At 39.3% G+C, this 72089-nt stretch overlaps 2 protein-coding genes across 2 annotated transcripts; both read left to right on the top strand.

Moving 5' to 3' along the window:
* The first annotated feature begins 2 nt into the window (after nucleotides 1–2).
* On the top strand, nucleotides 3–776 carry LOC148184430 (endogenous murine leukemia virus Env polyprotein from Emv-2 locus-like). Its single transcript, XM_088054232.1, has one exon. It carries the CDS (start codon nucleotides 3–5, stop codon nucleotides 774–776), a length of 774 nt encoding a protein of 257 aa, XP_087910358.1.
* Nucleotides 777–21991: 21215 nt separating this feature from the next.
* ST8SIA4 (ST8 alpha-N-acetyl-neuraminide alpha-2,8-sialyltransferase 4) lies at nucleotides 21992–69740 on the top strand. The gene is made up of 5 exons (XM_005533405.3): nucleotides 21992–22443; nucleotides 26882–27013; nucleotides 36475–36732; nucleotides 46297–46590; nucleotides 68271–69740. Exons 1-5 carry the CDS (start codon nucleotides 22331–22333, stop codon nucleotides 68551–68553), a joined length of 1080 nt encoding a protein of 359 aa, XP_005533462.1. The 5' UTR covers nucleotides 21992–22330; the 3' UTR covers nucleotides 68554–69740.
* The last annotated feature ends 2349 nt before the right edge of the window (nucleotides 69741–72089 follow it).

Genomic DNA, 72089 nt, shown 5'->3' with positions numbered 1-72089 from the left:
GAATGCTAGATGCTACCTATTTGCCTTTAAATCAGTCTAACCCCAATGCTACAAAGTCATGTTGGCTATGCTATGATACACAGCTCCCCATCTACGAGGCCGTAGCTCTTAATAGTTTGCCTTTGTGGTTCAACGCTCAGGCCCTGGTCCAATGCCGCGGTGGATCACCATCTCGTAGAATCACTATTAGTCACATGACCGGGCGGGGGGTGTGCTTGGGTGAAACAACCACCCCTGATGAAGAGGTTTGTGCAACTACCATACAAATAGACAAATCCAAGAAATGGGCAATCGCCCCTTTGTCCGGCACACGGGTTTGCCACCACACTAGGCTAAGCCCATGTGTTTTTACTGAAAACTTTAACACTTCTGCTGACTTTTGTGTGCTAGCAGCTGTCATCCCCAGAGTCCTATACCATTCCCGGGAAGAAATGAACCAATACCTTGAGCAGGCGAGCCGCCTTCAGAAAAGAGAGCTGCTAACAGGACTATCAATAGCAATGTTGCTTGGCCTAGGAGCAACTGGCACAGCCACAGGTGTCTCAGCCCTGGTAACCCAGAGTCGGAGTCTTTCTCAATTACAGATGACTGTAGACGAAGGTCTGCAAAGGATCAAAAAATCTATATCCTTTCTAGAAAAATCAGTCTCCTCACTCTCAGAGGTTGTCTTACAGAACAGGTGGGGGGTCTTGATCTTCTGTTCATGCAGCAAGGAAGCCTTTGCCTTGCCCTTAAAGAAGAGTGCTGTTTCTACACAGACCACACTGGAGTTGTGAGACACCATGGCGGAACTACGAGAAAGACTGACCTGACGGAAGGCAGAGAGAGAAGCCCAACAAAGCTGGTTCGAATCCTGGTTCAACCAATCCCTGTGGCAGACCACCCAAATATCCACCCTGATTGGACCTATTTCAACGCTAGTTTTAGCTTTGATTTTTGGACCCTGTGTGTTAAACAAACTAACAGCTTTTATCAAAAGCCACTTGGAAACAGTTAATGTTATGTTAGTCAAATGCCAACAGTTACTTTAAGTTTCAGATTTAAAAAGTTTTGCTTATTCATCGCCGTTTAACTGTGTTTTAGTGGTTCTGCAACTAACAGCTACAATTCTTATAATAGTGCTAACTGTTGCAATTTATAGCGCTAATTTTATTCCCCTTCGTAGTTTATAAAGTTTACCACTTTAGATCATTTTTAATACATCATGGGAAGGGGGGGTGGGGGGGGAAATGTGGGGAAATGCGGGGAGTTAGACTCACCAATCGAAGAATCTTGCGCTGTATTAGGAGACAGGGCGTGCCTCCCCCACCCCCTCTCTCCCTCCTACCCCTTTTTCTCGTCCTGGTCAGTGTTTGACAGGAGCAAACGGAAGTGACGTTGCAAACTTATGAAATAAGAAGCATAACAGCTTCCTAATAAACCATGGCCATTTTGCCATCCATCACATTGGTGTCTGTGTGCATGTGGTCCATGGAGGCTTGAGGTAGCCGCCATGTCGTTCTCGAGCCAGGCCGTCCTGCCGAAGAATGGCAGCAGAGGTGACCTCACCCCTCTCTACAACTCCCTGAAGGGAGGTTGTGGTCAGGTGGGGGTCAGTCTCTTTCACCAGGAAGCAACTGACAGAAGGAGAGGACACCGCTGACAAAGAGGTTTGTGCAACTACCATACAAATAGACAAATCCAAGAAATGGGCAATCGTCCCTTTGTCCGGCACGTGGGTTTGCCACAGTCTCAAGCTGTGTCAAGGGAAATATAGGCTGGATATTAGAAAAAAGCCTATTACAGAAAGAGTGAGAAAGTACTGGAATGGTCTGCCCAGGGAGGTGGTGGAGTCACCATCCCTGGATGTGTTTAAAAGAAGACTGGATATGACACTCAGTGCCATGATCTAGCTGAGGTGTTAGGGCACGGGTTGGACTTATGAACTTGAAGATCTCTTCCAACCTAGTCATTCTGTTGAATTATGTGAATTCTTATATTGTGCTCCTTTAATAAATGAGTTAATTGTAGGATGTCTCCTTGTATATCTACAATGAATTCCAGCCAACAAATACATCTGCATCACTACCAGCTTCAAATTCTTTCCTTTTTTCATCAGCAATATTTTTTTTAGGTAGCACATGTTATTATTGCTGCTCTTATAGATTGTGTGATTTGTTCCCTTTTGTCCTGCACTGCTCAGCATTTTTCTTTGGGAACTGACCCATTTATTGCAGAGTCACCTTGTTCTAGTTAGTGATTTACCCTTCTGTGATGGTTATTATAATACCTGTGTTTAATTATCTAGAGTTTTTTCTTCCTTTGCCTCCTAACAAGAGCATTTGTGAAATACAGTTTTCTCTAGCCTTGGAGGTATTTGTCAAGATTTGCAGAACAAGCCTCTTTCCTCACACTAACTTTGTATGTTGTTGCCTTTCATGTCATGCTAAATATGGTCACTGAATAAATTCTGCCTGGCATATTCAAATACATATTACAGCTATATTGCAGGTTTTTAGAAAGATGGGTCTGCAGTTTCACAGGCCACCTTGCATTTCCCCCTCAAAACAACCTCATATGCATAGATCAAATAATTCTTTAAATTTTGAATAACTTAATCTAGCAAATTTTTCCCGTTCCTGGTGAAAATTCCTGAATTTTTAGACATGTAGGATTGCACATATGCAATTTCTTTACATTCAATTTGCTTTAAATAGGAAAACCCCCAGCTTTACAGAGGGTCAAATTGACAGATATAGGAGGGAATATGGAGGTTTCATTTCAATTTTGCTAAGTGTTTTTTTTTTATTTCTCAAACCATTTAATGGAAATATGGCATAGAGAAGTGATAGAGAGAGGAAAAATTTTAGTTTTCTGGGCCTGGTCAAATGTCTCACAGTGTAAGAAACTGTTGCTGGAAACTGCTCAATTAAGCATCTATTCCTACACATCTCCTTAGTCACATGGTTCAGAAATGGGTAAGAAAACTGTTTAAAAGGTTATATTGTTTTGGCACTGAAGGAGATCACCAAGAATTAGAGCAAGTTCAAAAGATCAAGGGAGCTAAATTTTCTTTCCCACCTTTCTTTTCTTTCTAGAAGAAGGAAGAAAAGGCCCAGATACTCCCATTGGTTTCTGCTGAGAGACTTTTTCTTCTGTTTCAACCTCATTTAAACAGCTGAGAAGTCCAACTGCAAAAGTAGGAACTCTGGTTTTAAAGTGTTTAATTTCCCAGATACAGAAACTCTAAAAATGGATATCATTAACACACGGACAAGTTACAGGGAGACTGGCAGAGTTTCTTTCACTCTTTCCTGAAAAAGGGCAGAGCAGCCATGGACTGACTACCCACAGAAGAGCATTCCCACAGGACACTTAAAAATGTGGTGGCTGGAAGGAGAGGACAGGCAAGTGCTCCAGCAGAATTAAAATGGGGTAGTTATGAGGGGCTGAGTGAAGTGGTATCTTCAGTTACTACTCACTGGCGACCTGAGACATAAACTGAAGGTCTGCTTTACTTAATATGGAAAGGGAACATATCAGTTTTCAACTGAAAAGTAAAAATTATTAAAATAACAAAAGAATTAAATCTTGCAATCTTCATTGATTAAAATAAATCCTTCTTGAGAGCAATGATATAGTAGTATATATAGTATTCCAATGAGTAGTTGGAATACAGAGCTGCCAACTAAAACAGAGAGGTAGCTAAAACTTGCTGAAACTCACTGAGCCAAGAAGAAACTTGGAGATAAGAAAAAAACAGTACTTTGATATAGCAACTGTGAGTTCAAATTGGCTCAAAAAAAATAATTCTGATCTTGAAATGTGAATATCAGTATCAGTATAAGTGAGTTGAAGAGATACAGGCTGTGACAGCCAGGGAGCCAGGGTATTACATGATGCATGGAAACAAAGGTGCAAGCCATGTGTCAGAGTTTGCTGGGTTGGTCAGTGATATTGACCATGCATGGGGTGGGTAGAGAAAAGGACCTGCAGAGCATGCTGAAATGTAGTGTTTTCAGTCTTTCACTTCTATTTTCATCTCTCTGGTGGAATATAAGAATGACCTGTGCTTAAATACAGGACTCTACTGTTATTCAGTATGGTCATAAAGTTTCAGCTTATGAAAATGTTACTTGCACTACATTAGTGAAGGATCAAATTAATTTTGCCAGAGTTTGGGTATATTTTCCAGCCTTTAGGAGTCAATCACTAAGCCAAATCTAAAGATGAAATTGAGCAAATGACAGACAATTCAGTTAGTTAAAAGCTTCCTATTCTGTACAGGAGACAGAGCAGAGCCAATATGCAATGCAGTGGGTCGATACGGGGAGTCAAGACAAAGACAAAAACATTGTGTTCATAAACCCAGAGAACTGGTAGCCTTCCAGAAAAGATGTATCTATTGAGGATAAAAAAATAAGGAATATTTGTATGGTTAGGGTCTGTCAGTGGAGAAAGAGGTCTGTGAATACATAACAATGTTTCATCTGGAGAGAGTTCATGCCTTCAAATTGCTTTCTGGGTTGCCCTGTAGAAACAATTTCACAGGGGAAGAGCACAGAATGACATGTGATGAAAGTTAACCTAGCAAAGAACAAGGGTCTTTTTGATAGCAAACCTGAGCTCATTCATCGGCAACTTGCTTGCTTCCCTGGACTGAAAATGTACTCCAAATTACCTCCAAATAAGCAAGTTTTCCTTGCAAAAACATCAGCTTGAATTCTAGGGCAAAACCATTGCCCTAACAATGGCACTTTGCAGGATACACAGCTCAAATCTTGATAATCTGAGATACTGACAGAAATGCTAAGAGTCCTGGATGTGAGATGTGTCCAGCATTAATTAATGTCCAGCCCAAAATTCAGGGAAAGGTGCTGCTAAATCCCATTTGCAGTGGTCTGGTTTAAGCAGACTAAGGTATCACAGGTGCTTTTGAAAGCTGGATGCCAATGCACCTGTACTAAGAGATACTCCTATAACAGATTATAAAATCTGAAAGCAAATGTTTTGGGGGTAGCAAATGTCACCTGGAACTCATACATATTATACTGCTATGAAAAAAAGGGCTTCCTAAGTTCTTATTCTGAGAGCACAGAATGTTTCTGTGCTCTGTGCCAGAGCTTGGGCTGGTAGAATTTACCTCACTACAAAGCAATTTCCAGTCACTGCCAAAGAGGGTTTTCATTGTATACCACACCTCTCCTCTGTCTGTTCACCCTCTGCTTGGCTTTTTTTCTTTATTTTGAGGAATGGATATGGAGATGAGAACAGACCTAGATGTGGCACATCTGTGTTTTGCATTGTGGAAATTCTCCACTGAGGGCAAACAACAAGACTACAGCACTCTGCAGAAGCTGAGAAAAATAATTTCAAAGTACCTGTTTCTGGACACAATCCTACATTCATCATATTTTTCAGTAGCCTGAGACCAACACACATCTTCCTACTCCCCAGTAAGAAAAAAATAGTATGTAAAAATAAGTTCCCAAAATTCTGCCAAGCTAAGTGGTGATTTCCTGTTCAAGCACTTCAGACTCAGATTTGTCTCTTCCATTGTAATTCTGTAATTAGAGAATATTAACATCTTGTGACTTACAGCACTTTACAAGTGTTTGCATCTATGTATACATATATACTTTTTCTTCCTTTCACATATTGCTTTATTTCATTTAGGGGTATACCAATGATTTCAAAACCAAATACTTCTTTTGCTCTAATGTTAAGGTTCACAGTCTGTGATAAACTTGGTAAATCAAATTCACTTTCCACAGTATTTTTCTGAACTATAAAAATAGCGATCTTCTTTGTTTCTATCAAAAATAGCTATTTTTGATTTTGTGACATAATTTTCTTTAAAGAGCACTAAAAAATAAAGTTGTCTAAGCAAAACTAAAAAGTCTTCTGCCTTTTATTTAATGCAAATCATACTTAAAAAAGTCAAAAGAGTAAGTCTCTGAAACAGATACAATGCTTACACTTCCTCAGAAGAAAAAGTCTCAGCATTGAAAAGCTTCTAAAGGACTTCTATAGCTGTGACTGGTTAAGAATTTGTATGCTTTTCCTGAGTCATCAGAATACAGAAAAAATTACTGCCTTCCATACTGTCTTTGAGGAGACTACAAGTAATAGGATTGGATTATTACTTCAATTTCTATGTGATAAAGTTGCATTATTTGTACCTTTTAAAATTTTTTAGTCTAAGAGATTTAATGAAATACACTAGGGAACACTAAGGAATATCTTTCTTTATATGTCTTTTTAAAATTCAGTGGCTGCCTATCTTGAGTATATGACTAGAAGTTAGGTGAGCAGGAGGGATAACCTAACACTGCTGAAGTCAATTAAAATTTAACACCAAATCAGCAGATCAGCAACACAATCTTGGGTCTCCTTCACATATCTTCCTATTGACCTGGGTGACATATGTGAAATGCAATTTCCTTGCAAATTTTTCTTGCCCAGGTTGCTGCCAGTGTGTTCTCTGTGGACTGAAAATTCCTGATGTAGGCTTTCCCATGGGAATTTAAACACCCAGGACTCTGGTCATCTCTGAGTGGAATACCAAATCCTAGTTTACAAATAAATAAAAACTAGAGGTGGATAGAAAAAATGAACATCCTTGCATTTAAGAGAATGACTTGACCTGAAGAGGATATGACTGACTTACTCTTGGAATGGAATAGATGAAGCAGGGATTCTTGTTTTAAGTGCCAGGTCATGTTATAAACCACTTTGTCTCACTTATGCTGTAAAACTGTCATTGAAAGCGGTCATTAAAGTTGAACTTGATCATAGCAATGCAGGCTGAGAATTAGCTTCACAATTCACCACAGCAGAGGGTGTGCTGTAAACTTACAGCGTATTTTAGTTATGCACTAACAATTTGCACACATTTTTTTGTCTGTAGCAAATATAAGATTGTGTTAAGGTATTTTAGCTGTCAAACAAAAGGGCTTGCTTGTTCACCTGCCCATAAAGGACTACAAGGTCTATAAACTGCTGATGAAGGCAGAGAAAAATCCCTTTCTTGACAGAAATTTGTGTCCAAATCCTTTGTATGCCAGGTGCGTGAAGAACAGGCTAAATTAATGTTAGGTCTGACCTGTCCCAATGACCAGAAATTCAATTTTGGATATGGAGAAGATTTCTTTTTGTTGAAACTTATAAGGATGCCATAACAGTGTTACTGAATTATGCTTTTCCATTTAGGAAAAAGAAAGGGAAAAAAAATCTCAACAAAATGTCAAACTCAGCAAATGCCCTTTCTTTGTTACTGTCAAAGAAATATGTAAGAAAACATACTTGAAGGTATGGGAAACTCTTTTGTATGGCTTCATCCAGCACAAAGCAATAAAAGCCATGCAATTTTGCACTGTCTAACTATATAATTTAACCAGCATTAAATTAAGTAAAATTTAAAATAGGAGTAATAAAAATGAGTATTAGTTCCCAAAGACTGAATAGCTGCTGCTGTGGTTTGAATTCAGAAAAAAAAAAAACATTCTTTCCCCATTTTCAAATCTATATAGCCTAGGTGGGTATCTAGGATGGACACTTTTATTAAATTATGGTTCTCACTGGGATGCCATTCACTGTTATTAAAATACAATAGAACCTCACAAATCCACCATTTAGCTTCTCAGAAAATCTCTTTCCCATTCTCAGTCATGGAAAACTCATGAAGTATTCTCTCATAATTTCAGAAAAAAAAAATTTCTCTTCATGCACTAATGTGTTACATAGAGTTATAAATAAATGAAATTAAAGCATAGACTTCCAAATACAGGAAAAAGTCACCTTTGCTTTTATAACCATGGTTACCCACTCTGAAAAAGAAATCAACATTCAAGCTCTACATTAATAGATGTAAAGTAAGTATTATTTTATGACTTTGAGATAATTCCTTTAACTTCACTTTTGCAGTGACAACTGAGGAGCAGACTGGCAGCAGATGTGTAGACAACCTGTCTTAACTACAGCTAATCAAAACTGTTGTGCAGGGGTTTGGGATTGTGTGGAAACCCAAGGTCACCTTGCTGTGATTCCAGGCCTTTCAGTCCTAGAAGCTTGCCTAAATCATAGAAGAAAAATATCAGCCTGGCCATTTTGTGCCATGTTAAAAGAATTTGCAAAACCAGAGATGATCTGCCTAAGTCTGATCTCATTTCTTAGCTCAGAAGGGCCACTGGAAACACCACAGGACCAAGAAAGGGTGTTGTGGTTAAACCCCAGTCAGCAGCCCAGCCCCTCACTCACTGCCCCACCAGTAGGACTGGGGAGATAATTGGAAGGGTAAAAAACAGAGAAACCAGGGACTGAGATGAAGACATTTTAATAAGGAAAGCAAAAACCACACACACAAGCAAACAAAACAAAGAATTAACTCACTGCTTCCCATGCACAGGTAGATGTTTAGCCATATCCAGGAGAGCAGGGACAATGCATAAGGATGACTTGGGAAGACAAACATCAAACACCATCACGCCAAACATTCCCTCACAATAACCTTTCCCCCGTCTTCATCCACTTTGCATAATGAGCATGATATCACATAGCATGGAATATCCCTTTGGTCAGTTGTGCTCACTCATCCTGGCTGTGTCTCCTCTCATCTTACCTTTGTCAGTGTGTCAGCATGAGAAACAGAAAAGTCCTTTATTATGCATTTATTTATTATTTATCTATTATTTATTATTATTTTTTATTAATTTTCATTCATTTATTTATTTGTTATTACTATTTATTATAACATCCTTATATTATCAACCCTAACACTTCACCCTAACACCCTAACCATAACCCTAATTCTTGCACCCCAACTCTAGCCCCAAACCCAGCCCTGACGTCTCACCCCAAACCTAAACCCTAACCTTGACACCTAACAGGAAACACTTTGGACAAGATTTCACTGCAGGCCAAGCACAAACAAATTAGGATTACCCCAATGGTAACATATAGCTGTGATCTTTCTTCTCTCCTTCAGCAATATGTCCAGTTCAACTAATAGCATAAGGAGGTGTACAGAGTCCTTTGAAACTCTCCAGAATTACTCCATAACTCATAAGGAATGTCTCAGCTGGGCTGGACAATAATGAAGGTTGTCTTGATTAATTCCCTAAGTCTTGCCTGGAAATACTTTAAACCAGTTTTGCTAGTTTCAAAGTCTGAAGGAAAATCTGCACTGTTGCCCTAATGTAGAGAGGAGTTGGAGGTTTAAGGTAATCAGAAAGCAAATTGCTTTCTGGAGTTGTAAATGTTTATCTAGCCATATATCAAATGTGTTTGCAATTTACAAATTAAACTGAAAACATGGAAATATGGCCAGAAATTTACTTCACTTTCTTTCATTTGACCTAAAAGAAAAATCTAAGTAAAAAGCAGTCTCATGGCTTGGTCATGTTTTATATTCTAGAAAGAGAAACTCTTCATTCAGACTCCAAAGCAGAATTTTATCAGTTAAGTGAATTTAGGATTTGATCACAGGCTCAGGCACATTAAGTGAGACAAAGGGTGTGTTCTTGCAAGAAGGACAGATCAAGACAAAAAATAGACACAGCTACATGCACTTCTTATGTTGCTTATTCAGTAGGCCTGGATTAGTCATACTTCTTCATTTGTACTGGTTTGAAAGCAAATGAGTGGGAGATTCCAAGTCAGAACTACAATTTCACAGGAAAATTTAAATAAAGGCAACTGTACAGAAACACTGGTTTAACCTGACAGAGTCAGAATACACCCTGACACCCTGTTGGTCAGGGTGCTGGCAGCAGTCCCATTATATGGTGGCTGCAGTCCTGTTGAAGTGATAGATGTGATTCTCTCAAAGTGGTGATCCTGCAGTAAAGTCCTTCTCTGGAGGTCCAGCAGTGGTTATGGAGCTCTTGTCCTCTGGGACTCCAGTGGTAGGAGCTGTCTGGTGTTCTATACCTCAGATTATACCCAGGTAGGAATGTTTGGTTCCTCACCCTGGGCGGAGCATCTCACAGTGGGATGGTGGAATTTTAGAGTCATGCAGTGAGGCCTTGATGGCACAATAGCACAGATAGCCCCTGGAGGGAGTTATCAGCGCTGACCCATGGAGAAGATAAAGAACACTACTCCACCTGTTTTAACAGCTTAGGAAGATTGTAACAGAATACACATTTTTGGTTACCTCTTACACTGTAACCTAAGACATAATTTTTCTTGTGCCCTTTCGGGACTCTGAACTTTTCCTCTGATTTCTTTCATTTGACCAGGTACAGCTCTGCCCTCTCTCCCAGTTGCCAACCCCTTAATCCTTTCATCCTTACCCTTCTACATCTACTTCTTTCTCTTTCTCTTCTGATAGATTCCCAGTGTTCTCTAATCCTTATCTCTGCTCCCTAATTTTTCTCTTCACCCCAATTACAAAAAATACAGGCTGTCTTGAGCCTCACTCAAATACAAGAAGTACTGCAGCTCATCATTATCAAATTTCACATCCCTATGCATGTGATAGACATTTTGATTAAAAGTAGTGAGGTTTTAGTCTTGAAAGACATACTAGCTGAAAGCCATCTTGAATTAGCATAGAATTAGCATTTTTATAACCAATATTTATGGGACATTTGCAATATCCTATTGTTGGGGCTTAGGTGTCCTTTTTTGTTCTGGCTTGCCTGTGGAATTTTTACCCATTAGTTGCGGGAACAACCTAACTGTGGGTACTTAGTGGGTTCTCGACAAAGGACAAAGAGTGGCCAGGCCCAGGGGGCAGGAAAGGAGGGTGGGGACAGTTTTTGGCTGGCTTTCTTTGGCTTCAGGGGGAGACATTCTTTTTTTTTGGGGCGCGGAGCTGCTGCAGTAGAGAGAAGGGAATTTCGCCATCACCCAGACGGAGCTGCTGCTTCTTCTTCTTCGTCCCTCTTCGTTGGTTGGCCACACACCCCCTGCCCTGCCGGGATGTGTGGCAGTGCCAGGCACCGCCGCGGAGCTGCTGATACACCTCAGCCACCGGCCCAGGATCTCTGCTCATCCCTGCTGTTCCAGCCGACTGTTCCTCGGAGCCCTGCAGGAGCACCGGGACTGACTGCCTGAGGGGGTTTGTGAAAACAAAGCCTCTCCTCCATCCCATCTCAGCCGAGAAGGCTGTCCTGGGGTCCCTGGTTCTGTTTTCTTGTTAATGCTGTAGTTATTGTTGTTTGTTTGCCTGGTTATACTAGGGAAGAACTGTTATTCCTATCCCCAGATCTCTGCCTGAAAGCCCCTTGATTTCAAAATTACAATAATTTGGAGGGAGGGGGGCCTACATTCTTTAATCCCAAGGGAGGCTCCTGCTCTCCCTAGCAGACACCTGTCTTCTAGAACCAAGACAGATTTTGGCGCCCAACGTGCGGCACTGAGAGAAAAAGGGCATAAAAGGAATAACAGTTCTTAAATAACCTAACTTTTGTATGCTGGATTTAGAAACCTTGTTAGATAGAACCATGTTGTTTAGCTTACCCAAGTTCGGGGGGCATATGGTCACAGTTGTATTTCTCCCATTTGCTGTACCTTACTTAAATATGGATCCTATAACTAAGGCTACTGTGGCTATTATCCAGCTTGTTTTGTGGATTGATAAGGTGAGGAATTCATGGATGTTTAACGTCCTCTGGACAGCGGGGTCATGGATTCAGAGCTGTCACACACTAACTGGATGGTTTTTGGGTTACTTTAATAATGGTACCTACTGGGAGAAAAAGCTGGGGAAATTTTCTCCCAACCTTTCACCCAGTTCCTTGGGCCTACCCCGCCAGTTTTTGAAGGGTTAAAATCTCTGAATGCTAATGACATCATACAGTGGCTGGTGTTGCTGATAGGCCTGTCTACCTAGCCTTCAGAGACAAAGGGAAAGAGGCAGGGGATTATTGAGAAACCGCCCAGCTATTCACCAGTCTTCACAGAAGTAATTGTGAACGCTGTTTATTTCTATTATTAACACACCTTTTATAGGGTTCTACAGGGTTTGCGGGCAGAGCAAGCTACTATTGGCTAACACACACAGTTTACATTTTTTCTCCTACACACAAGAATATTGTTTTGCTTTACTCTCTCTTCTGCAGGCAAGTTTCAAGGATTTTAGCCCTAAATATCACGACTTATTTCAAAGGCTGGTTTGTGCATACAGGCCTTTACTAATATATAAAATATATTAACAGGGCGTTATGAATGCACTCAAGAGAGTGATATGATTCAATTAAAGAAAATTTTATTAATTATAGCAAGCAAGCAATAAGCAAAAATCAGCGCTGGGCGACAGGGGAGTCTCCGCTCCGCCAGCTGCTGCGCTTCTAACTTCCGCGTTCTCCCCTTTTAAGTGATACGGCTTCCGGGTTACGTGTCCTTTCTCGGGTGTCTCTGCGCATGTGTCTCCAGTTGCTAGGGGGACTTTTCTCTGCCTTCTGGTGGTCGCGGGATGAAGATCAAGAGTCTTCCTCAGTCCTATCATTTTGACCTTTCTTCGCTGTTCCCTTTTAGGGCTTATCTTGCTAACTTTCTGGAATTCAAAAAAGCTCGCAAGGCCATAAAAGATTATGCAGGCGTCAGCAGCAGCCTTCAACCACATCCCGATTTCACAAAGCACAGTTTTGCAAAACATCATATCTGTATGTTTAGGCGAACAAAAGGGTCTCTATTTATCACACAGGGGATGCTACTCCAGAAGCTGGCACAGCCCCAGAGACAGGGGGTGCTGCCCCAGAGCCTGGCACAACCCCAGAGACAGGGGGTGTTGCTCCAGAACCTGGCACAACCCCAGAGATGGGGGGTGCTGCTCCAGAGCCTGCCCCTGCCCCACAGCCCACCTCAGAAATGAACCACCCAGAGTGGGTGGGAGTTCTGGTGAAGGAGATACGTGAGATGAGCCAGAAGATAGAGTGCATTTCCTCAGCTGCTGGGAAACCCTCCCCCTGCCTCGAAGAGGGAGAGTCTGATGGTGCAGCAGTGGAACCCACAGATGTTACAACCGTCCAGGTTCCAGCTGAACCACAAGGGCAGTCACAGCCAGCAGCTGCTGCCCCTGTGGAAACCAGGAAGTCTAAGATGAAATCACAGCACCGTGTTGATAAGGATAAGAAAGGAGGGCCCTCACAACCTCCAGAAGAGGGAGCCAGAAGTTGAAATCATTACTGAGTCTCTGACATATGACAGTCTCCGTAACTTGCAAGAAGACATTGTGAGGCGGGGGTGTGAGGCTTATACAACCTGGTTACTTCGGGTCTGGGACCTTATGGGTACAGGCATGCAGCTGGATGGTGGTGAGGCAAGGAATGTGGGACCCTTGACCCAGGACTCAGGTGTGAATCAGATATTCGTCAGGGAGCCAGGGCCCCTTTCTCTCTGGGAGCGGCTTTTGATGAGTGTAAGAGAGAGGTTTGTCCACAGAGAGAGAATGGAAGAGCACTATCGTAGAAGGGAATGGAAAACCATTGAAGAAAAAATCCAACAGCTGAGAGAAGTGGCAGTATTAGAGGTCCTTTTTGGGAGGGGTAGACAGCATGATAATGACCCCAACAAAGTCAGGTGCACTGGGCAGATGTTGTGGAGTCTGGCAAATCTAGAGCCACGTGAATACACCACCTTCATTGCGACGATTAATGCCGATAACAACTGAGAGATGGTGGGTTCTGTCACCACCAGGCTTAGAAATTACGACAGTATGGTCCATGGCCCGCAGCAGGCTAAGATTTCCGCTGTGATTAAGGAACTCAAAGAGGAGATGAGGGAAATGAGGGAAGAGATGAGGAAGAGCAGTTCCCATATGGCACCAGTGCGGGTCACAAGCCCAAAACTCCAAGCCCCACGTCCCCCAGCTAGAGAGAGAGGGTACACCTCACGAACTGAGCTGTGGTTCTTTCTACGTGACCATGGGGAAGACATGGGAAAGTGGGATGGGAAACCCACTTCTGCCCTGGCAGCACGAGTGCGTCAACTCAGGGAGGGAATCATTAACCAGAAAGGTTCCACTAAAGTGAAGGTAGCCTCAACCTCCCATGACCAAACTGCCAAATATTAGAGAAAAGAGGATGATCCCCTTGAAGGAACCTCTAGCATGTATGCCCAGGGAGGAGAGGATGACCAGTGCTAGAGGGGCCCTGCCTCTAGCCAAGAAGAGGCACGGGAAAACTGGGTCTTTTAGATGGTGTGGATCCGATGGCCTGGCACATCAGAGCCACAAAAATACGAAGCTTTAGTTGATACTGGTGCACAGTGTACCCTAATGCCATCAGGACATGTGGGGGCAGAACCTGTTTCCATTGCTGGAGTGATGGGGAGATCGCAGCAATTGACTCTGTTGGAAGCCGAGGTGAGCCTGACTGAGAAAGAGTGGCAGAAACATCCCATTGTGACTGGCCCAGAGACCCCATGTATTCTGGGCATAGACTTCCTTCGGAATGGCTATTACAAAGACCCAAAGGGACTCAGGTGGGCTTTTGGAATAGCTGCTGTGGAGGCAGAGGACATTAAGCAATTGAACACCTTACCTGGACTATCAGAGAACCCATCTGCAGTAGGACTCCTGAAAGTGGAAGAACAGCGAGTACCAATTGCCACCTCGACGGTGCAGCGCTGACAGTATAGGACAAATTGAGATGCTGTGATCCCCATCCACAAGATGATCTGAGAACTAGAGTCAAGGGGTGGTCAGCAAAACCCACTCACCCTTCAACAGCCCCATCTGGCCTGTGCGCAAGTCTGATAGAGAATGGAGATTGACTGTGGACTATCGTGCATTGAATGAAGTGACTCCACCTCTGAGCGCTGCCGTGCCGGACATGCTGGAGCTCCAGTACGAGCTGGAGTCCAAGGCAGCGAAGTGGTACACCACTATTGACATTGCCAATGCATTTTTCTCCATTCCCCTGGCAGCAGAATGCAGGCCTCAGTTTGCCTTCACGTGGAGGGGAGTGCAGTACACCTGGAACCGACTGCCCCAGGGGTGGAAGCACAGCCCCACCATCTGCCATGGACTGATCCAGGCTGCCCTGGAAAAGGGTGAGGCTCCAAAACATCTACAGTACATAGATGACAGCATTGTGTGGGGGAACACGGCAGTGGAAGTATTTGAGAAAAGAGAAAAGATCATTCAGATTCTGCTAGAAGCCAGCTTTGCCATCAAGAAGAACAAAGTCAAAGGACCTGCTAGAGAAATCCAGTTCCTGGGAGTAAAGTGGCAAGATGGACGGCGTCAGATTCCCACTGATGTCGTCAATAAGATCACTGCAATGTCTCCACCCACCAGCAAGAAGGAAACACAAGCTTTCCTAGGTGCCATAAGTTTTTAAAAGATGCACATTCCTGAGTACAGCCAGATCGTGAGCCCTCTCTACATGGTTACCCGAAAAAAGAACACTTTCCAGTGGGGCCCTGAACAGCAACAAGCCTTTGCCCAAATCAAGCAGGAGATCGCTCATGCAGTAACCCTTGGCCCAGTCAGAACAGGACCAGACGTGAAGAACGTGCTCTACTCTGCAGCTGGGAACAATGGCTTGTCCTGGAACCTTTGACAGAAAGTGCTTTGGGAGGCTTGAGGCTGACCACTGGGATTCTGGAGCCGAAGCTACGGAGGGTCCAAAGCCAACTACACTCCCACAGAGAAGGAAATCTTAGCTGCCTATGAAAGAATTCAAGCTGCCTCAGAGGTGATTGGCACAGAAGCACAACTCCTCCTGGCACCCCGACTACCAGTGCTGGGGTGGATGTTTAAAGGAAAGGTTCCTGCTACCCACCACGCCACCGACGCTACATGGAGCAAGTGGATCGTCCTCATCATGCTGTGCACCCGTATTGGAAACCCAAATCGCCCTGGGATTTTGGAGATAATTACAAACTGGCCGGAAGGTGAAAACTTTGGTCTCACTGATCAAGTGGACCAGGAAATTGCTTTGAAACTAGGTTGCCTTGAAATCCGACTTCAGGAGATCCTACAGAGAGATGAGAGGCAATGCATTAGAAAAGAAGTCCAACTATGAAGTGTTAGAGAAAGATGTTGGTTTGAGACGGTTTTTCCTGAAGAGTTTACTAGATTCAGTGAAGGCCAAAACACTTCGGAAATTAATCCAACAAACGTTTCAACAATTTGCCAACCTCAGTAGAGAAGAAAGTATTTTGAAGTTCTTTGAGATTCTCTCTCCAGTGTACAGATTTGACAAGGAATGCTTCAAGTGTGCTCTCGGTTCAAGCTGGATTATTTCAGTGGAACTGGCAATTGGCCCAGAAGAAGGAATCAGTTACCTGACAGACAAGGGTGTAAATCCAACCCATCTAGCAGATTTCAATCAAGTGCAAACCATTCAGTATTCAAACAGTGAAGACAAGGACAGAAAAGGGATGTTGCAACTCAAGATAGCAGGTGCACCTGAGCCACTGACAGTGACAGCATCATCCTTAACCATTGCAGAGAACATGGCTGACCTGATCGACGGCTACTGCCGGCTGGTGAATGGGGCCACGCAGTCCTTCATCATCAGGCCTCAGAAAGAAGGTGAAAGAGCTTTACCATCAATACCAAAGCTGGCCAACAATGAGAAGCAAGGAGTGAGGTCTCACACAGTCTCTGTGTCAGGTGAAAAATGACTATATGTTAGAAATAGCAAATCAAGGGGACCTGGTTTTAGGGTGAACTACCCATGACACTGTGCTTGTATCTGTATCTGCATGTACATATGTATATAGTTAAAGTAGTGTGTGTTCGTGTATAATTTAAAGGTTTAATATTTGATGTAACATTTTGGTATGGGAAAAAATTCGGGGTGGATAGTGTTGGGGGTTAGGTGTCCTTTTTTGTTTTGGCTTGCCTGTGGAATTTTTACCCATTAGTTGCGGGAACAACCTAACTGTGGGTACTTAGTGGGTGCTCGACAAAAGACAAAGAGTGGCCAGGCCCGGGGGGGAGGAAGGGGGCAGGAAAGGAGGGTGGGGACAGCTTTTGGCTGGCTTTCTTCAGCTTCGGGGAGAGACATTCTTTTTTTGGGGGGTGCGGAGCTGCTGCGGTAGAGAGAAGGGAATTTTGCCATCACCCAGACGGAGCTGCTGCTTTTTCTCCTTCTTCCCTCTTCGTTGGTTGGCCTCGCACCCCCTGCCCTGCCGGGACGTGTAGAAGTGCCAGGCACCACCGCGGAGCTGCTGATACACCTCATCCACCGGCCCAGGATCTCAGCTCATCCCTGCTGTTCCAGCCGACTGTTCCTCGGAGCCCTGCAGGAGCACCGGGACTGACTGCCCGAGGGGTTTGTGAAAACAAAGCCTCTCCTCCATCCCGTCTCAGCTGAGAAGGCTGTCCCGGGGTCCCTGGTTCTGTTTTGTTGTTATTGCTGTAGTTATTGTTGTTTGTTTGCCTGGTTATACTAGTAAAGAACTGTTATTCCTATCCCCAGATCTCTGCCTGAAAGCCCCTTGATTTCAAAATTACAATAATTTGGAGGGAGGGGGGCCTACATTCTTTAATCCCAAGGGAGGCTCCTGCCCTCCCTAGCAGACACCTGTCTTCTAGAACCGAGACACCTATGTTACAAAAGTAAGGAGGAGTTCATGACAACTGACAATATCTTCTTTCAGAGTGGCCCCCATCTGCATGACCACACTGCTTGAAATGTGGACATGGCTTGTATTTTCCTACTACATAAAAGTGTGCATTGATCAGGGAAGGATGCAATGCAATAAACACAACAGTGTATGCCCCTAAATTAAACATCCTTTCTTACTGTTGCACTGCAGCTTTATCTGGGGTGGCTAAATACACTACTGCACAAAAGGATGTAAAACAGAGAGTATGGCTTCATTGGGATTTACTTCTAACCTTTCCTAAGGAATTGTTGCAGAATTTCTTCTAGAGAAAAGAATCTTATCACACACACAAAATAAATGGCTGAGAAATTCAGATAAGTTTACTGTAACTGTATCCTCATTATTCATCCTGTGGTTATTCTGCAATGCAATTGCAAGCACTAAGTCATCACTGCATGCTGATCACAAAAGTGACAGGGGAGGTGAATGGGAATATGGATTCTGACCTGACTTTTGTGCCTCTGAATATCAAGAGAAATTTAATATCCACCAACCCAAACCTTGAGTCCCATATGGTAGAATAAGCATGCAAAAACGCAACTTAGTGCATTACCTTTTATTCTGCTGCCTATGGAAAAGCTGTTGCATTATAATTATAAAGTATCTGATGTGCACTATTTGCAATGCCAGTAATGCTAAAAGTGTAATACTGGACTTCTGCTACAAGAGGAAGAGATAATATTTCAAGAGGCAGACATTTTGATGAAAGTATGTATAGATGATTATAATAAGAAACATAGAAAATATTCAAATTTAAGCTGTAAGAGCAATTCTGTAATTTAAGTGTTCTGTGCACATTAGTCATAAGCAACTACGGGGACGCCTGGTACCTTTGCTTGAACCACCAAAGAAAACATTGAAGGATATTGAAGTCTGCAATGACAACAGATTGAAGTAGCAGTAGTACTTATAAATTCAAAAAGCATCTTTCATTATTTTAGCTGGGCTTTTACAAAAAAAAATAAAATAATTAATACTATTAAATACATTCCATAGGATTAAATCAGAGTTAAATAATGTTAAACAAATGCAAGAATGCCGCATCAGCCTTGCCTGCTCCTGAAACAAAAGCACGTACGAACACAGGACCTTTCCACAATATTGAGTATTTTGTTCAAAGTTGCTATATAGGAATCAGCCAAATTCACTGTAACTTGATAGACTGACATTAAAATGATATGTTAAAAAAAAATAGTTAGAGGGCACCTGACAAATTTACCTCATTCATCCTTCCACCTTGAGTTAAAAATCCAGATTTGTGTAACTGGTCCTAAAGACAGCTAGTGATTGAAATGCTACAGCTTTCCCAGGAAGTCTGTTCTAGTGTTTCTCTATCCTCAGTGATAAAACAGGCTGAATTAATTCAGAAGAGATTTCTGGCCACCCACATAAAACATGAAATACTCTTAATGAAAAAAGGAGTTTATATGGTAATACACATTAACAAACATAAATGTTTCATGTTTCTAGTTACTATCTTCAGCATGAAATGCACTCCTTCAAGAACTCTTTGCTATAGAAACTGATTAGCACTCTGAAATTTGAAATGCTTAAATGCATCATTATTTGTATTATACACATTTTTGCTTCTCCAGTAGTCTTCATAAAAGAAATTCTACTCTTATTACCAGACGCCATGAAATAGGATTTATTGAACGTGTTTCTGGTTCACAGAGCTAAACCATTCCTCTAATTCATGTAAAATAAACCATACTATTTGATATAAATGCTATTCATTATTTAAATATCATTAGAATGTATGAGAAAGAGGAAATAATTTCAAGGCATAATTTAGATAGCTTGTTAGAGGTATGAACTGCTGTTGATGACACATTAAAGAAAGAAAAAGGAATTGGTGAAATACTAGGTATGAATATTTAAACTCTGCATAGTTAACTCATTTTCTGTAAAAATAAATTTTATCATTGTAAATTAAATGTAACACCTGGCTGAATTATATTACATATGTGCTATACATATATATATTATCTGTATCTGCCTGTTACTTGAGTGTACAGCTAGAGAATAAAACTATACCAGGAGGGAAACCTAAGGAAGAGGAGAACAGCTAAGAGAGAGGTCCTCCCCACTGTCATAAGAGCTCTAAGCCTATTTCTGAATGAAAGCTCAGGAGTGATTTGGAAGAGAAATAAACAAATTGGGAACTTGCCCTGGCTCCACATGTAAGCAGCTTCTGAGACTCTGGGATCCTGATAGGTAGTATCAGAGCTTTGAATGGCATGGGCAGAAGGTGAAGACAGTGAATCACTGTAGGGGATGAGCTGGTTTGTGTCTCAGGATGCCACGGTCCTTTTCTGACCCAGAAATGTGTTTTCATGGTAGTAGAATGACAGGCATGGGAACAGCCAAAATTTTCAGGAAAATGCCACAGGTTGTTATGCACACTATACTTTTGTTGAGAAGTGGTTTACTCCGTATTTTACTCAAGTATAAACCAACAGTCTTACATTCTAGTAAATGGAAAAAACTTTTAGAGTCTTGATGGTTGGGAGCTTGAACATTTTTGGTCAGTTTCAGTCAGACTGGTTGCAATCAGACTGAGCAGGGAGAGAAAAGTGCACTGCTGGGCATGGCACAAACATCAGTTTCTTAGACACAGGCAGGAATTTCTTGTGTGGGGTAAAAATTAGTTCTTAAGAAGTAGCAGAAGAGCTGGGTTTTAATCTTGAGGGAGGAAGAAGCGCAGCAGAAGGTAGACGAGGAAGAAGGTAGAGCCAATAGTGTTTTCTGAATGTACATGTGGCCTGGCACAAAACCAAGGAGCTGTTGTGGCTAACTGTATCGTAAGCTGCCTTATTGTAGTTGTGGATGGAATCAAGTAAAACCACCTCTGAAGACAGGTGAATTCAGGATCCTCTATATACATTTTCAACACCTATTTTCAATGAATCCATGTAACTACAAAAATAATCTAATATACAAAAATTTTATATGGTATAAAAAAATTATCACAGCTATTCAACAGGGTTAACAACACTGACAGAATCCTGACTGTTAGGCTGAACATGTGATGAAGTTTTTACAAAGGTATTAAGCAGGGTTTTACATTGAATTTTAGTTTTTTTAGAAAAGAATGTCAGGTATTTTACAATGGGAAATTTGAACTTCACTCTCACAGATAGAATGGGCTTTTCTCCTTTTGCTGCTGATGCCTTATAGGGATCACTAAGTTACCAGAGCCACAGCAAAGAGCACAGAAAATGCAGCCTTGATCTGGCCTCTGTGTGGAAGGAAATTGCAGTTTCCAATCCATTCCACTGAGACTGAATTACAACTTCCTTACTACACACAACTGATTTTTCCAACATAACTATTAGCAGCCTTAAGATTTTCAACAACTTCTGTAACCTTTCTTCACTCCTAATGCCTTTGAGGGAGTACTCTCCCGGGAAGGAAAAATCTGTACTTACTTCCAAATTTCCTTGCATCCTCCTGTAAAATGTCTGTTATGACTCAGTTCTGGACACAAGATATCAGACCTAATAGACCCAGGGAAAGTTCTGTCATCCTGTGAGCTCTTGCTTGTAATCTAAACTAGGGAAGAGAAGTCACACCAGATTTACCACAAACACTTCCTGGGCCCCCCGTGGGAGAAGTGTGTTTTTGGTCTTACTTGCTCCCTAAGAGCAAACTTCAGGGCTGTGGACAGATCCCTGTCACACAGAATCAGCATGTTTCCAGGGCAGTTCACTCACTTTGAAAGAGGCAAAACAATACTGAGAAAAGCGAATTATAGCAAATAATTTAATTTTCATGTTGCATTATCCACCTCAAAGGTTTGGATTTTTTTGGTTACGTTTTGGGGTTTCGTGGCTAGTCCCCTTTTTTCCTGTACATTTCAGAGAAACCGTCCCAGCAGAAGTTAGGAAAAGAACGGCCGTGCTGAGACCGTGTGGACGAAACAAGACCCTGGGGAGCGGGCCATGGGCGGTGGATCTGACCGCACTCCAGGCGGGTGTGTGCAGGGGCCACGCCGCTTCCCTTCGCCATTCCCGCCTTCTCCTGCGGCTCTGGGACAGGGAGACCGGGAAACACGTCCAGTGGCTCGCTCAAGCCACAATCATACATAGCGGGAGCGACGGAAAAAAAAATAAATTACCAGTGAACAAAACCCCCGATCCTTCTCTGCAAAGGAAGCGTGCTCCTTTTTAGCGGCACAGCGTCGGCGGTCCTTCGCTCTCACTTCCAGACGCCCAACCGGCAACACGGGCACAGCCGACGCGAGCCAGGGAAGGAAGGGACGCCTTCGCCGGCGGAGCTCCCGCCGGGACTCTCCCACCTCCCCTCACCCAGCCGCCTTCCTCCCGGCGCCGAGGCCGCGCCCGGTCCGCCCGCATTGGCCGCGCCGCGCCCGCCCCGCCCCGCCGCGCTGAGGGTGGCGCTGGCCGCGCCTCCGGCCGAGCAGCGCCGCAGCGGATCGGGGCGCGGAGCGGAGCCGCGGAGCGCCCCTGCCCCGGCTAACGTGCCGCGCCGCCGCCGAGCCGTCCGCCTGGCCGAGGCGAGTGAGTCACCGCTTGCATCCCCAGCTGCCTGGCAGGGCAAAGGAGAGACAAAGTAAACGCCGACGAGCCCCTCAGCCGCTGCTCCTGCCTGGTTTTATTTTATTTTATCTTCTGTAATTATTTCGGGAAAAAAAAAAAAAAAACCAGAAAAACACATCGCCGTGTTTTTAGCAATTCGTGCCGCGTGTGCAGTTGTTTCCAGCACACCCCTGATAAACAAAGGAAAAGGGGGAGGGGGCCCGCGTTTCGCAGAAGACATGCGTACCGTCAGGAAGAGGTGGACTGTGTGCACCATAAGTCTCCTCCTCATCTTCTATAAGACGAAGGAAATAACGCGGACCGAGGAGCGCCAGGAGATGCCTCTGGCCGGGTAACTGCGGGGCGCCGCGCTGGGAGGGCGGCCCGAGGGGGCGGCGGGCCGTGTTCCTGCCCGAGGTCCCTTCCGCGTGCCCGCCCGGACTGTCAGGTGCCCCGGTGCTGCTTGGGCTGTGGCCGCAGCCGGCGGTGCCAGCGCGGCTCGGCGCTTTCGCTGGCGGGCGCTGCGGAGGGTGCGGGTGCCGCTGCGGGACGGGCTGAGAGCGGGGCTCGCTGCCGGGGCTCGGCCGCCGTAGGGTGGGTGCGAGTGCATGGGAGAGCACGGGAGCTGCGCTGCTTCTGGGGTCGCCTCTCAGCCTCCGTAACGGGGCGCTCCTGGGAAGTTTCACGTGTCCGCGGCTGCCCGGTGGCCGGGACGGCCCGAGGTGGCGACGGCCGCCGCCGGAGCCCCTGTGCCTCGGTTCCTTGCCTTTCGTGGGCAAGCGTGCTGGGATGCAGGTGAACGCCTGCTGCCGTCTTTGAAGTTTGCCTGGGAGCTTTGCTTAACTTGGCTTTTTCTTAAGGATTCTTGATCTGAGAGAAGTGTGGGTCATCCCCCTGAGCTCTGGAGCTTCCTCCGCTGGAAAGTCTGGTCCCTCGCTGACACCATGTGTTACATGTTTTCCCTTTGCTGCCTGGCGTTTACTCTAAGCGAAAGGCGGAGTGCCTTGCCGTTTTTCTGTTTGCACCTCAGCTCTCTCTTTATGTATGTGATTGCCTGCATTCCCCATTTTTCTGCCAACTTGCAGCTGTTGTCTGGAGAGGTTGGGTTTTCAGTCAAGCTGGTTTTTACTTGGAGGTCTAAAAGATTTTGTTTTCACTGGAGCAACGCGTGAATTGGTCATTCAGTGTAATTAGTAAAAGCTAAATAGAGACTCACGGTTTCTGTTTGCGTGTGCGTGTCCACTGTGGGTAGGATTCTTTCACCGTAGATTTTTGTCCTTGCCTTAATTTAAAGAGGGGGCATGGGGGAGGGGGGTTGTAAGTAGCCGTACAGGCCTGGAGTAAGCTGAGGCAATTACAGCCTACTTGGTTCCGGAGTTAGACAGAAAGCACATCCCTCTTTCCTAACCAGGCTGGTGAGGCATGGGGGACACAGGTAGCTGTGGCCCCGGCATGTGCTGGGAGCCGGGGTTGTCCTCCCCTGTGTGTGTGCAGTATTTGCTTCCTTTGTTATTCAAGATTTTTGATGACTTGCTGGTGTCCCTTCCTCTTGTTCGGCCTGGGTGTAACCAGGTTTTGATTTCTACCGAAAGCTGTCTGTGTTCTTAGGAGATAAACAGAAGTTTAAAATTTTGGGGTACAACTGTGTAAAAACAGAGGTGAAAATGAATGTGTGAGGTAGAATTGTCAGTGATACCCATATTTCTTAGTTTGGGCTCCTTCCTCTCAGACTTAAAGGAACTGATGAAATTATTCAGAAATTACTTTATATAAGTTTGCAAAGAACAAAATACCTTCCACTGACTGCAAATTGTTTCACACAACTTAAAACTTACTAAAATGAACTGTTGTTCTAATATTAAATGAAAAGAAACGAGTGTGCTTAGTTATACATACCTGTGTTCCTAACAAACCTTTTAAGATACAGCTGTAATATACTTCTGACTAGTCATTTTGTGATACCTCTATTTCTTTATCAAGGAGACTTCATGTACTGTATGGTACTGCTCAGTTTCACTGTTGAAATACTGTATGAAATATCTTCACAGCTTGTCATTCCATTCATTACTGTATGAAGCAGAAAAAAAATACCCTAAAAATTATTGCTCGTAAATGTTTATGTTACACTTGCCTTTCTCCTGAATTAGGGGTTTGGGACATGGGGTTATTTTTGACTGGCCCTCTGGGCAAGCGAAGTTAGTTTTCCATGGGTTGTTTTACTTTCAGAAGTTGTGGCTGTGTGAGGTGGCCCATTTTATGGTTATTAGTGGCACCAGAGATAAATCCTAGACAATCCAAAATGGACTGACTATATACAGTTCCAAATTACATGAGAAGATTTAAACCAGCTGTGTGCTCTCATAGGAAAGCGTGCTAGGACAATTACTGTGAAGCATGCCCTGCTTCAATTAGACAGTATTTGTCCATTTTAAGGTTAAGCAAGTAATGAAACGTGCATGTTATGTGCAGAGTAGCGTTTCTTAAGCAGTGTCATCTTCTTCTGGTATGGAATACACTTGAAGGCAGATACACACTTTATTTAATGAGCTATCTCCACGAGAAGAGAGTCTTATTATAGGGATGTGTTTGGTCACCAAGACAAAGTGACCCAAAGTGAAGGTTGATACTGTCATTTGTACCTTGCTGTCACAGTATGGCAGCTCTGGCATGTACATCAGAGAGGATTTGCAATGATTCTAGAAGATGCAAAGTAATCCAAATTTCTTTCAGTTATTTACACAATGAAGAAATACTGGGAGAAAGTTTTGATTTTTATGTATTAGTTTATTTAATATTGCTTTAAGTAAAATAAATCCAATAAAAAGGAGAGGAGGATCTAAATGAGCACATTTGTGTTCATAGTAATAACTTTAACACGAAGTGCCTCGGGCCTTCTTTCATAAGAGCATAATTTAACATTTTTTCAGTGTACAATCTGTGTAACTCACTGCAGTTGTAAATTGTGACCGTGGAAATCAACCACATTTCAAATGCTATGGTTTAAATGTTGGCAATGCATTTTGTTGCTAAGTTTTATCACTTGTTTCACTGTTCAAGCGCGCACTAAATAATATTTAACCTAGAGACATCTCTGAAGTATCCTTAGACTGAGAACTTTACCTGGATCTAGTAGTTTGGTAATTTTCCTTTAGATGCATGCACTCAATGCATCTAGAAAATACATTCTGGAATATATATGTAATTTATATTATTACAACCATTTTGGAAAAATTTTAGGGAATAAAATATTTTAATATAACAAGAAGTATCAGTTGGATTCTGGCTACTGGATTTAGGGACTTCTGCAGCATCCTCCTGTGCCCTCAAGTTAGTAGGATTTGGGTAATTTGCATACAGGTCTTGAACCTAAAGTTGTAGGTTTTTTCAGTAGGTGGCAGTCTTACCTTTGCATCAGTTGATGTCTGGCTGCAGGGTGTTGGTGTGAAGGAGAAACGGAGCTGTGAGTAATGAAGGATGGTTTTGGTGAAGTGTGAGATACTGGTTTGGTAGTTATAGGGCCTTTTGCAAAGACAGCACATTTTAGAAATTACTACGTATTACCTGCTTTGTTAATTTAGCTTAATTAATGTCCCATTGCAGGTTAGCTTGTGTTTAGTCTGTTGTATATTTACAAAATAATATTGATTTATGTACAGCAGTAATGTTGCTGTGTTTCTTACTAAGGGCAGTGATCCAGTTGTTATCAGAATTTACAGCCCCAGAAAAGCACAACTCAGCAGTTCCTGGAAAGCTTACAGTCTCACATATTCACCGTTTTGTGCCTTGAAGGGCTGTGGTCAGGTATTCTGAGCACGGGTATTTAACAGATAAACAGATTTCTGTATAATGTTGTCCTGTGCACACCTGAGTTACAAGACATTTTTTGTGGTAGATTTTTATATCCAAGAACTTTGATATATTTGTGATTAACAGCTGTGTTTGAACTCAGCTGAATATCGCTCTGGCATCTAGAAGGGAACACTATGGACAGTAATGGAAAGATGTGGAGATAAAAATAAGTTTCAGTCCTGACACCTTAAATTGTGCTTCTAGTGTTTTGGACTTCTCTGTCCCATTTATGTGATCCTGTTGGCTAGTACCACTGCAACTTAAGTGTGCTAGCTCACCAGGTATTCAATGGTCATCACCCAAAGCTTACTGTATTTATTTTTTAAGGTTTGACAAAAAGTTATAAGACTGATGGACAGGGTAAGACAATTGGGGTGTTTTGGATGTGTGCATGCAAAAGTTTAATGAAGTGTTGGGGAAATGTTGTATTTTGTACACCATTAAACTCCAGAATTACCTGCTTAAAAATCTTTAGCATCAGCAGGAGGTCAAAGATATCTGCTAAGCCAGTATTGCAGGTTATGAACTGAGTGAAGGCTTAAAATGTAACACCTAATTCTTAGTTTTACTACTAGAAATGTGGAAGTTAGAAGTGCAGAATCTTCCTCACAAACATGATGAAGTTTTTGTCCAGATTCACAGTTTGGAGTTTATTGTAGTTCTTGGAACTACTGACATATTGGAATATGTATATTCCATTACAAATACAAACATTTAAGCTCTTAATTTGCATATTCAACTATTACAGATAGCTGTCTCCTATTACAGATAGCTGTCTTCTAGATTTTTTTTCTGTTATGGTTTCTTTTCATTAGAAAGCTAAGAGGTAGTTGCTAATTTTTGTTGTGAATAAAAGGATATATTGCTGATGCTTGGGATGTAAATTACTTAAAGTGGAGTTAGCCTTGATATAATTGTGTGTTTTCTATATTCCATTACAGAGATGGTGAACTGAGTTTGAGTAGATCAATGATCAATAGCTCTGATAAGATAATTCGAAAGGGTGGCTCCTCAATCTTCCAACATGCTGCAGAAGGTTGGAAAATCAATTCTTCTTTGGTGATGGAAATAAGGTGAGTTTCTGAAATAGAAAAAAGCTGTTAATTTCACCTTGCCTATAATTCTTTTCATTCATGTTGCTTTATAATTCCTTTGGTCTATAAAACAGTAATTTGATTTACATTTGGAGGTGGATGTTTTTAAACTGTATCTATTTAGGTTTCAGTGTTAAATACAACTGCAGTACATTAGGCTTCAAAGTGAAGTCTTCCTTCATAAGAATTAATGTTTTCATCTGGCTGTGACTGTCAGACCTGTGCAATCAGTCTGTATTATTCATGCCCATATTTAAGCTGGTTGTCTAGAGCTCTTCCACAGACGGTGGTAAGAAACTGGCGCTTTTAGGATGTCATTTTCTGTCATCCTAAATGTTTGAAATAGATCAGGTGGAGGTATCCTGGGCATATGAATTTTCCCTCCCTTGACTACAGAAGGAGCTTAGGCAGACAGCTGAGGTGCAGTAGTCAATAGCTGGGCCATCAAGTGTGAATCCACTTGTGCCTGTGGCTGGTCCATGTCACAGGGTGAGACGCTGACAGTAGTTGTGTCTTACGCAGTTTCCTTTCTTGATGTCAGAAAGGCCAAAAAGAGCATTAGGCTTATGCTGGGGGGGCAGCCCAGTAGCAGAGTTAAACTGAGTGATAGTTCTGATGTGTCTTTACAGTGTATCTGTGCACCTTGTGACCACAGAGAGTAGCAAGATGTCTCTGAGTGTGTCATGTCGTATCTTCCCCACCTTCATCAGGAAGGTGGCCCATGAGAGAAGCATATGGAGCGTGGATTGTCAGATCTAAGAGTGTTGCATTCTATGAAAAATGAGAGAAAGTAACTATTTTTAACTCACAGTAGATTAGACTCGATTTTCTGAATATTAAGACTTTGAGCAGTAATGTGTTCAAATTAAAATCGGGTTTCTGTGTGATTTCCCATTCTACTTTGAAATTTTTTTATTTTAATTTTTTTTTTTTAGTTAAATGACAGTTTACAAACCCCTTAAACAGGCATTGTTTCCATGTATAAAGGCATGGCTTCTCTGAAGGAGAAATATAGGGATTTTTTTAATGACTGCTATTTTGTCCCTAATTCTAAAGCCTGCAGAAGATAAAGGTAGATCAGAAATGTATGTATCATAAGTTACTGGTCCAAAAGCGGGGAGAAAACAGCTTTTTCTACCTGTGGAGTAAGCTGATACGGAAATGAATGAGTGACTGTAAGTAGAGACAACTATTCTCAGTCGTTTTACTGAAAAATTGAGTATCATATTTCAGAACAATTTAAATCCATTACACATTGCTACGCCAGTGAAACAACAAACTAGAAAAAATATTAAAATAACCTCTTGGTTAAAATTTAGAGAGAAAATTAAGCTTGGGTTATGCCAGTTTTACACCTGTTCCGAATTCAAAATACATTATTCAAAGAGGTAAAGCAGTGGAGAATGCTTTAGTATTTTTCATCCTGTTAATACATGTGTGTCATCTCAATCTACTAAATTAATGAGTTTCAAAGTAACTTTTTTCTTTATTGTTTTCCAGAGGGGGAAATTTCTCTTATTTAATAAATTACTATTGTGTACTTAAGAAACACTTCTATATGTAGGGTTTTTTTAAATATTTTGCAGGGAAGGATTTTTGGTGGTTTTTTTTGCCTCATTAGAATGAGGAAAACTGTGTGTCTTCTACACTGGCTGAAGTGCTGCAAGTAGAGGTTCCACTGTAATTCTTCCACTGTAAGATTTTCTGTACCATAGAGAGCATAAAGCTGAGGTTATTTAGCAGTCCACATTGCCAGTCTTGTTTTCAGAGGAACACTGGGGCAGAAAGTAGGTGTGAACCAGAAAATTATTTTAGATTAATGTGACTTAGAGCCAAAAGTTGACATGAACTCTACAGAAGGAGTCAGTGCTAAGTGCCAGGCATAGTCTTTCCAGAAATCCTCTTTGCTGACATGTGTAGCATATTCAGTTATGGTACTCAGTGGTGAGGGAGGGATATCAGGCGTGCTTTTCATTGAGGAAGCTGCATGCAATTCCTTGTGATGTCTTTCAGTCTGATGCTGATTAAATCATGTACATTCTCTCACTTTTACAGATGGTTTGCTCGACACCTTTCTTCCATGGTACAGCAGTAAGAAGCATTTTAGCTGTAGCTTTAGACCTACGCATCTATCAGGACTAGCTTTAAAAAGTGTCTAGCAAAGTCATACAGTATTCTTGTGGTCTAACTAACTGCTCAGCTCTCCATGTTACATGCACTGTGTAGACCATGAAGATGATTCATAGTCTATAATTGGAGCTGTTAACGTGAACAGTGGTTGGTGGTCTTGTGGTGTGAGGTAGACCATAGGAAGTAACAGTAAGAATGAAACAAAATACAAGCTAGTGCCTGTTGAATAATATATAAAATGTTTTCAGTTCTAAGCAGTGGAGAAATAATTTGTGAAGCCATTAGTGTGCATCATAAAGATATTTCATAAAACTTATAGTCACCCATAAATGACAGATGGCTTTGTGTCATACATCAGCTTGGCACCCACTTGAGCAATTTTCAAATGTAGGAAGTATATTATAATGACTTTAGCTTTGTGCAAGGACTGTTGGTTAGTGATGAGTCAAATCTTGTTGATTGCATCTAGAATATTATACTTCACTATTGCTTTGTTGACTTTGTAGGGTCATCATCACTTGCCCTTTTATTTTTGCTCAAGTTAGTGATGTGTTTTTCAGTTTCAAAGGCGTTAGGAATTTTCAGTAAGGCCAGGCTCAGATAGGAGTCAGTGGGTGGTAATTCTCTCCTCTGTCAGGAACCATGAAAGGATGGAAATCTTCCAGTGGGTTTCTGATGGTCTAGGACTTCAAAGCCAGAGAAGGCAGCCTGTGGAGTGTAGCAACCCTCTTGGGAGGGCAGCAGCTCTTTGGAGATCCTAAGCAGGCTTAAGAAGAAAGAGCTAGACTTTCTGTGATTGAGGTGGAAATTAAGTGTGTTACTAATTACTTGAGAGTGTGAAATGTGCTGCCTTGATAATGACTGATTTAGTGGGAGAGTGATTTTTGCAACTGATACCTTCTCATTGCTGGCAACTTCTTTGAAGAATTGATAATTCCTGTGGCAAAGGGAGGAGCACCTTCTTGGCTCCCCTTTTCTATCTGAATTATTTCAATCATGAAGAGTCCACCACCTGCTATGGTGTTATGTCTTGCGTCCTTTCTACTCTCTGTAGCAATGTGGAGGTTTTCCTTATGCTTATGGAAATAAGGAGACTTCATTTGTAATGAAGGCTGTATTTTCAGAAAGTAGGGATGTGGCTGAGATGGGTGCAAACCTATATGGGGAGGCCTTGCACACAGGGCTGACAACAGCATGTCTGTGACCTGTGTGAAATGAACCACAGTTCAATGTCTGTCACTTTCTTCTAGTTACTTTTAAATAAATATGTTAATTTATGCTGAAAGGAGCATAAGGTGGTTATGAATTGCAGGAAGGAGAAATTTTTGAAAAGTACATTGGGAATGTATTCATCTCTGCAATTTAACAGAATATTTCCTGTCAGAAAAGTGTACAGGGAACTTGTAAAATGTCAGCAGCATCTTAAAAAAAAAAGCATCTTCCTCCTTCGAAAGGTTCAGATTATTATCAATTTTTGTCTTTACAAGTTAGTGTGAAACAGCTGTGGTAAGTCCCTGAAGTGCAAGCAGTAAATACAGAACCAGCAGTGGAGCACTGCAATTGCTCTGAAGCTTTTGGAGCAATGTTCTGAAGCCATTTGCACTGTTTCTTTCTGATTGTTTTTGTGTCAAAGACATGGAATCTGGGGTTCTCTGGTCTGGTTTAGTCATAATAAAACTCAGAGGATTTTTGCTTGCCAATCTATTTTACTCTGCCTTGCTTATCTTCATGAAATGCTGGTATATGGATGACCTTCCTGTGATAAGCAGTAGTTGAGTCATTGTCTGTTTGAAAGCCCTCTTCCTTCTTCATGCCCACTCTCTTGTGTTACAGCACTTCTGGTTGTGTTGCCTCCATCAGCTGGGAGCTCCTAGGAACTCTTCCAGGGCTATTTCAAGTTATGTATGTTTTTAACAAATCCAAATTAGTGGTTGAACTAGATGATCTTTCAAGTCCCCTTCCAACACAAACTATCCATGATTCTAAAGGCTGCTTTCCTGGAAGAGCTTTTCTAAAAACCTCCTTTTAGACTAAAGTAAAACCCAGCACATAACTGTGCAAATATCTGTGGTCCCCACTGCCTTCTCAAAAAAACAACAGGAGCTGGAGCTTTAGTCATGTACAAGAGCAAGTTGTGACCTTTTGTTACCAGAGAGCTTGTTATTTCCTGTTGTTTTTAATTAAACTAATTTAGCTGTCAAAAAAATAAAAAAAAGTTTTGTCTAGGCCACAGTCAATCCCTGGTGATTCTAAAGGCTGAGAGCCACCTTCTGCCTTCCAGCTGCAGAGTGCAAAGCAGAGTCAGGACTTGCTAGGGTTAGAAAGTCGAGTTGTTTATGAAGGCCAGTCTGGGAGAGTCTGCAGGAGATTAAGAGGAGGGATTAGAAATCTACAGCATAGAAGTTTTTTAAAAAAGTTGAATGTTTTTTTATCCTCAGGTAAATTAAGGATATTGCTAAGAGTAAGGTGTAGTCCTAATGAAGGCATAAGGAACCAAAGCATCCTCAGCTGCTGTGGAAAAGGTCTGAGGAATACTGTGCTTCCAGTAAGGCCAGGGTAGGTGATGGAGGTGCGTGGGGAGGGTGTCAGGTCCTCACCGCAAGGGATTTTTAGGAACATATTAGATAAACATGGGCTGGGGGACATGTAGATAAAGGCATATCTTAAGTGGGCCTTCAGAGGAACAATTAAACACTTAGTGCATCTCTGTTCCATAATGGGATTGCTGGTGAACCCTCCTGGGCACTTAGGATGCACTCCAGAGGCTTCCCCTCATGCCTGGGGTCCACTCAAGTCTGGCAGCAATGATTTATGGCACTCTCTTCCTCTACAGAAATTATTTTTCCCAGAAAAAGCATTGGAGGTCATATTTCAGTTTTCTTGAGAATGTCTAAAAATATACATGTTTTTGTAATCTTAAAAGTTAAGTCTTCTCGTGGTCTATTTCCTTTTGTTCATTCACACAGTTCAGAGGCAGATGAAGAACAGTTTGAGATTATATAATAGTTTTGTGGTACAAAGACCACAGTACAAAATAAAACTAGAAACATGCATCATGAGAAAAATCTCACCATGTTTCCCCAGAGCAGTAAACAGTATTAACATTTGGCAAGCTATTCAGAGACCTTGCTGTTGCGTGATCTCATCAGATAACCAGGAGTTTCAGTTGGTACTTAAATATTATGGAGATCTGTTTGCTTATCAGAGAAAAACTGTAGGTCAGCCACAGATAATGACACTGGGTTTTTTGAGTCATTTAAGCATGTTCCAAGCAGCTGCTTGGCTACAATTAGTCTCACCTGCCCATAAAACGGCTCAGATCACACCCTGATACAGTTTTATTTGTCATTAAAAAACTTGAAGAACAACCTCAAATGAAACTGTTTACACATTGTAGCTTAGGGTTGCAGAGCACCATTCTTCAAGGTTTGCTAAAAATCTTGCTCTTCTTTCCCTTGGTGGAACTGAGCTTACTTTTGAATTTAATATGCAGCCTGAAATGGATTAATTCTTACTTGTCATTATTTTGTTATGTCTGTTTAATCAGAATAACCTCATTTTGCTATTTTTAGTGCTCTTTGTGGGACAGAACAGAGGTTTAAATAAGTTATTATTAATCAGCATCAAGAGTGACTGAGACACTCGTATTTATGCTCAGTATTTGTTATATCCCTCAGTAATTTTTTTTTTCTCTTAGCACTTATGTGAAAATTGGAAGTACTGTTGTCCCCATGGTATGGGTGAGTCAGTAGCACAGAGGGACTTAAAACAATAACATGGATTCTGCATTATTTATCATACTACTTTCAGTATTAAAAGATACCTGGATACAGGCAAATGAATCGATAAAAATATTCTAATGTTAGCATTATTACATATCTCTTATACAAGGATTCTATTGCATATTGCACTACCTGGGTGCACATTTAACTAAATATGCTAATGACAGCTTCAGATAAGAAAATATTTTTAAATATGTGAGAAGATGCTAAGATTAGTGACTTCTGACTGTTTCAGCATTTTATTGAAAAATAAATTCCTTAGACATTTTGGAAATTTCAGCTGTGTTAAATGAGTGGTCGATTATCTGATTCTAATTCAGGTCCATATGAAATTCTTTGGAGGACTTCTAGGATCATATATATAAATAAGTTTTGAATGCAAGCAGCCAAATGAATTATGGAAGATAAGGTGATGTTACTTGTTATATACTTTCTGTACATTTCACATAATTTTCTGAGGTTTTGAGACTCGTTTGTGGTCATCCCTTCTCAAGTCAGAGTTCATGTGAAATGAGTCTCCTGATAGCTTGGCTGATCATGTTCGTAGCTTTTGATGGATTCATATTGTCCTTTACAGCCCCAGCTGTAGTAGCTCTCTCCCTGTGTAATGAATAATTGCAGTAATTTTTAATACTTCTAGATTGGGCAGCTCTTTCTTTCTTGCTCTTTTTTGTTTTGTATCAATAATCCATCAGCTGATCTATTTGTGGCAGAGTGCCCACAAAGTTAAGCTGTCATACCCACAGAGATTTAAAGTCCATTCAATTTAAAAGCCAAAACTGAGTCTTCATCCTCCTTTTACAGAAATATCTTGCCTGGCCTTACCAAAAGCTACACTCAGGATTTTAAGATTCTCTGTCTTGTTTTGTTTTTCTGAGTGCCTCATGTGCCTCAGCATAAGTTGTCTTTGCTGCTCCCTTCATATGTGACAGCTGTAACAGCCCAACATATTCCAGATATTCTTTTATTCTTTACCTTTTTTTTTTTTTTTTTGTTTTTGGCCAAGTTTAGGAAGTAGGAATTACTTAAAAACACTTTTTATTATGTTCCACTTCTGCTGTGCCTTTTCAGATAAGTTTTATGGTGAGTATTATGTGTTGCTGGTTCCAAGATTCAGACAAATTCCTCTTTCTTGAGGCAGCAACAAAAGTGAGCATGGGTGTTTCTATAGTCCATCCTTTTTAATATGTGGGGAATTGTTTTGCCTTTATGCCTGTGTCTGAGTGTTGCAACTGATCAAAGAACATTTCTAGTTCTCCTGTTTGGTTGTGCTCTAGGGAAGTTTGTCTCTAGAAGCTTAATATGCAAAAATAACATTCTTGTAGTCAACAAAATATCCATTTCGTTTTAAAGTCCATCTTACCTACTGGCAACAGTGAAAAATATAATGTTTTGTTTTTCTTCTTTCCTTGTTAGACTTGCCAAGGCAAAAGTTTCTGGTAGATTTAAAAATAAAAGCCCAACTCAGCACTCCCTGTCTGGTCCATAAGAATGTTGTACTTTCTTCAGATGTGATTTTTCTTCACAAAAATAGCTGCTTCACAGAGGGACACAAGCTTGTAAAGCTTTTCTCACTTTTAGTCCTGAGGTATCAGTGGCTTCCACAGCTCTGGCCGAGGGATTTTTTTCAGCTTTTTATGTCAAGGGTGTACTGAAAACTGCTCTACACTGCCAGTGCAGGTATTTGTCGTTGCATACATTAGTCATTACATTGCAGTCATTAAATATCTCTTCTGAGCCTACATACTGAACATGTGCTAGTTTTTGGACCCCAGTCCCCACCTTGTCATGGGCAGAATGGAAGTTTTGGACAGAGTTTATTAGAGAATCCATCACACGGAGTTACGAGGTATGGAACTTCTTTTCTATACCCCTTGCATGTTAAGCTCCTTCTCAGAGAGGAGTCAAAGTATGATTGGATCTAATCTTGACCACAGACTTGGTCAACAGTTTATGTTTAAAGGATTGTGCAAGTGCAATTGAACCTTTATGCAATTTTGTCCCACAAGATTAAGGATGGCAAACCAAATACACTTAAGTTATTAAAGTAAATTATTATTGATGATCGTAATGATAATAATTAGACTAAAAGATTTATATTTAATACATGCTATAGTTATAAGTTCTAGTACAGTGCAATGTTCACTGAAGCCATATTGAAGCAACAGTATTAAAGCTAGCAAAATAATCAAGTAGATATTGATGGTACTTACCCATACCAGTGACCATGGGAAGTCTCTTTTAGTCAGCTTTAAGGTGTAACCTTTAAAGGGATTCCCACTCAGGGAAGGAAGCTACACACACGTTCCAGCCAAGGAGGAGTGTGTCAGAATTCTCTGCCATTAGGAAAGGGGCCTTGGCTTTTGTATTATTTTGTATTACAAAGTGATTGACAGTCAGCTCAGCAGCCTTACATCAGTCACCAGTACTGTCCCTTGTTGGTTCCATTATCAGGAGCTGTGCTGAATCCTCACCAGTGCCAGTTTCTATTAAGGACTGTTCTTCACAGAATTGAGTGTTTAACTTTGGGCTTGATGAGTCAGGCTGGTCTCAGCATTTCTTCAACACCAAAAGCAGGGTGAACTCTTCTTTTCCATCAGCACTGGAAACTTTTGCAAGAGAGGTTGAGGTGCTTTACCTCCACCTAGGCAGAAGATCCTGGTGACCCCATGAGCAGAAAGCATGAGTTCACTTTTCAGCTGATACAAAAGCAAACATTCTTTATCAGTTGCTTGCTTGGGGCTGGGAATATACAGCTGTTCAACTTCACTTGATACATGGCAGTTTTTTAAACCCTCATATTTGGTCATGTGTGTCTAAACCTGTCTAATAGTTTAAACAATTATTTGCATAAAATATGATAAATGTTGCAAAGTGAATTGATGAGTTTGTAAGAGAATCTGAGTTCAGCTAACAGCTTATCTGGACCCTGAGCTGCAGTTGTTTCATTTGCAAGATGTTTTAAGCTGATTTTGTTTAAATTGGTACAAAAGACTGGGTGTGTTCTCGTATCAAGTTAATTAGGATTGCCTTAGCTAAACTTCTGTTAATTAGGAGGAAGTTTATTCTAAACTGAATATATTACTTTTATGGTGAAATAGGAATCAATAAGAAAACATGGCCATTCCTGAGCCAGGCAGATTTGTAAGAGATTACATTTCCTGATCACAAATACTTCATGTATTTAAGTTTGGTTTTAAAAATGTCATAATTCCAAAATTTTTGAAGATACTCAAGCACAGTATGCCTTCAAATTTTCAGTTATTTTTTTCCTTTGTCTCTCTGTGCCTTTGTGTCATTAACCTCTAGTTCTGTAGTGTTTTTGTGTTACATTGCAACCACGGTGTGAACTCCATAAAGGCTTTGCTCTTGCTCCATCCTAGGGCATGGGAAGTTACCCTGGCAGGACTGACACTGGCTACCCTCTGCTTTATATTGTACGCTTTGTACAGTCTGTATTGCTGTTAGATAAACTCCATTTGAGCAGGGAGTGTTGGGTTTTACCTCTGCCTTTTTCTGTCAATGCAGGAAGAATATTCTTCAGTTCTTGGATGCAGAAAGAGATGTCTCGGTGGTCAAAAGCAACTTCAAGCCAGGAGATGTAATTCATTATGTACTGGACAGACGTCGCACTCTAAACATTTCTCAGGATTTGCACAGCCTTCTCCCTGAAGTTTCCCCGATGAAAAATCGCCGATTTAAAACCTGTGCGGTTGTTGGGAATTCTGGCATCCTTCTGAAGAGTGGTTGTGGAAAAGAGATTGATAGCCATGATTTCGTAATAAGGTAAGTTTTTATCTGCTGTTGAATATGCAGGCCATGTTTCTTGGAGAAAACCTGGGAGAAATGTTTTGATCTGAGGTACATATTACAGGCATTATTTGAAATTAATCTGAAACAATATCCATCAACATGTGATACCAAAAATTTAAATTCATGCCTATATTATTGACAAGAAGATTATTTTTACAGTGAAAATAAAACAAGTGAGAAAGGTTTGCATTACTTAATTTTGCTTTTTGCTGTTCTTACTCCAGACAGAATTATTCTTATTGAGGTCTTGGTAGAATAAATGCAAAATGGTTTCTCTTTTAAAAATACTCTTTCATAGTTTTTGGTCAGCACAGATGGCCTTTTGTAAATTACTACATTACTTTCGTGTAGTATGTAGTAAAATTTCAGTGTGGTGTATTGATGTTAAACCAGGATGCCACTGAGGTAGTTGGAAGTCATCCTGGTACATTCATTCATGTTGGTTTAAGAATCTGTTCTTGCAGTTTGGGGGAAAAAATGGTATGTTTCACTTCTTATTCATTCTGCAAACACACACAGTAGAGGGCCTTTGGATTTCATGTGTCATGTCAAAGCTGACCTTATTTGACATCCTGTCATTATGTAGAAAATGCTGAACAAGAGATGGGTAATTTTGCTTTTGAAGCAAAGTTTCAATTGATTTGGTTTGAGAATGTTAAAAGGGCAGAAAACAGGAGGGTTGTGACACAAAGCAATATAGAAATAGTAGTCCTTGTGAGTTATTTGCTTTTTTTTTTTTTCACCTTTAACAATGATGGTGACAATAAGTAGTAAAAGGGATGAATAAAATGAAATGGGAAAGAAAAATAACAGTTTTTCTGTGCATAAATAAAAGAAGAATATGCACGAGTTTTGTATTTAATTTGAAAGTTATTTTAACAAGTTGCAGCTGAAGCAGTAACACACTTCTCTTTCATTTTCCGTATTAGTTTTACTTGTACCACTAGTTATTCAAATTAACATCCTTATTACTGCAGAGTAAATCCAATAGTAATTACCACAGTTTTGAACTGCATTTTGCCTATGGCATGCTTTTGTACTCTCTCTGAGATTAAATGTGATCTTTATAACAGGATGTCTTGTTTTTTGGACAAATTTACGAGGAAACCTTCTGAAAGGGCATTTGTTTTAATGAAGAGCAGATTTTAGCAACTTCTTTTTTTATGGGTCCTTACAGGTTAGAAAGGATTTTTCTTGGAGCAAGTGAAAAAATTATTTAACAAGCAAGTTGTTTTCAGGTATGAAGAAAACTAATAACGTTAAATGATACTACTTTTTTCTGCTTTGAAGAGATTGAGGGTTTTTTCTGTAGGTGTGGTTCAGTCATTTTCCAAGTCAGGAGCTGGCCTCTGGGCCACAGTACAGCGTGGGGAGCCCCTGGGCAAAATTTCAGTGTTCTGGATTGTAGAAGAGTACAGTTCCAGGAAAAACTTCTGCTTCAGTTAACAGACAAAAAGCTAGCTTAAAAAGCAAAGAGGCTACTCAGTTTCTTTTTTCTGGAGAGAAAAAGCCGAGAGTTGGGAGAAACTGAGAGTCTTATCTCTGAATTTTTAAACACAGGCGGTGAAAAGATTGTATCGCTTCTCTTTCCTCTTCCTCTCTCTCTGGGCTTAGCTTAAAGCTATAGGACCCATTTTTGGGCACAAAGCAGGCAATAGGGGGTACAGTAACGTCATTCCAGGACACAGGACTACAGAAAAGTTAAGATGCTAGATTTTTTAGATTAAAATTTTTGTAGAGAAGGCAAGGTACATATTTTATTTTAAATCATGTGCTGAATTTCTTTGCAGTCATCCCCATGCTCTTCCACTTGTTTCAACTAGCCATGAAACCAGGTGATGATATCGGATAGGAGATTTTAACTAACTCAGCTACATGGAGGAAAGATAATACTCTAAAGACTTGATGAAGATTAATAGGAACAGTAAGAATTTACTGTTGCTAATCAGTTCTTTAGGCTGGTGAGATGTGGGCGTTCTGTGAAGTTGGTGAGGAACTCTGGAACAAGTTGCCCAGAGAAGCTGTGCATGTCCCATCCCTGGAAGTGTTCATGACCAGGTTGGATGGGGCACTGAGCAACCTGGTTTAGTGAAAGGTGTCCCTGACCACGGTGGGGGATTTAGAACTAGATAATCTTTAAGGCCCCCTTTCAACCTAAACCATTTTATGATTCCATGAAACAGCTCTCATGATATATGAAAATTAAAGTGATCTGTGTAACAGCCAGTGGATCTGACAATACAGTGATTCATAATCTCTAATGTTTTGGGAATAACATGCTTGGCCCTGCTGCCTATAGGGAGTTTCAATGCAGTGGTTTTTTTAATATTAATTTACAAATGAAAGTTAAAATGTTTTAGAATTTGCATATTATAATTTCAAGTATATGATATTTTTTATTTGAGTCTAGATGCATGTATAGTTATATAGCATCTGTTTAAATAGCAAGGAATTTGTTTGCAACTGAAGTTAAAGAAAAACCAGATGATTCATCAGAGTTAGTTTCCTATATTCCTCATCTTCTGTTTAGAAAAAGTTGTACATCATGTGATATGTAATCACATGGTGTAATTATGAAGTTCTGGAGTGCTTCATAAGCACTTACCTATATTGCTGTTAGGATTCTGGTATTAAGATGTACCATGACACATGGTAATATGTCTGCTAATGTTATCAGTTTTATCTGACCTCTCTGGAAGTGAAATGTCCTCACTTAGGTGCAGTATGATGGTATTCTTGAAAGGAGTTACTGAATGTATCCAAGTGTATATGTGGATGAAGGACATTTTTGTAGAATAATCTGATGCCAAGTGCATTATGCCTATATGCTGTGACAAGTATTTACTATTACTATTCTGGTTAAATATATTCCCATGATTTTGATTGTATTTATGCGGGGGAGAGAGGTGAAATCTGAAGGAAAATTGTTTCTCTCAGAGTTGTTTCTTAGAGGAGCAGCAATACCATTAATTTAATGATAAAACTGACAATGAAGGTCTGTGACAATGAAGAGGACACAACAGATATCCAACAATGTTTGCAGTATGATAATATCCTATAAAGGTAATGTGAAGGTGTTAATAATAATGGACAAACACACAGAAGTTTCATGAGGTTAGCAAAGTCATGCGTATTTTGGCAGTAGAAAATGTGGTCCATCTAATTAAAATGGGAAGCAGGGGGACTTTGCTATTAGAAAGATATCAAACGGTGATGACGATGAACTATCTTCTATTTCTGTGTACCTTGCCTTTTTACCCCATTAGGGGCTATTGATCTATGTGCCCCTGCTTCTCTTCTAGTGCTGAGCTTAAGTGTGCTGCATTCTGATGCTATAGCCAGAGAGAGTATGAAGCATTACAGAATATCTGATTAGATATATCTTATTCCCACACTGTCTGCACTTTATCATGCTGAAAATACCAAGCCAGGTAGCGGTTGTATCTTACAGATCAGATGAACTTATTATATTAAGTGGTATATTTTGAAATGTAGTGCTTACATTGGACTTTCTGAGAAATGCAGCTGTATTTTGGACAGGTGTAAAATAACAGTACTAAGCATTGGCAAGTAGTAACTTGGAATTACTTCTGGAAGCCAATATGTACCAGGTAGTTCAGCTTTGTATTTAGAATTTGAACAACAATAAAAATCAGAATAAGTAGTTTTTATTCATTTATTTTTAAAGGAATTTAATTTGACATTTGTGATGAGACCTATTCAAAAGCAGAGGCCAAGTTCAGTTTTGGAGTTATTTGGTTAAAACCAACCACTCAAACAAACTGTAGTAAATATATTGTGGCTTTTTTGTGAGGGTACCATTTCTGTCCACGATTTCATTTCAGCTGGACAGTATGGAGAGTTAAGTGAAGCTTTTCAGTATGTTAGGGCTGCTCTTACAAGGAACAGGCATAAGAAGATATTAGTTGCTTCTTTCTTTGTATTGAAGTGCCGAGTTTATATGTTACCACTCTTCTTTTCCCATTGGAGTTTTTTCCTGGTGACTCTGCCAGCATTTAGGAATTAAATGTATGTTATTGCCATCACTAGTCATAAATTTTTTCTGGGCAAATGCAGCTCTATTTTTCGAGAATACTGGAACTTCTACTACTGGACTTTTGTTTTTTAACTTGGTCAAGTTAAACCTTTTGGTTAGTAAAGTTGACATGAAAAAGCTTGTAATCTTCCCTTTTTTTTGGGGGGGAGGGGTGGTGTTCCCTTTTGAGAGGAAAGAATGCATTGTTTCACAGATATCTTGGTTTGCCCTGTATGAAGGTGAGGATAACCTGTTTTGACTTTCTCCCTAGTGTATTGATTTTTGTGAGCAATTGTGAAGCAAACATCACATGTGGTATGAGCAGAAGACAGCAGACAGGGCCAGGCAGAAGAAAAGGACGGACCTAATCATACCATGATAGTGTGGTATCTTTTTTCAGGAGAGCAATTTAAATTAATCATAACAAATGAGTAGAAGCTTCATTAATGTGTGTTGTTCCTTCAGGTGCTATAAAAAAAAATTAGCAAAGATCTAAACAAAGATATTTAGTATATCAATTTACCAATATTCCAGAACTTGTTTTTTGTAATTCATATCAGCTTTTATGTCCAAATATTTTTTTAGTATACCTTGCTTGGACCGTGGCCACCATGCTGAGTAGAGCTAAATCCTTGGAGCCAGCAGATTTGTTGAAAGCAAAGTTGCCAATTTAACACACATATTTTAAAGTATGAGTCTTCCTCTAAAAATAACATCTGAATGCATCATGACTAGCTCATTAGACCCTTTTCAGATCTCAAATGTGGCAGCTCTATTTTTGCCTTCTGTTTTTTCCTTGAACTTGTCACACTATACTGAAACATTAAATGAAAGCAGAGGAAAGCTATCATCTTCCAATGTTCTTGCTCAGGGATTTGAGTGTCTGAGAAAGGGGAGCACAGGTGGGGTTGTTCCAGTCAGCCAGGTGTAGGTGGTCTCCACCTTAGGAGAGCCTTGGAGAAGGATTGACTCATGTAGCCACATCTTAGGGTTGTTGTTTGTTTTTTTTTTTAAAGAAGTTAGTCTTTAAGGAGGTGATTTAGGAGGATACTTAAGAACAGAAACTGGAACACTCAGGAAATACCAGTAAAAAATTACTTTTACATATATACATGTGTATATATATATATATATATATATATACATATATTAATATATGTACATATACACATACACAAACGATAATGGGTTCTGAAAAGACTGCTTAAATAAATTCATGTCCTGTAAGCATCCAAATGTAAGGCAGATAGGGTTAGCCTGAATCATCCTTGAATCTTAAAGTTATCCTGAGAAAAGAGGATACTATTACTTTAAAGTCACTTACTTCAATTGTTGATAATACAGAGCCTTTAATTTAGTAGTATTCTAAACAGTTGGAATACCAGAACAGTATGCTTTTGTTCCCCATTTTAAGAGGTGAAAAAGTTCAGAGCCGTCTTAATCTAAATAACGGCCTTTTTAGCTGTTCTCCATTTTGGAAAGTTCAAACTGCTGCTGCTTTCTACATTCTATTCTGACAATTCCAAAGTGCTCCTCCAAAACAATGGAAATCATATTTTTTTCTGAATTTATTGCAAGGGTAATAAATTTTTTTAAACTCTTTCTGTCCTCATAATGTTGCAGACTTTTTTTTTTAAAAAATCTGTATCAGAATTATAAGAATTGTGTGGAACTTCATAATTGCCCTATAGAATATACTCTTTATAGATAGTAATGTGGGATGGTATTTTCACATAAAAAGGCAGAGGTACGGGTGTTCAGGATACTGCTAAGTTCAGTTTCTTAGTTTTCATGCATTAAAATATAATTTTCAATATTTCACTGCTGTAGTTTTTGCAGGGTTTTTTAATATTCTTTCTTTATATGCAGAAGCTTTCAGTGATATAAAAACTCATTGCTTTATTTTGTTGTCAAAGGAATAGTACTGGAAAGGGCAGCAAAACTAATCCATGTGTCATTTTGCAGCAGTACACCCAATAAAGATGTAAATAATGTGTTTTGCAGCTCTTTCTAAAATGTCACTTAGACTTTTTCTGACCCTCCACTATGCTGTGTCGATTGATGATAACTTGGATTTCAATCACTGGTGTTAAGGCAGATGCTGGGAAGAAAGAATTTGCTGGTTACAAGTATAAGTTCAAATCTGGGCAACAGGAATTAATGATGCTTATCAGCAGGTGATTTTACAAAAACCATCTTCATACTGAAGGCATAAGTTCAGTATTTTTGTGAACTTGTGTAGTTAAGGGATGTATCAAGGCAATGTTTTACATGGCACATACTAAAAAGCCCTCATTAATTGTTGTATGTGAATAGAATCTGCAAAGCTGTACCTGAGCATCTAACCTCGTAGCTCTTATGAGACATCCTCTGTTGTGCCATGGATGAGGACTGAGATGAATTAGGTATGTTAGGGGATTCATTATTAATTCAGATTCCTATGAAGTTAATTTGTAGCAACTTTAGTTTTTTCAGTAACCAAAGAAGTATGCAGAACATGTGAGAATCCATACACATAATTATTAATTAAATTTGTTGCAGAAATAGGAAGTTTGTGCATGGTTTTTATTTATTTATTTTTTTTTTTAAATTTTTCTTTTTTGGGCATGTGTGAAAGTTACCACAGCACTGCTGCACACCTTTATTTGGAGAATCAGGGGAGAAGATGTGCTATATACACACAAGTATTAGGGCAATGTGCTTCTTGCATGTAGATTGAGTGTGGTCCAGCTGTGAGGTTCTCTTCAGTCTTCAACTCTTTTTTTCCTCTCCTACTTGCTCAAAACTTAATTTTTCTTTCATGTCCAATTACATCTTAAAAATGATGAGAGTTACTGAATTCAAGATTACAGTTTTGATTCTTACAAGAATTTGGATATGAATCTGGATGTGAAACCTTGCAGGCTACTCAGGAGGGAGTGTATGTTACTGACACTAACCTAGGTGTAACGCCTTGTGTTTCAAAACAGTTTAGTATGTCTGCCAGCAACAATCTGATTTTCATTTTTGTCTTCTCAAAATGTATGCAGTTATTACTGTGTGACTGGTATTTTTTGCTTTGCTCTACAAAGAGAAGATATTAATGAACCAAAGCATCAGTATAAAGCACTTCTTTCCCATGGCTTTATAGTGTTTTTAAAGTATTTATTTCAACTTGTAAACCTCAAGTCCACCAGTTGCTAGAGGATTAAGAAGTACAGATTCATGGCTATTTCTTGCATTATTCTACTATAGGTAGAATATTCTTTTGGTTCTCAATGCCAGATAAAATGGAAATTATAACCATTTTACTCAAGGGAATTTTAATGGCTTTTATTTAAAATTGACTTGAAATGTGGTCTATGAATACCATGGACTGGACCTTTGTATACATATACGTGATCTGTGTACTTATTAGTGACAAAACAAATTGAACTGAATCTCTGTGGAATAACTGACTTCTCATTTGAGCATACTTTAGTGATTTTGGTTGCGTTATTTTCTTTGTTAGGCTCTGCTCTCTAAAAGACTGTGTATGTTCTGGGTGTTCGATGGCATAGCAAACCCAGGGGTGATCACCCAGTTTGGTGAAAGTGTGGTGTAGAAGCACCTACTCCATTCTTCATTTTTTTCCTCGTGGCATACAACTACAGCCCTTAGCAGTTTTTTCCCCACTTAATTTTCTTAATGTATCCCAGTGTAACTAATACATGCAACAGGTGGTTTTGGAACAGGTTTTCAGTCACTGAGACTTTTTGGTCTGCTTGTCTTAGTAGCTCAGTTTCACGCATGCTCAAATGCTACGTGGTATTTCAGACATTATCTAATTTTTCCCTTTTATCCTAGAGCTCTTTTTAGTGACAGCATTGCAGTGTGTTTTTCAGTTGAAAATCTGTTACCACACTGAAAGTTCATGTGAGGGAACCCCTGTGTTTTTACTGGGAATATTTTATAGATATATTTGCCTTTTAGTATTATGGTTGTACGTAGTACATAGTATTGGTGTAAGCTAGATGCCTCTGTAAGCTTAGAGATTTTAAGAGTTTGAAAAAATTATAATAATGGCAGGTTTTAAGTTCATGCATTAAAGTTTCCACAAAAAACTTACAAAGCCAGTATTAAAATCAGTATGAATTTTTCTGATGCTCTAACTACTGTTTTCTAGAAGATATTACTCTTAGAAGGCTGAAATGCAGGTTTGCAGATGGTTTGTGAAATAGATATATAAAGATAATGAAGAATGTAAATGTCTTTGCCTACATATATGCCCACATGTTATCAGAAACTTGGACTTCTTTGTCTCCTAGGAATATACTTGCTTTATAATCTTCAGAACATCTTTCTGAAGAAGATAGGACCACTTCTTAACCTGATAATTACATAATGAAAATTATTTTCTGGGTAATTAGTTTTGTCAGACAGGACTAGGTCATCAGTTGATGTTAAGTAATGCTGACTAATTTTTATGTCATTGGACATCTGGCATTAGAAGAAACTAGTGGATAGAAATTTGCAGAATTAATGGAATACTGTTTATATTAGGAGTGTGATAACATGCAAATGTTTTGGAGGAGCCTGTTCCAACATTGCTTCTCAGTTGCTTATTGCTTCACTTAACAGAGCAGTCTGTTAAGTTATGAAAATATTGTTGTGTCAGGATACAATTTTGGGGCATACCAGCTACAGGCTAATTAATTGAGAATGTTGTGGAGATGATTTGTTTGTCATATCATACTGGTCACTGAAATCACAACTGATTGCTGAGTCACATTTTGTTGCCTGCACTGAATGCCTATGTGTGATTACATATGTATGTGTTTATGTAATGGGGGTAAAAATCTGCTGAACAATGGCATAATGAGAACTTCTCAATCCTAGGAAAAAGGCTTGAAAGGTTTGAAAATTAGGTATGAATTAAAAATTGAAAGTTCAATACTTTTTTCCAAAAATCGCAGTTCTAAGTCAAGTAAAAATACTAAATTTTAAACATCAACTGCAGTGATGATACCAAAAAACTCATTTAAAGATGCGGTGAAGCTAGTTTGTAAATAATATTTAAATACTTTGTTTTAAGTAAAGTAAAATAAAAATGCATGGACTAAACTGTATAAATTAGGTTTTCTTTTGCTAACATGGCTTTCTTTGTGTGAGAACTGTTGGTAACATTATGATAAATGAATAATGAAAGGTAGCAGGTTTAAGAAAGCATATTATTCACAAGCCCTGCTTTACATGTTGTTGCATTCTAGAGCATGATGATACGGTTTGCAAATGGTTACAAAGAGGAATTTTTTCTCTCACAGCATCCTTTATGCTTAATTTTTTTAAAAAATTGTCTGATTCTTGTCCAACTAGAGTAAAAATACTATGTGTTATCACACCTCTTATCACTGCTATTTTTTTCTCACATTAAATTGAATTGGGCTTGCATGTTCATTTTTAGCTTTCCCTTCATACGCACATTTTTCTGAGTTAATGTTTCATATTTATTTTCATTTTTCCATTAATTTCTTCCTCTTCAGGTGCAATCTAGCTCCTGTGGTGGAGTTTGCTGCCGATGTGGGAACTAAATCTGATTTTATTACCATGAACCCATCAGTTGTACAAAGAGCATTTGGAGGCTTTCGGAATGAGAGTGACAGAGAAAAATTTGTGCGTAGACTATCCATGCTGAATGACAGTGTCCTTTGGATCCCAGCTTTCATGGTCAAAGGTGGAGAGAAGCATGTGGAGTGGGTTAATGCATTAATCCTTAAGAATAAATTAAAAGTGCGAACCGCCTATCCATCACTGAGACTTATTCATGCTGTCAGAGGGTAAGTGTACGGAAAAGACTGGTCTGTCCTCAGCACAATTAAACTCATAATTAGAATTCCTAGCAGACAGAAAAAAAAAGATGTGTGTTGAAAGGAGCATAATGGTATTCCCCTTATTGATATAATGGATTGCATTTATGGCAAGTTTGTTTGGTAGATAACGCTGGCCACTCATTTAGCCAGCTCTGCTGCAAACAGCTGAAATGCATTAGCACAATAACTTCTCTAACTGCACTTTTGTGTGCAAAAATGTATCATCATTTAGTGATAAGCTAACCTTAAAAATAGTCTGAATTCAGTGTACAGTGGAAATGCTACATGTCTTTTTTGGGAAACAACTGTGAAGATAAAAAATACAATCTCTAAATAGCATCAGGGGTAAGAAACCAACCCTGAAAATAATGAAGCCTGGCAGCAATAATGAAAGTACTGAGCTCTTTTATAAAATATCTAGGATTTGGAGCAATCTTTCTCCTTTTGAATTTGTCCAGATGCTTGAACAATTCATAAACATTGACTAGAATCACTGAAAATGTTAATGAAACCATTTACTAGAAAAAAGATGTATCCATGTTTTGAGAAAATACTTTTCTTTTTAACCCCATAATTAAACAAAACTGTCAGCTGAAGGATCCAATGTATTTGTCACAACTGTATACTACAAGTATATTGAGCTATGCCTGAAAATTATTCCAAAGATGATGGTGCTGCAATGTGTTTGTACATCCAGTTATGACAATATGATAACATTCAGCTTGAGTTCCTTGAAATGTGCTGTTTGTGGGGTTTAGGGAGATACCTTCAAGTGCTGCTATTGGCTTGTACACCAGTTACTGATTATGTTGCCGTTCCTACTGTTACAGCAGCAGAGACAAGTTTAGAAAGAATGTTTGAACCATTATCCCAGTGCAGTACAAGAATAAAGCTTGGACATAAGTTGTTCAGCATATTCTGCCATGTCTCATAGATTTAACTGCTGCATTCCCTCTGTGGTGCACTTCTGGCACTGGAAAAAAATAATCTATTGCCTTGGAAATTAGGAAATCCTTCAGAAAACCTTTACTTTTTTACTGAGTTACTCAGTTTCATTTGACATTTAGACTTTCGCTATTTATGGGCCATGATTGTGTTGAATTTTGGAGTATTCAAAATGCCTGTGGTACATGGGTATAGTGGTTTGAATGTGTATATAAACCTGAGATTGCTTCCAGTTTGCAAGCAACAATTTTAATTTCCAGCTGCTAAATCTGGGCAAAATTATCAAATGTGAATGACAATTCAGAATGTGCAGTTTTTAAGCTGGCCAATTTGAAGGTCCTTTAGGGGGCTTTGTCTTAAAAATATTACTACTACCTACATAGTCTTTCTAAACAAAGCAGCAAAAGCTCTGCCATCTGAATTGTTGAAAATTTGGATTGAGCTTTATTTTAGATTATACCTAGCCATCTGTGTGGCTTATGTTGTCTGATGCGTGGATTCATCCAGTTTTTGAATCTGGAGTCTAAACTCCACAGTAAATTTAAATAGATACCAAGAGTTCTTTGGTTTAGTGAAACTAAAATTTTATTAAAATATGGAAGTATGGTGAATTTCGGGCCAAATCATTTAATATCCAATAATTACTATGTTAATATGGTTCCTGATTCCAACCCGACATATTTAATGCAGGTAGAGAACATCAAGGGTGCAGGTTCAAGATTGGGAAAGTGTTGTCTGTATTCCCTTCTATATGTATCAAACTGTAAAATTTTCTTCATTAGTCTATAGAGTATGTGGTGTTAGGCACTTTCTAAGGGCAGAACATAAAGTTTCTTAGACTTCTGATCTAATGTGGCCAAATTCTTTATTTCTAATGCAGTATCAAGTTATGTTAGAGTTTTATCTAGTAACAGGTCATTTTTGCTAGAATCACAGCACTGCACTGAAATTCTCACTCCTGTTCTTCCTTCTCTTTTAATGAAAGAAACTTTATGGGCAGTATATCGCATTCCAGAGTTGCTGTTGATTGGTCAAATTGCTGAATTCTGAGATAATCTTGAAAGCTTTTTTTTCTGTTACACACTTTTGGGGGTAAAAAAAAGGTAATGTGGTATTGGAAAAAGAAACTACTGTTTTGCTGGTTTCATGCTTTATAAAACTGCTGTGAGTAATGGATGCTCTTCTGTAGTCTCAGAATTTTAGGTTTTAAAACCAGATTATATACATGCAAAGTCCAGCATGACAACTGCTTTTTAAGTCAGTAGTATCATAAATCCCCATTGTAGTCAGATTTTTTTTCTTTGGTAGATTTAGATCAAGTAGTTACCTGTGATAATTTTTCTCTATTTTGCTTTTTCACTTCTTGATCATTAAGTTTTGAGTATGAGATTTTGAAAGTGTTTTGGGAGAGGTTGCATGAGTTTTTCCCAAAGTGTCCCTAAAAGCTAATTTATGGAACTTCTAATATCACTGTGCACATATTGACAAAATAAATGAGCCAATCAATACATGACAGAGTTCAAGGTGGAACTAAGATCTTTAAATTAACATCTTAACTGATTAAAAACATTTACTTGCTCTCTAATGTCACTGTCAAAAAGATTAATCATAAAGTAATTACAATGAACAAACCACGTAACTTTTTTTTTATTTACTTCAATGACTAATTTCAGAAACTCTTTTTTTATTAAGAAGGCTGAGATTTAATGCTGAACTATTTCATTAGGATTATTTCTAGTACTATTTTCCAAATGCAGTTATACTCTCTGAGGTGTAGAAAATGTCTTAGAGGGACTTGTCTCAGTAGCAGAGCTGTAATTGAGTGTGGATGAAACAGTAGACAAAAACAGGAACTGAGGCAGCTGCGATTAGAGTCCAGATCATATTGTTTACTTCTAGTGGTGGCAGGCAACCAAACTCAGAAGTAGGATCAGCAGGATGTTCTGCTGTGGATCCTGCCTTGAGGGTCCGTGGTGGGATTAGAATGGGTTCCTGAGACTAAACATCTAGTTGGTGCATTAAGTGAAGGTCAGTTAACTCCCAGGGCCTTGCACAGCTCTTTGTTTTTTGTGCTTCTGCTGGTGAATATTAGAAGATATCTGTTGAAGTGGCTGAGCACCACCACCCCCTTGCCCTGACAAGCAATACAGATTTAAAATACATTAGTTTTCTGAGAAGGTTTTTTCTTGTATTTCCTCTCTTAAATCCATGAAACAAAGTTCTCACGCTCATCTTGATGGGTAAGAATGTTTTCTTGGCTGCTCTTCCAACTGGAGCAATCCAGTAGGAAACTGTATATTTTGAACTATTAGTCACTCAGCAGCAATATCACTTAAATTGCTTCACATTAGATTCCTTCCTATCTTTTGGATATGGAGCAATTGTGGGGACATCCTGTGGGATTTGCCAGTGCTCTGCTTATTTCCTTCTTGATCCTGCCTGTGAAAAAGCAGTATTATCCTGCATTAAATGTAGCAGAACTCCACTGAAATCTCTTGAGTTTTGCCTATCCAGGGAGCATGCTGTGCCTATTTATGGTTACTTCTCAGTGGAGGGTCTTTTTTTTCTTTATAAGTGAAAGCAAACAGCTGTTCTTTGGATGGTAGTGACCTTTACCACACAACTTTACCACGCATCTTCAGAGTTTTTTACTCTGGGAGTTACAGAAAAAATACTTTAAGAAACTGAAACATGCAGAAATCAAGTAGTTCTCCAGTAGCTTTGTCCTGAGAAACAAGTACTGTGGGTAATCTATGTTGCCAACACTTGTGTTTTTTTTCTTTCTGCTAACAGACTTCCCTTTTCAGTTTACTGCTAAAATATATTTATTAAGAAAAGGTGTTTTAGAATGCATGGATGAATAAATCACCTGAGGAAAAAAAAAAAAAGGCCATTATGCTAAAAGTAGAATTCTAAATATAAAATGACTGTTTCTTTTGCATCATGTATATAAATATTTTAAATACTGGGAAAAAATTCACACTAGCTACTTTTCAGTGCAGTACATTCCTGGTTTTTATGTAAGTGGATGTTAAAAATAAGAGGTTTACATTATAGTAAATGTACCCTAGCATAGGGTATCCTTGGATTTGGCTTTGTTTAACTTGTACAAACAAATGGGAAGCCAGTTAATTTGATTTTAAGGACCTAATCTATTGTGTGAAATTGTTTGTCTAATCCCAATATCCTGTCCTATGCAGGGAGCAGGAAGTGTTTTTGTTCTTGAAGTGGAGACACTCCAGGGTTGACTTTTCAGTCTAGCTGAAACTAGCAGCTTCTTGCCAGAGCTGTAGCACCCCAACATCTCTTAAGAATATGCCCTAATATAGTTTAAAGTTTCACAGGATGAGCTTTTATTTCCTTTGCACAACTTGTCCTATTTTATCACATTTCTGAAAGATTTAGCAAGGTCTGTCAAGAGATATCTCACTTTATAAGAGAGAGTTTTCATTGGAGGCAAGCACGGTTGAAGCAGAGAACATGAAAGCAGAACTGACAGTGCACTAAACTGCTTTTTTTTTGCGGTCCATTCCGCCAGGTAAGCCAAGAGAAGTTTGTCATGATAATAGGGATATTTTTATCCTTTTTTGTTACACTTATTTGCCTTTTGACAATAAACTTCTGTAGGTTTTTTGTTTTGGGAGAACGGTTTCATCTCTTACTAAGGCAAATGTTTTACCCCTTATCAGTAATGTTTATGAACCTAACACTTGTAAAACTTACTCTTCCCAGACTGAACTTCAAGTTTCGACTAGTGGAGAGCAACAGAATTAGTCATAAGAAAAAATAGGAATGAAATTTTCCATTTTCAAGTTCTCTTGCTTAGGTTGTCTACCATGAGCAATGTCACTCTATCTAATGCTAATGACTCCTAGGACCTAATCAGGGAGTGACACATAATTTATTCATACAGTGTATTTGCAAATTTATAATATATTATATATATTATATATAATATTATATAAATATAAATTTATTTAAAAACTATTTTAGTACTTACTATGATTTTTTTTTTTATTTTAGATTTTTTAAAATTTGTTTTTCCCTTACGTAAAACCTGAGTTTCTGTAAATCATAAGAATGTGTTACAAATCCCATACTCCTGTAAAAAAATCTGTAGCTGTGCAAGTGAGAAGCAAACTAGAAACATTTTTTGTTGTCTGTTTTTGATTAACCACTAACAGGACTGGAATCCACAGAGAGTGATGCTGGCCATATAGTATTAACAGTATTAAGAATAGCTTCTCTTGTGATTTTTTTTTTTACACATGAGATGAATTATCTGTTGATTCTGGCTGGAACATGTATGCATGAGAAGATTGTTAGGTTTTCTTCCTTTTTTTCTTAACTGATGTTTCCAAGATAAGACAATAATGAAAATTCTGTTTATTTTTGTTTTGATTGTAATGCCTTCCAAGAGTTTTTAAAGATGTGTGCATTTAGTTGTGATCTTTCTGAGCTTCTGTGATGAGAAGAGGTTGTATTAAGCATTCAGCCAGTAACAGATTTCTTCATATGAATAGTTACTACTAAGGTAATGTGGAAATAAGCAAACAAAGCTATAGCTGTATGCACAATATGGTTTGGCCTTTTGCTTTGGTCAATTCAGGTCACTGGGCTTTTAGTATGAACAGTGCTTCAGTGAAATAATACACTGACACAAACATAAACAGTGTCAGTTTGGCTTAGTGTCTTCTGTAGCTGTGCTTCTTAATGCATATGAGCTCCTTCAAGAGTGTTTAAATAGATATGTTTGAAGTCTCTGAGTTCTTGTTGGTATACAGGGAGGGATTTAGGTGTTCCAGATCAGAAGCACTGAGAAGTGTCTGGGGATATTTTGTCTGGAGTTACCAAGTGCTAAGACTAATGGCTACTACTTTCCTGAACATTTGTGCCAAAATGTAGGTTCTGTGTGTTCTATTTGTGGGTAAGAAGCTGTTAATAACATGCCAGTGTTTTAGCTGTGCCTGAATGGCACTTGCACAACCTCAAAACTTCCCTGTTACCAAAGGAAATGCTGTGCCATCCAGCATCATGCTCAGCAAGCAATACAGCTGTGGTAGCAGATGAAGAAGGTGGGAGGCAGCTCTTTCATACACCTAGTAAGCTGTCTTTGTCTTAATCCCTGACTTCATTTGGTTTTGCTCTTCCTGTTCTCTCCCCACCCCACTGAGGAGTGAGGAGTGGGAGCATCTGGGCAGTGTCAGGCCCCCAGGTGAGGGAAGGAATTTGTTTATTTGGTACATAAGCTGTGTATAGGCTTTTAAGGGCAGCCTGTAAGCCTGTTTCAGTTTACATCAAATAATTAGAAAGTGAGAAAAAGGGTGAGCATACCTCTATTTCAGACCCTTGGGTGTCAGTGCTGACATGCCTGGTGTGATGTTTTAAGAACAGATCATGTTTTCAAAGAAAATAACCAAGTTGTCAGGTGGTAAATCTGGGTTCTGCTCCCTTGCTGTTAGGAGGCACACTGTAATTGAGGTGATGGAATGAGATTTGAAGTCTCTCACCAGTACTCATTTCCTTCCCATTCTAGACCAAAGTCTCTGTCCCTCTCCATTCTTTCTTGAATGTCTCTTTCAGCAAACGTTGCTCCTGTGAATCCTGTTTTTAGGTGCTAGGCTTATCCTTATCCTCATTTTTAGCCATGAGGATGTATCAATGCATATGTGGGAAGTTAGTGCTGTTTGGATTCCCATCATGAATTCAATACTGTAACACTGCTGTACTGAAGTCCTTTTCTGAGATCTCTCCTTCTGTCCTTAACAGGTGAATTAATAGGCCATAGGAAAAACTGGGAAAATAGTAGTTACTTGTATAATATGTGAAAAATAATTACTTTCTAACTTTTTTAAAGCAATATTTCTGTATAGAAATATCGTAATTCCTATACCTCATGAGCACTGCAAAAACAGCTTATTGATGTTTTCTACTCTATAGATAGTGGAAGCAAGTGTCACAATTTGCATTTTTGTATCATATCTTTAGTGAATAGTCAAAGAAAATGGACTTAGCAAAAGTTATTGCTTGAACTTGCTTTTTCATTTCCACATGTATTTGTACTTTATTGTCTACCTCTGGGATACAGGGGACTTTCCAAAGAAAATGAGTAATCATTTTCTTGTGCAAGAAAAGGAGACCTGTAAAAGAATCTGAGATAGAGCCTCACTGAAAACAAGTACAGTCCCTGGTTTCAGAACATTTTTGAGGCTCACAAGGTGGGGGTTTTTGGGGTTTTTGTTTCTTCTTTTTTTTTTTTTTTTTCATTTTGGTATGAGTGTGGGCACACTCACTAGCAGGATTGGCAGAAGGGAAGTAAGTGGGTGTTTCACAGTCATACTGAAACCAACAGATGGCACAACTTATGCTTTTATCAAATTATTTAGCCTCAGATGAAATGTAACATACAGATGGGCTAATGAGGCAGGAGAAAGATTCACATGTGGCACAGGCTTTACAGGTGAGGCCTTGCCTTTTTCACGTCTCAGTCCATAATGGACAAAGCACTGAAATGCAATACGGAAAAAGGTGGTTTACAGAACATAGCTCTCAATGACAAGAAGGTTGCAGAGAATAATCTCAGTGTTAAGTTTTATTTCCCTTTGCAGAGCTAGCAGTCATTTAAAAATCACTAAAGAGAAAATCTGAGGTCTGATAAAGACAAGATCAAGGAGGTAAGCCCTTCCTTCATGTTGCAGTGCACTCCCCTCCCTAAAAGGCATCCACTGGAGGGTGTGTTGGGAGCACAGCTGTGAGCTGTGCTGTGGAAAAATGAGTGCCAAGCAGATAGGGCAGCTCAGCCTGCTGCAGGAGTATTGCTGCATGCTGGTGCTGGAAACAAAATGCAGGCCTGACCCCTGGATCACTGGTGGCAATTGGGATTTCTGCTGCCTGCAAGGGGTTTGCTGTGGGTTTCCAAAGAGTCGGATTTGCTGTAGTTTGTGGGTTTCCCCCCCAGGGAAGCAGTGGGAGCAGGTCCAGAGGGATGATGCTTACTGGCTCTGGAGTCTTTTGGAAAATGAACTGGATGAATTCAGCAAAGAGAGAACAGGTTTGAGAGAATGTGGGTAGAGGAAGATTTGGTTCACGCATTTGTTAATGTCAGTTCTCTGATGTTGTTAGTAGCAAACATCTTTTCCAACTGGATCTGTTAAAAGAATAGCAGGCTTCTCACCAGCAAGGATAATACATAAAGACTGGTGACAAAGTTATGTCTCAGATTTCCTTGTGTTAACTCATGAGATTGCTAAGCCATCATTGCTTTTTTGGTATGATAATCATTCTCTGAAGCAGAGGTGAAAGAGAAGAGGAAATACGTCTTTTGTTTTCAAATTCTATAAACTTGTTCGTAATATGCAAGGCAAGTTCTGGGCACAGAATATCTGGGAAATGGGACAGTGTGTAAACACACTTTATTTCTATAGCATTAATGAGTTGAAGATCTCACTTCAAATGACTGTGAGTTACATGGTTGATGCTAACTTTGTAAAGCCACTGACAATGTATGAAGAGTTGTAAGTAGCAGTAAGACAGCTGAGATTTTGTTTAAAGGATTTAATCCATATAGTGAGAACTATTTCCTTTTAAAATAATTTTAAATGCATTTACACAACCTGGTTGTTTTGTCCTTATTAAATTCTGCTTTGTTTCAGTCTTTCAGTCTAGTGAAGTGGTTTGGCTCATGATTCCTTTTTTTCTTTATTTGATATATAACAGCAGTAATAAAGTGAAAAATAGTAGATATTTACCTACTCTATGCCTCTTGATGCAGTGCAGATTTAAAGTGTATGAAACCTGCATAAAGAAAATAAAGCAAGTTGTACAATGCAGAGGACGCATTTCTATTTTTTTTAATACTAGCCAATAATGGCAAAGTTTTTTGTCATTTTTCTCTATGCTCCTCTCATAGGTAATTGAAAGAGAAGGTGATGCAGAAGGCTGTCACATCAGAAACCAAGCTAAAGACAGAAAATCTTTGTGGAGTAAAAACATCCATTAATCTTCTTACTTGAAAATCACAGAAATTTCTCTTGAGATGTTACTGCTTGTAAAATCATTAGTTGGATCTGCAGCCTTCCACATAGGTGTCATATATTTGTTTCTGATGGATTGTAGAAGTGACTGAAAACAGTTTTTTCCTTGGTGTATTGCATGTTCTTGTGAAACTGGTTGATGGGTTTGGCAGAACTCCAGTCAAATCCCATTGCTATTTAATGGGCATTTTGGTTGGCATTGTTTGCAAAGAGGTAGAATTTAATAGGAAGTGATCAGTGAGCTTTCATTCATTCTTTAAAGGCACTGGTCCTTTGGCGTATGGACTCCTCTGTATTGTTTAAGTGTGCTTTTCATATTTAATGGAGTTTGAAAGGCAGTCTGACACTTAGAGTTCCACATTAATTTCTAATGCAGCAAATTGTTTCTGTTCAAACACATTCATCAACACATGATTGCACATGCTTCAGTGAATGCTTTTGACTAGTCAAAGGTTTTGTGTGATCTTGATCCTAAGGAGTAACTTCTGCCTCCTTCATTTACTGAAATAGTATGCTTTTATTTGTATGAAGCCTGTTTTTGTTGGTTGGTTAATTCAATGAGAACCATGATGATGTCTCACTTTTGAGACAAATTTGAGATGACACATTGTAATGAGTAGTCTCCTAAAGAGTTTAACCAAGCCCCCTGCACCAGTAGAAAATGAATACTAATAGAGGAAAGTGCAAAAAAAACCCGGCGGTTTATTAACAACAAAATGGCCTACAAGGTGAGGAAGAAAAACAACACCAAACCGTCAGAAGTCATGTTCTACCCCACACTCGCAGAGGAATGAAAACCCAAAAATGCCCAGAGAATGGTGGAAATGCTGGAGAAATGCCTCTTCCCCACAGGTGGTGCGGGATGGTGCCAGCTTTCACTCCTAGGGAAGTGGAGCTTCCGCAGAGGAATTCCAGCAGGAGGCAAAGCCCTGGTGTCTCTCTGGCATTGTTCTCTCCACAGCAATCGTGGGGGGTGAAACAGCTGGTCTGGAGCCTCTTGGTGTGCTTTTTCTCCCTTGGCTCCCTAAGGTGTAGGGCTGGAACAGGGGCAGCCCTGCTCCCAGCAGTCCCACTCCACTCTCAGACCTGCCCCTGTTGAGTTCACCTCAAGGCAGGTCAAAGATTCCTACTGCGGCTGCTCCAGGCCAGGGAAGGGAAAGGCTGCCTTGGGCCAAGCAGCCAAGCTAGCCAAACAGACCTGAACCTCACAGAGCCATGGAACACCTGGGAAATGAGTCTTCAAACATGCCCACCAAAAGCCCCAAAGCTCCCTCCTCCCCAGCCCAACACAAACACAGTCTTAGGTCTTAAAGGTACAACTACCATTTTTGAGCATAAAGCAGAGGATTGTGGAATAGACTATCATCATAAATCACCCCGAGACAGATCATAAAATCAATAGCTTTTGTATCTGATTCATCTGCTCTGGTTCATTGCACTGATCAAATTTAAGGTCCTGTAATGCACATTTTCTTCAATAATCCCTACATAGGAGACTTCTGTTTGTATTGATTAAATTGAAAGAGACCAGATTTTCTATACAGCTGAAGTTAGTCTAAGAAGCAGCATAGCACTGAACATGTTATTTTACTGTGCCCAGCCTGATATTAGGCATTCTTGACTTCAGCTGTAAAGGGCAGCTGGTACAAGCTGAAAGCAGGTTAAAACTGTTTATAGTCCAATAAGCAAAGAGCATCCTGACCATATTCTAAAATTTACAGGCTGCACTTTTCAACATGAGTTTCAGTATCTATGCCGTTAATGAAATGGTTTCAGATGTGGGCAGAGTACTCATACTGGGATCATCTTTATAAATTTTGCCCTGTTTCAGGACATGTAATATAATGTTCCATAGCAGGGACCAAAAAATCCCAAGCTGAGCCCCTCTAAAAGCAATTGACTCTAAAACACATTTCCAGTTGTAGCCCTACTTAAAATTTAGTTGTTTTCTTTTGCCTACATTTATAACTGTTTATTTTGTATTGGGCCCAGAAAGAAAATCCAACACAACTTTTCATACCAAGCTTTTTCTTTTTTAGGGTAGAGTTAACCAGGTCATCCAAGTTTTTAGAAAATAGTCTTTCAAGAATACAGACCTGTGGAATGGATGTTCTAGACAACAGATAAATTATTTTGAAGTGATAAAGTCAGAATTTAACAATTTGAGTGGGCCCTTCCATTATTGTCTTCGTAATTCACTACTATGCATAGTGGGCACTGCATTTTATTCTTCATATATTAGATCTTTCTTCTGGACGTGTCTGTACTTGCGTTGTTTTGAAAAGAGAGAAAACTAGTTAGATAAAATTTTTATGTTACAGAAATATATTCATTGGCCATTAGAATAAGAATAGATATTCCCTCAGCAGCAAAAAGTAGATCTAATGGTGAAAGCTGGAATTGGGGCAAGTTATTAATTTTAAATACACCTCTCCAGTAATATTCTGTTCAAATTTTCATAGGAAAAATTCTAATAAATTATAAGTTGTTGTAATGCCTTCATCAAATATGAAGAATTAATACTTTATATAATGAATTTTATTTCATAAATTATTAAGAATTTATGTAAGTTTTTGAAATCCATATTTTATTAATTTAATAAGAAGTTACCTGTGTGTTTCAAAGCACTTGGCAATGTCCCCAGTCACTCTAGTATGCCTTACTGTTACAACTTTACACAAAGGTTTCATAGTTCTTTTTTAGTCTACTATCCTTTAACTGAATTTGTTAGATCTTTGTTCCACAGAAGATTTCTCCATGTTCTTAATTTGACATTGCTTTCCCAGATAACCTTTCACTAATACAGTTGAAGAGTTTTATCCAGTCAGTTGCACTCTTTTTACAAACCTAATTAGTCTTTCACTCCATTTGCCTATATTTGGCATGGGAGATAGATAGGTCTTTTTGTGGTAATTTTTAATGAAATATAATGTAATTTTTGTTATGCCCTCACCAATTCCCAGAAAAAGTCAAAACCCCAGGACACAGTTTGGGGTTCAAGATTCATGAAGTTCAGTATTAATATGAACATTTGCTTTTAGATACCCCATGGCATTGGCTGTATAACCAAATTACTGTGCAGAACATGGTTAAAATTAATTTTTTGTCGGCGGTACCTTTGCTGACCTAGGATATTATCAAGGTTTCCTGTCAAGGGACTGCTTCAGTATTCTTTCTGAGCCTGTTTATTTATCATCCTGCACAATCTCTGCTGGAGTTGTCCTTGTGATCCAGGTGGGGTATACTTTTGGGTTCAGATTTCTCAGTTTAGCTCCAGAAATAGAAGAAGTCACAGAAGACTGAGCTTGTGTCAGTCTTGCACCTTGAGGATGGCTGCTGATATCAGCTGTCCTGATGCCACAGACAAAGTCCCTGCAAAGGAAGCCAACCAGCGTCACAGCTGGTCTGGATCAACCTCTAGGTCAGTAAAATGTTCCAGTAGGAGAGAAGAGCAGCTGTGTCTCTTGTGCTACCCCTAGGTGGGAAAGGAGCCCTAGAAGATGAGTGGAGAGGAAAGGAATTATTTCTAGCAGTTGTTACCACTCACAGCCAAACTTTTTCTTCAGGGGAGGAGTGAACTTCTAAAACATACCCATCATGAGCATGAGTCAAAATACAAGCTTAGGCTATAAATGTCCTAAAACCTGAAATATCTCTTTCCTGTGACTGCCTTCTCATGTTGCTGTTAGGAAATTCTGGAACTTTTCTGTACACTATACGTGTATGGTTTTTTTGCCTGACAGGCTTATTTCTCCCACCTTCACATAAGTTTCTGTGTGTGGAATAGTGGTAGGTAATCTTGTTTTACTGAGTTTTTTCAACCAATAAAATATTTTTGTGCTGTCTTCAATCTGCTTGTGAATCATCCCTTTGATTCATTGCTTCTGTTTAATCCAAACTAATACCAGTACCCTTTCTAGAGAAGAAAATAAGTAGTATTTGCAACCTATGCAAAGGAGAAAAGGCCATTGACTCACTCTGAAACAATTTGTAGCCCTATTTATTTAAAATATACTTGCATTCTTTTTACCTACTTTTATAAGTATTTAATTTCTTAGAATTGGGCCCAATGTGCTCTCCAGAATGGCAATCCCATGGAATTTTTCCAGCCAAGGTTTTTTCTTTTGCTGCTGTGATTTATAGTTATAGACATAGGTAAATAGTTTATCTTCTGAGGTTTCATGCAGAAAGAGTGAAACTAAGGAGAAAGGAGGACTATAAAATTATGGCAAATAGTTGTTTACATTCAATATTCAACTTGATAGTTGTAGTTCTTTCTAATTTATCAGATTCATTCTCTTTTGTGTTTTATCATTGCTACTGTATGTTGCCACAGATGCTGTATTTCACCTAGATTTGACTGTTTATGTGCCATCTACAAACATCTGTCTGACTTTGCAAATCCTCGGAAGGGTTCTTGATCACCATTTTTACATCTATTAGTCACACTGTTCAAATGCTCTCCAACATTTTTAAGGTTTTATCTTAGTCCTTAATATTTCCATATTTTTAAATGGTTCCATGGAACAAGATAAAAAATACAGAAAATAATAAATAGTCATCTTAACTGTTGGAATGGTTAAAGATAACAAAAAAGCCCAGAAATGCTAGCAGTTTCCAAAAAATGTATAACAAAAAATAGTTCACTTGATGCAGGTTCAGTCTGTATTACTTAAAAACAGATTGATTTGAAATTACACACTGGCACATTGACTTTCATTTTATAATTGTGAAGGTAGTTCATTAATTTATAATGTCTGGGTGGGGAGTAAAAGAAAAATTGTTGCAGTCTTTTTGTTTATCACTGATGGTTTCTAGCTTATGGCTACAAATTGATTTTAAAAAAAAATTTTGAAAATGTTTTTTGAGAGATTTAGGACTTCTTAAGCTGAAGGAAACCGTAGCATGTCTTCATATGTATGTGAGCTGGAAATTCACACTCACAGCCCAGAAAGCCAGTTGTATATTGATTGGGCTGCATCAAAAGGAGCAGGGCCAGCAAGTCGAGAGGGTTCATTCTGTCCAATTTTGTTCTGCTGAGACCGCACCTGGAATCTTGCATCTGGCTCTAGAATCTTCAGCAGAAAGAAGACTGCTGCAGCAGGTACAGAGCAGCAGCACAGAAATGATCAGAGGCCTGGAGCATCCTTCCTCTGAAGATGGGCAGAGGGAGCTGGGCTTGCTGAGCCTGGATAAGAGAATGCACCAGGGAGACCTTACTGTGTTCCTCCAGTACCTGAAGGGAGCCCACAAGAAAGCTGGGGAGGGAGATAGTATTAACCCATCCCTCCAAGACAGTACGAAGGACAGTGGTTTTGAGCTGAAAGAAGGTAAGTTGGAGCAGACAGAAGGCAGAAATGTTTTATCATGAGAGTTTTGTGACACTGGAGCAAGATGTTCAGGCTGTTTGCGGATGTCCCGTCACTGGAATTGCTCAAGGCCAGGTTGAATGGAGCTTTGAGCAATCTGGTCTAGTGAAGTATGTCCATGCCCAGAACACGGGGAGAGGACTAATTGATCTTTAAAGGTGCCTCCCAACTGAGTCAATTCTGTGATTCTATAATTCATAGAATTCTATATTTTGCTCCATTATCTCTACAGTAGACATGTATTATTGTCCAGGTGTGTCACAGAAATAAGATAGACATGGAACACCTCACTGGAAGATCTATCTCTCTGCATCATATTTCAGGAAGGAGCTGATCTGTCAGGAGGAAAACCTTTTCTCCAGAGGTTTCTGTTTTGACTTCCTAAACCTGTAAAATGTACTCTAGGTCTGTTTTGTTGCACCTTTGCCATATGTCTCTGTGCACATCTAGTGAAGCTGTAATCTCAACTTTTTTATAAGGGGCTTCTTCTAAAATTAAGCTATGTTTCACTCCTGAAAATGATTTTGTGCATGAGTTGAGCGAGCATCGCTTTTTAGCAGTGGTGTGTACTGTGCTAGAGTGTCAATTGCTGACAGTGACTTTCATGGCTCTGAAGCAAGGGTAGATGTTTCTGTCTTCATGCGATAGAAGACTAAACATACTTACTGGCAAAGGTTCAGGTCTTGTAAATGTATCCCTGAAGGCTTAAATAATTTCTAAAATATATTGATGGATATTCTTTCCAAGTTTCACTAGAAACATAGTAAGTAGCTTTTGCTTTCCTTGCTGTCCTGTAGTGTGATGTATCACAGAGAACGTTTCTAGCTACTAAAGAGGTAGATCAGATCAGGACAGAATCCTGACTTTTTGGGGTGACCTCTGATGGAGTTTCAGCTCTTCTTAAAGGGCTTTATTCCTTTCAATGAAAGAGGGGTTTTTTGTATGCTCTTTGAAAATATTGCACACTGAAAACTTTCAGGTTGATCTTGTGCAAACACTCAGCAGTGCTTTTGTGCTGGCTGTCACATTTTCTGTGTTGTTGTTCACACTTTAATTCTTTCATACTTCAGATTCCTTGTGGAGCATTCTGCACAAAGCATCTCATTAAGAAAAAGACAAATAGTGCATTTTTAATTAAAACATTCACACAAATTGAGATGCTATATTGAAGGGTTGTTCCTATCATTGGTGTGATTAATCCCACTGAACACAAGAAAGCACAAGAAGAGGATTTATTCTTTGAATTAGAGGAAGATATTTGCCCTAAAACCTTACTTAGAAAAGAGATGTTGGGTCCAAGAACAAGTGGCTATCTAAGAGATCCCTTTCTAGCCTGTAGTCTTACTAATGCCGGGTGCCATCACAGAAACAGAAGAATAGTTAGAAAAAAGAGGAAAGATTACCTTCAGATATATGCTCCCATCACCAGCAGTTTAGCAAACCTTTGAGAAGGAGCTTCATCAGCACCACTGGGTTGTGAACATTGACAAGTTGTGGGTTTTTTAGTCAGTTGCCAATAGCATCCAAGACATTGTATTGCCATGAATTCCCAGTTCAATATTGTATTACCTTCATCTGTTTATTTCAGACGTGCTAATAAGTTACTTTACTGAGTCCATAACTTTTTATGTTACAGTGCTTATGTTAAAGTAGTAATTAAATTCCTATTTAACACCTTCACCACTTCATAACTTTGGAGTGTTTTTCCATCTCCCCACCTAGTTGTCTTCTTCAAACTACTCTATATCTTCTCATACAGAAGTTACTTTATTCTTCTAATAGCATATGTTGCTTTACTCTGTGTCTTGTCCTGAAGTATTTTTTGAGGGAGTGTAATCAAGACAATATATACATCCTTGAGCTTCTCACTCAGACACTTTTGAGTAACACTGAGATGTTTTGTCAGCTTTCAAAATATTTTTTTCCCTTACCTTCCTATTAATGTTCATATTTTTACTTCTCAAATACCATGTATGATTTCTCAGATCATTTTACAAATATTCTCTCTGTCTGTAAAAGGAACAGTATTTCAATGGCAGACAGTTGTGTTGAGGAGGTTTGCTTGGAGATCAGCTTGGACATCTCAAGAAACGTAGCTCAGTGTATAATCTTCTGAGCTATTCAGACTTTAAACATGTATGTTTCCTCAGATTCAGTCCAGTCCAGAAACAGGGAATTCAAAATCCATTGAAATATATGCAAACAGATCCTGGTTCTGTTTATGCTATGACATCTTTTGGAATTTATAGATAAGGCAAATAAAGATGCTAAGTACACTTAATTACCTGGTATTTGAATGTAGCCCATCATATCTGATTTTCTTTGTCTGAGACAACATTTCACTCAGAGTACAGCCATGGGAAAGCACGTCCCATGTTTTAGTTTAGTCAGAAGTCATCTATTCCACAGTGGCAGGATGAACAATTGTAATTTGAATACCACAGTATTCATATAACATTATGATGGTTGGCATCAATTGTTGCATGCATTAGTCATTGTAATAGTCTCCTCAGAAGATCATTTTAACTGTTTTTAAAACAGATGTCTATGGTTGTATGTGTTTAATTTAATTTTTGTCAATAGCTGCAAGAAGTCATTATCAGGTAGTAACATGCTATTCAGCTGACATTCTTCCAGCAGCCATGCTGATAGTAGAACATTCCATTTTCATAAATATGAGGATAGATATAGGTGAAAGTCTGGTGAATTTGACTGCATATCTAACTACAGGTGGTATTTTGGTGTGGTAGAAACAGTATTCAGTATTTTTAAAAGCCAAAATATTGATGTTCCATATTTCAAAGACAAATGTAAGTGTCAAAGTAATCTTTTAACAATGCTTTTGGTTGTAAATAATTTATTTATCTCAGATTCATCAGGGCAGACTTCCACTTTTTCATTGCTTATTTTAAACATGGACTTAGAGTTTCCCACCTGGTTAAGCACCTTTGGGCCCTCTAAAGCACAAAAGATACTTTCCAACTGAAGCAAGCTTAAGAGTGAGCTACAAAGGTGGTTGGGTTGGAGAACAGCCAGCAATGGCTGAGGAACCCTACTTGGACAAAGAGATTGATCTGACATCTGTCAGAGGTCTGCTGACATTCCTTCCAATAGGAATAATCTCATGGTTAACATGCTTAGGTTTTGTACCTACTCAATTAAAAATCAATTTTTATATAATTTTTATAGTTTTTGTATTAGTAGAAGCTAAGAAGGCTCTTTGACAAAAAATACATTTTTGCATACAGAATTTTAAAACGTCTTCAATTTATGTTGTGGAACTGCATATAAGAACTAGGTTTCATTAAGATAATAATAGTAAAAGGAAGGATAAAACATGTAAAGCATCTAGTACTACAGAGTACTAGAATAATGCTGGCACAAATCCATTATTGACAGTATTTCTTTCCAGTACTAACAGAAATACCAAAAATGTCTTGGATTATTTTCATTTTTTAATGTAAAATACAGTTGAAACATGGAAGAGATCATTGTTCAGATTTTAAAATAATGTCAAATCTATTTTAAATGTGTGTGCTCTGTATAAAGAAACGACTGTAGAAGAGATCCATATTGGACTGTGTAAAAGAGGTATCAGACATGTGGCCATGGCTCACTACCTAATATGTCTGAAGCGGGTAAGAAGTTTTGGAGGCAAAGATGCTTGGATTTGGGATGAGGAGCTGAAGTGAATGATAGCAGGCACACAAGGGCATTTTTACAGGAACCAGTACCTGTTCAAATACCCCTTCTTTTTGTGGAGGAAGCATTTTTAGCAGTTCTCTACTGTCAGCAGGGTGACCCTTACTCTTACAGTGTATTGTGGGTTTTTTTTAGTTACCTGTTGCCAACATGGTATTTATTAATGGCAGTTTTATAAAATGCAATACATGGACCTAAGTACTGACCTGACTTTCCTTGCATTGCAGAAAGTTCTCTATTACTCTCTACATTTGCAGAGAGTGTACTTTATTTGTGCTGTTTTTCACTTATCCCTAGAGATTACTTTTGAGCATTAGTTGAAATTCATGGTGTCTTGCCAGTGTCTTTACTACACTACCATCTGCCATATGTATTAAAGTAATTGGAAGAGAGATGTCCTTGAATTCAAGCTACTCAACTTCAAGTCACAGAAATTATAGAATTGAGTGTTTATTCATTGCACATTCACTAATCTTCAATAAATTCAGCCTTCAGGCCCCTAAAAGGAGTTGTTTTTCAGCATGAGGCACCAAGAAAGTGAGTGCATGTAGTGGTGCACCACGTGGCCAGTTAGAGGCTTCACAGTAATGACGATTTTCTAACGTGCTGAGATCCACCCAGTCCTGTCAATTAAGCTGATTCCTAATCCAGCTGGGAAGTCAGGAATTGGTCATGGGTGAAGATCTAGAGGTTAGCTATGAGAAAAAGGAAGAGTTTCTCATTCTGTTCTATGCTTAGTTGCTTCCTTCATGATGTAATCTTAGTTAAACAGAAAATGAGTGCATCCCCGAAAAGTAGATCATGAGAGTATCTTTATGCTTCAAACTAAAGCTGTAATAAAACTCTAGAAACTAAAAACAGGTACAAAGATGCTTATTGGTTAAAGCATCTACAGCATCACTTGACCCTTAACCAGCCTCAACTCAGCTTGAGATTAGAACAGCTGCCTGACCAACCGAAAAGTTGACACATGTCTTTCAGAACAAAAATCACAAAGATTAAGTGAGATCTGTCACCACTTGACAATTCTATTAATTCAAGCAGATGTTGGGAGCCAGGAATTGCAGAGATAGGAAGCATAAGCCTAGAGCACTGAGTGCCTCCAACTGTTTCATTTATTGCATGTTATTATTTTATTTCTTTTATGTGAAGTATAATTGATGCCAAGTTACAAAATTTTTATAGTAGTTACATCAAGTGCTCTATTTTCAGTATATACAGAGAGAGAGTTTGGATCTTCTCAATTTTGAGAAATACCAAATAGTTAAACTTCTGTTTTGTATAATACAAATACTATTCAGTCAAATACTGAATATGACAAACAGAAGAGAAGATATGTTTTTATATGTTTAAATTCTAAGAGCGTCTTCATTGCATCTTTATTCCTTCATTACATACTTATTTCTGGGTGGAAATGCTTAATTAAGATGTGTCCTCTTCAAATAGTTGCCTATTCACTAATTTAACTTTCTGCATGAGCATCTGTTCTGGAAGGGTGAAATTCGGCTGGAATGATAACAGTGGTACCCTGTAGTACCAGATGCACCAATTTTGACTGCTCTTTGGCTAGAAACACTCATGTAGATGGATGACTGCATGAGATTAAAGTACCAGCTTCTCAAGACACAGCTACCAGTTTCTACAAAAATAAAGTAATTAGCTTTTAATCTGCTCTGCTGTGTCAGTGATACGAAGTGCTGAAAGTGTTCAGATTTATTTCTCCAGCAACTTTTCCTTAATCAAGCATTTATTTTCTGGAATGGAGTCCTTCCTTTGGTTTATCTTGTCTTACAGAGTTGCTGCTTGTCAGAGTGAAAAATAAACTGCTTAGCATGTTATGTCTCAAATGTGATGTTTATGAAGACAATGAAAAATGATACATGCATGTGTCATTTGTCGATGTACCCATTCCCAGTTGCATTCTCTCCTTAAATGTGCTTTTTACCATACTGTTTTTACAGCCAAGCAAAATTCTGAGTCATTCCCTATGCTGGCTTTGGAGAAGCAGTTACTCAGCTGAGAGCTGTTTCCTGCTTGCAGGGTCCTTCAGCTTTCAAAAAATGAACTTGAGTATACTGCAAAAAAAACCAAACAAACCAAGATAAAGCAAAAAAAGCCAGCAACAGAAGGAAACCCAAAAAGAAAAACCCAAAACAGAACAAAAAGAAAACCAAAGAAACCCACCAAAAATACCAGACTAGCTTTCACATGCATACCTCTCTGTGATTCAAGGCTATGGTTTTGGCAAAGAATGAAACTGAAAAGGCCAGTTTCAATGGAATGGTTAATAAAACTGTTGCATAATATCTGGTGCTTTTAACACACTTCAAGCTTTGATTAAAGATGTAGTTTTGCTGTCCTGTCTCATATTGGGGGGTGGGAGGTTCCTCCTGCTACATCATTAATGCCTTTATAGCACTCTTGATGTTTAATTTTTAAGTTCCAGCCTTATTGTAATCCCATTTAAAACAAGTTTAACTCTGGTCTGGTGAGGCTTGTCTCCCTTGACCTTCTTCCTAGACTGTGGTAGGAGCAATTCACAGCTGATAGCTGAGTACAGTGGCACACTGCAGTGGTGCTACATTTGTGTGGTAAGGCTAAGTAATAATTACTTCCCTTACTTGCAGTCACATATTTCCACAGTCTGATCAGTACAGCTGCTGTTTGTCTGAATCAGCAGAATGACCAGGTTTAAGAATCTAAGTGACGTTTTTTATTTCCATAAAGTACTAGTGGACTTTCTATTGAATCAGACCTGGGAGAAGTGTTTTACTGATAATAGCTGACACTTTTAATGAGATTCTGATTTTAAAGGTAAGAGATGTAGAACAATGTTGGTGACAGAGGGTGCCAACATGAGCTGCATACTGGAATCCAGTTAAGCTTTCATTTGTGTATTTGAAAACTCGCTACTGCTTTTAAAGCCATAACCAGACTTCCTGGTCCTGGCTCAGGAAAACTGTCCTGTGGCCTCAGTCAGACCAGTGAATGTTTGAGTGCAAAACAAAACTTTTTAAAAATCAGTAGTGTAAGGTTTTGCTTATCTGGAGACTGCCTTTAACAACAGGTAGTTTTATGTGTTTAATTACAAGTGAGTAAATCGAGCTTCTCTTCTATTGGCTCCTGAAAGTTACATTCTTACATTTGTCATTTCCACTTGTTTTCTACTTAGACTGCTTGTCTGTGACATAACCACCAGGCCAGTCAAATATTCAGTGTAGGGCTCACTCGATCACATGAATTGGATACCACAGCAGGTCAGGTTTTGTAACAAGAGACTGTTCCCTGATCTTGCTGAGGAGGTTAACTACAGTCTTCCAGCTTCTGCAGACATGATCTTGTGTCGGGATTAGAGCCTGAAGTCCCTTAGTTGGCCAGGTGTTTTCCAGCACTGTGCTGTATAAGGTCTCCCTTAACCTCTTCTAGGAGGAATAAAGGTGCACCAGAACAGTGTCATTACAATCTCAGGTCAGAGAGCAGTTTCACCTTTTCATCATGTAGAATGAATGCATAGTAGGTAAAATAAGTTCACAGGATTTATTCACATAAAGTTACGTGACTTTATATGAGTTATACGAGTTTCTTTCTTTCTTTGCAGCTATTGGCTGACAAACAAGGTCCACATCAAACGACCCAGCACTGGTCTCCTCATGTATACACTTGCTACCAGATTTTGTGACGAAATTCACCTGTATGGATTTTGGCCATTCCCAAAGGATTTACATGGAAGACCAGTCAAGTATCACTATTATGATGATCTGAAGTATCGGTACTTTTCTAATGCCAGTCCTCATAGGATGCCATTAGAGTTTAAAACATTGTATGTGTTACACAATAGAGGAGCACTTAAATTAACAACAGGGAAATGCATACAGCAATAAAGCGCATGTTAAGTACAACAAATACAGAATACACACCTCATCATAAAGATGTTGTGGAATGGCAGTGGGACCACAGTGGGGATTTTTTTCAGTACCCACTAAGCCATTGGAAAAATGTCTCATATCAGAAGTACATAACCAGCTATTATACCTGTAAAGTGCTATACAACTAAGCTATCTTGACTGCAAGGGTTCAAGTAAGTGCCACTTTTCACTAAGAACAAAGCTTGAATGTATGCTCGGTAGTGTTTACAGGATGGAATGACACATTCATCACTAATTGAAGAAGAAAAAGAGCCTGCCAATTTGCAACTGTCATCAGACAGCCCACACAAGAATACCCAGTGGATGGAATATTTACTTGAGTAAATAAATCAGACTTTGGCAGAAAATATCATGATGGATTTGAGTAGAGAAAGTGAAGTCTGTAAGATCAAACCGATCAGTAACCTCAGCTTTTGTTGCTGTTTTTCTTATTGCCATTGATTGTGTTTTGTTGCTTTTAAGTTTTGGAGCCCTTTCAAGATTTCAAGGGTGTTATGAGTAATTTTTCATCTTACACAATTGTCTTAAGGAAGAAGATTTGTAAGCATGGGAGGGTGGAGGGCAATATCAAATATTTTATCAAGTGTTATTGTGTTGTATCCTGTTGTTGCACAATCCTCAACATCCCAATTGTTTTTCTAGATACTGTTGTCAGTACCCATTACATGAAACAACATTTTGGTCTGACTTAAAGAGAAGTTTTTCACTCCTGTACAGATTCGAAGATACTACATAGGGTGCCCTTGTTTTCACTGCCAAAGATTAATTTTCTACACATTTTTTCCTTTTCTTGGAGAAATAGTGTGGATTTACGTTTCTTTGCTGCTTAAGGGAAAATATTCTTTTTTATTTATATTTTTAAGCATCTAAAATCAAAGCCTCTTTACTACCTTTGCATATAGAATTCTTCAGAAAAATCTGCAGGAGTCAAGAAATTACTTTGTGCATTCAAATATATATGTGCATGTGTATATATATATATGTACGGTTTTATTTGTGGTGGAAAGGAAAAGTCTAAAAAAACTCAGGTGACAGTGGAACTAAAGGAAAAAAAATACCTTGCCAATTAATGGGAAAAAAATGCAGATTATACAGTTCTTTTGAACTTCTAATGCTATTAAATGATCTGTTTATTTAATATACCTCTTTTGTATCATCTAGATGTTCTGATGGGTAACTGACTGCAAAAATACAGAGCTGCATTATCTCACCGTTTTTTTTTGATCATCAGTCTTCTTTATCCAAAACACCAAGAGTTATTTCATTTCCTTCTTTCCAAAAAAAGGAGAACAAGCAATTACAGGAGCATAGGAGAGGGTGGAGTGTAAGTACAGCTTACATTAAGAAACAGTACTTGTCATCCTGTGATATGCTTTAGTGCTAAAGGAGCACATAAATGGATAAACATCATGGTTTCACATCTTTCCTGTTATGCTTGGCTAAGGAAGAGGCATGCAGGTATAATATATGGGTATTTTCTTGTTATGTTTTCAGAACTACATTAGGTCCTGGTCTCCAAGTATGATATTCAGTGTATCCTCTGAATTTTGAATAGTTTGAGCAATTTCGTATGTGTCACCACTCTCAAAAACCTTTACTAGCTGAAAATGCTCTTTATTACCCATTTTTTCCTCTTAAGTTCATGTATTTCATCATGCATGATTTGAGATCTGCGACTATGCAAATTTGGTAGCTAAATCACTGCCTTGCAGCCAAATATTACAGGAAGTAGAAAGCCAGTTCTGTTATATGTAAGACACAATAACATCTTTCCTTACTCACCAGATTCTCCTACCTAGAACAGTTTACTTTGGCCACGTGCTGATGTGCAATGAGTGGTCCTAACATAAAACTGACTGAAACCAAGGCATCACGAGGAACTGAACAGCCATGCAAAATTTGTTGTTGATTAACCAGTGGGTACTATTTGTTCACTATGTACACCTTCATCTTAAAACAAGGTTATTTCTGTGATGAAGGGTGAACATATTCCTGTTCTTGCTGTTAGGGTTTTTCTACTGTTGATCTTCTAAAGCATATTTCATATACATTGACAAAATTGCTATTGAAATAAAGAATTCACAGATTGCCAGTCTCTCAGAAGCTCAGAGAAACATCTGCTCATCTTTATCTTCTGGGAATGTCTTTTCTTCTTTCTAGTGTCAGGCCATCAACAAACAGCATGCTCAAGTAGTCTAAAATATTAACTGACGTGAATTTGTTCACCTGTGGAAGTTTTGAATATGCCAATTGATTTTGTATCTGACAGCAAAGTCAACAGGGACTCTCTTATTCCTTAGAATTAAAAATAAAAAATTTGTGGAAATGAATAAATGAAAAGAATAGCATGTAAACAGAAAGATAGGTGAGAGGATTTCCCTTAAATAGTCAGTAGACAAATTAAACCCCGGCCTAAGCCTTGGTTTTTCATGCTTCACATTTGATTTTCTGCAAGTGAAGTTAATGTTGGTATATGAGCAATGGAGTCCAGATTTTTATCCTATCACTAAATTTCTCTGACTTGGTTTGGCACGAGACATGACAATAGCACCTGATTCAAAGACAACAGAATTTTCCCATATTTCCTCAAAACTGGGCCTTAACCTCATCTTCTGCAGGCTTTCTACCTTCCGTACTGCACTTTTGGACACTGTGAGCCACAGGCTCAGGGCACTCTGCTGTCATCCATACCCAACCTTCTCACAGCACTCTCCCCTCACACCAGCACCTAGGTGTGCCTCCCTCCCAAAACCATGGGACTCCACATCAGCACATCTCTTCTCTCACCTGCCTCACGTTATCCTGAGCTGAGGTGTGATGTACTGAGGGGTGGGTCTCAGACTATTCTCTGAGGCAAGTTGCAGTAGTTGTTGCAGTTGTAGCAGCTGACTTTGTGTAGGTTTTCACAGGCACTGGGGTCATTTTACACTACTGTTCTTGCATAAGACCTGTGTCCATGTAAAGCCCAAAGGTTCTGGGAGGCTCCCTGGTGTGTGTTTTGTTGTGCTACAGGTTGTTTTGAGATGGTTTGTGATCACCAGTTACTGCTTGGTTTGTGGGGACCTGAGGTGAGACATGCCCAGGACTTACCCTCTTGTTTGCACTCTACAGCTGAGAAGCTGCAGCAATAGAGTCATTGCAGACACCCTTCTTACCTTTCCCTTACACCTCCTGGGGCTCTTGGAGCATTTCTGTTAAGGCACCCCAGGACCTAAATGGAAAAACAGATTATGTCCTCTCTGTGACTTTTTACCTAAAGGTGACCCAGGGCATTGCAGCAAAGTCTTAACTGCTGTATAGAGACTTTGAGGTGGAATAGATTTCACTTTGTGGTCCTTCTCTGGTTAGCAGTCAACAGCTTAAACCTTCATAGCTGCCTCGGGTGATTCCTGTTGTTTATCTACATTTGCACCTCTGCTGCCCACAAGACAGAGCAGATAATCAATTTATATTATAATTACCACCTTTATAATCCAACACTATTGACAACT

This window comes from Pseudopodoces humilis, chromosome 4, assembly GCF_049639895.1.
Source record: "Pseudopodoces humilis isolate 2021_Gansu_Grassland_sample_001 chromosome 4, ASM4963989v1, whole genome shotgun sequence".
Lineage (NCBI taxonomy): Eukaryota > Metazoa > Chordata > Aves > Passeriformes > Paridae > Pseudopodoces > Pseudopodoces humilis.
This window is presented reverse-complemented; position numbering and strand designations above follow the sequence as displayed.

What these genes read in the sequence shown, in the direction of transcription:
- LOC148184430 (XM_088054232.1), top strand. Translation starts at nt 3, where the DNA reads ATGCTAGATGCTACCTATTTGCCTTTAAATCAGTCTAACCCCAATGCT.
- ST8SIA4 (XM_005533405.3), top strand. Translation starts at nt 22,331, where the DNA reads ATGCGTACCGTCAGGAAGAGGTGGACTGTGTGCACCATAAGTCTCCTC. An exon ending in TCTTTGGTGATGGAAATAAG is followed by an intron (nt 27,014 to 36,474) that starts GTGAGTTTCTGA and finishes CTGTCAATGCAG; the next exon opens with GAAGAATATTCTTCAGTTCT. An exon ending in CTTATTCATGCTGTCAGAGG is followed by an intron (nt 46,591 to 68,270) that starts GTAAGTGTACGG and finishes CTTTCTTTGCAG; the next exon opens with CTATTGGCTGACAAACAAGG.